We start from the raw sequence: 72,089 nt of genomic DNA, 5'->3' as shown, positions 1-72,089 counted from the left end.
GCTTTACAATGGTGTGTTAGTTTCTGCTATATAACAAAGTGACTCAGCTATACATATACATTTATCCCCATATCTCCTCCCTCTTGTGTTTCTCTCCCACTCTCCCTATCTGACCCCTCTAGGTGGTCACAAAGCACTAAGCTGATCTCCCTGTGCTATGGGGCTGCTTCCCACTAGCTATCTATTTTACATTTGGTAGTGTGTATATGTCCATGCCACTCTCTCACCTTGTCCCAGCTTACCCTTCCCCCACCCTTGTCCTCAACTTCATTCTCTATTAGGTCTGCGTCTTTATTCCCATCCAGCCCCTAGGTTCTTCATGACCTTTTTTTTTTTTTTTTAGATTCCATATATATGTGTTAGCATACAGTATTTGTTTTTCTCTTTCTGACTTACTTCATTCTGTATGACAGACTCTAAGTCCATAAAAAGAAGGCACAGCTTTTGGGCTCATCAACTCTGCCATCCGAGGAACTCTCTGTGCTTTAGTTAGCATATCTGTGACATGAGTGTAGTAACACCAGCTTCACCAGATTGCAGCCAGGGTCAATACAGAGCTTCTCTCTGAAGCCTGGGACATCAGAAATAGGGTGTTCAACTATTGTATATAAAATAGATAACCAACAAGGGCCTACTATATAATACAGGGAACTATATTCAATATTTTATAATAACTGACAGAATAATCTGAAAATATATACATGTACAATTGAATCACTTTGCCGTACACCTAAAACTAACAGAATATTGTAAATATATTTCAATAAAAAAGAAAAAAAAAGAAATAGGGTGTTCAATAAAGTTACTTGCAACTGAACTAAAAAAAGTTTCAATCGAACTAGAAGTCTTTTTTCTAGCCTCCACTTTTTTCATTTAGAAAATAAGAAGACTGGCCAACTTAGGTGTCTTTCATTTCTGTTATTTTATGTTATGATTGTAGTTAAGAAGTCCAGGTAAAAAGACTGATGTAGCCAATGCTAAAACAGAGTTCATAATAAAAAAATATCTTGATCAAATGAAAATATCATAAACAATTGAGCAACATTTAAAAAGAGAACCAGAACTCATGTTCAGGGGATCCAAAAGTAAGCTTCCTTCTGACCCAGGAGACCAATCTGGAATACACAGCTCTGAGTAATTCTCACACTGGTCCATGAGTTCACAGGCAGAGGGTGTTCATCAGAGGGTTCTCTGCAGTATCTGGGAGACGGACATTCACCACTGGAGGGAATGGCTCAGTGAAATGATTAGATATCAGCTGTAGAATACGGGTTAGCCGTAGTTAGAAACAGTCAACTAGGTATATACACAGCTACAAGAACGGATCTTAAAACTACAGTGCTGTGTTAAAAAGGTAAGGAACAGAATGAAGCCTGTGGTGCAATAACCATTGCTGTGAGTTCAAGACAGCTCCTAAAACAAAACTGCATACTTACAAGGTAAATTCAAGAAGAGCTAACAAATGCATCAGCGTGGCTGTTCAGGAGGGTGGGCAAAGTGAGCTGGGAGTGGAAATTTTAAAAAAGGATACATGAATCAATATAAAGGAAAAACCACATTAAGAACGACAAAAGCAAAGCCAAGAGCTTTGCCCAAACTCAGTGACCCACACTGAGGCTGTTATGTCTGTGTTCTGGTGAGATTCAGAACGTGCAGAGAGAATGGGAAGCAGGTCCTAATTAGGGGCTTAATCAGAATGAAGTGATGGCCAGTTTAGGTTTTGTGTGAAGAACATCTAGGTAGAAAACAAGAAGACTTGGATCGCTGTCATGGTGCTGGGCATTTTTTGTGTGCCTCTCCTGATCCGTTCCCCACCCTTCTTCACCTGCTGTGAGCCCGGAGGCTGACTTCTGTGAACAGCATCCACCTGGCTCCCTTGCCCCTTGGCTTCCTGATGGTCTTGGCCAATGGGAGAAGCTGGCAGGAGATGAGCAGTTTGGAAGAGAGAGAGATTGGGGTCTTAATTTTCCTGGATTCCTACCCAGTAAGCCTGAGTCCTTGTGCATCTCACCTGAAAGTCACAGCTCTAATGGGTCAGATATCTCCTACAGCTTCAGTTCTTGCCAGTTCTGGTAACTATTCCCATCCCTTGTCCCTTCTAGACCTAGGAGTGGTTATAGCGTCCCGCTGTGTGTGGTCCAGGTGCTTCACCCTCCTTTGTTGTTGCTCCTTACCTCTGTCCATGCATTTGTAAATAGTTCCTTCCTTAAACACTTAGCCGGGGACGCTGGCTTATACAGTGATTGTACCAGAACTAGTTAAACGGGATTAAGGGATTGAATTGCTCACATATCGAATAGCCTCCTTGCTGGGAAAAACTAGATGCTGGTAATCTGTGGCATGTGTTGGTGTCAATTACTTAAATTATTGCTGATGGTAGCATGGGAGAGTGCTGGTGGAGGCCAAGACTTTGGGAGATCAAAGAATTGAGATACTTAGTTACTATGGCAACAGTAGAGATTTCAGAGATGTCATGTGGGCAGGTTGCATCTGGTGGTGCTGTAGAATACATACAGAGGAAAGGACAAATGATAAATTGTAAGACTTGACTATACTTGAGAGGACGCAGGGGCAAAATAAGAAAGCCCCTATGGTCATTTTGAATGAGTCTTTAATGCCCAGTAATAGCTGCTGAGGGTCAAGCTCAGGACCTGATTGTAAAGGCTGTGGAGTTGCAGAGCCAACGGCTGGTGTTTCTTATGATAAAGCAAAAGGCTGGAGGATAGAGAAAGACCCTGAAACATGGGATGGGGATTTTTCAGGTGCACAGCAAAGAAACTCAGCCATGCATAAACATGTATTCATTCTCCCCCAAACTGGATGGGGATTTTGGATGGACATAGCTGCAACTGAGAACACCCCTTGAATACTCCTTGTTGTTCCTGTGTGAGGGGAAGACTTCCCATACATAAGTTCCTTTCATTAACTTCACCCAGACAACTGTTGAATTCTCAGGACTTACCTACTATCTCTTTGCCTCCAGGCTCCTAATGACAGAATCCTGTTCAGACAGACAGAGAAGTAGAAGACCTGCTCCAAAAGGAGCTAACCTATTGCTTTAGTTCAGTTTAGGGTGACTAACAATCCACCCTGAAACTTAGTGACTTTAACTAACCACTATACATTATCTCTCATGACACTATAGATTGGTTAGGGCTCAAACAGGCAGTTCTTTGGCTGGGACCTTAGTTTGATGGGGAACATTCAAGATAGTTTGGGACCTTCCTCCACATGACCTTTGTCTCCAGCAGTAGGGGTCTTCTTATATGGTAAGTGGCTTTGAAGAGGGAGTGGTCTGAGGTGAAGGCAGAAGTTGCATATTTCTTAAGGTCTAGCCTTGGACCTTAAGAAAGTAAGTATATAATATTACTTCCACCATATTCTGATGTCCAAAACAGATCACAGGGTCAGCTAATATTCAAGGGGAGGAATGACCATTTTCCCCATTTATGGAAAGGATTGTATTATGGGCTGAAGTGTGTCCCTCCCAAATGTATATGTTGGAGTCCTAAACCCTAGTCCCCCGGTTATGACTGTATTTGGGGATAGGGTCATTTAAGAGGTAATTAAGGTTAAATGACATCACTAAGGTGGGTCTTAATTGAATATGACTGGTGTTCTTACAAGAAAAAGAGAGTAGGACACAGACTTGCACAGAGGGAGGACCATATGAAGACTTAGGGAGAAAATGGCCATCTACAAGCCAAAGAGAGGCCTTATGAGAAATCAACCCTGTCAGTATCTGTATCTTGGGCTTCCACCCTCAAGAACTCCAAGGAAATAAATTTCTATTGTTTAAGCCACCCTGTGGAACTTCTGTATGGCAGTCCTAGAGCAAACTAATACAAATAACAAAGTATTTTCAGCCATCTTTACCAGATCTCTAAACTGCTAGATTCAGAGTGTCTTGTTGACATTTATCGACAGAAGTCTAGAGATGATGGGAGTTGATTCGAAGAGTAATAGATCAAGTAAGAAATCACAATATATGATGAAATCAGAACGAATTTGTCAATGGGGAACCTTCATCTAAGATTTGAGATTTAATGTATTGATGTAAACAGCTGGGAATGGCATTAGATTGGGTTACTATTACTAGATTGGGTAACTGAAGCCTCCATTTAATAGCACCCTATAGTCAAAGAGATATGAATGCTAGAACTTTCCTGGCGAAGAGGAGGGAGTTCTTGAAAAGTTCTGTGCTGACTGTACTATGTGGACCCACAATGATGGCGGGAGATGCTGTAATAAAATTGAGCTCACGAAAGTCAGTGGGAATAATGGGATCCAGGAGTTGTAGAGGCCTGTGGGGTTACTTAATTGTCAGAGATAAATGAGTGCAATTACAAAATTAAGCCCCAGGGAGAGAGTGGCAGTCGGAGTGTTTGGACTCACAGGAAGCCGTGGTGATGGCTAATGGATCAATGGGTGCCTGGTAATGAAATAGATGTGCAGCCTGCTAAGGTGACGCTTGACTCACAAGTGGAAAAACTAGCTTTTGTGCATATACCAATCTGCCTCAGGTTGCCATAGTGAGGATTCACGATCTTATTTCCAGTTCTCAGGTCCAGGATAGCTCATCCATTGATGGGGAGGTCAGGTCCCCTTGAAAAAAGACTCTTGGGAAGCTTACTTAATGAATCTTTCCCCAGGTTCCTCAGAGGGACCTGTTACCATTTCCTAGGGTGAAAGTGAACTGGGGAATGGGAAGTATCTGGACCTCCCAGAAATGACGAGGTCTTGGCTCTAAGCTGATGCCTATCCCTCAGAGACATGACATAAGATAATGTGGTCCCATCATTCAGAGTGGAGGCTTATGGAAGTCAGGTGATGAATTAAGTATTGGCGTGAGTCTAACTCACAAGGGACTAAGGACCTGTGAACCCATACTGGGGTTATCTTCCCAGACTACAAATGTATATTGGTGTGGCAGGTAGATTTCTGTGAATGACTCCCAGTGACTCTCACCCCTTGTGTAACATCCTATTCCTTGAGTGTGTGTGGAACCTGTGGATACAACGACCTGTCATTCCTGTGATTATGTTACATTATATGTCAAGAGGGACATCATCTGAACGGGCCTCATCTAATCACGTGAGCCCTTTGAAAGCAGAGTTTTATTCCAGCAAAGTAAAGGAAAAAGTGGCAGAAGAGGAAGTCAGAGATTCGAGGCACAGAGGGGTTTTCAGGTGCCATTGTTGGTTGCAGAGATGAAGGGGGCCACATGCCAGGGAACGCAGGGGGTCTTTAGAAATTGTGAGCAGTCCGCAGCTGGCAACCAGCAAGGAAATGAAGACCTCGACCCTCCAATTGCAAAGAAAAGAATTCTGCCAACAATCTGAACGAGTTTGGAAGCAGATTCTTCTCCTGAGCTTCCAGATAAGAGTCCAGCTCAGCCAATACCTTGATTCTGAACTTGTGAGACCTCAAGCAGAGAACCCAGTCTAGTCCACCCAGAATTCTCATCTTCAGAACTGCAAGATAATAAATAGGTATTTTTTAAAGCAACTAAATTTATGGTCATTGGTTACTCAGCACAGAGAATTAGAAATACCATTGGGAGTAGACATACTTAGTAACTGGCAGAATCCTTATGATTCACGGACCCATTAGGTGAGGAACAGTTTGATATTTGATAGGAAGGAATTGTCCACATTTCTTCCAGAAGAAGCAGCAACACTGTATCTCTGGCGGCAACTGTGGACATAAACACCACCGTAAAACACCTGAAAGAGCCAGGAGTGATGATTCCCTGTTTAACTTGCCTCTTTGTTCAGTGCAAAATCCAAATAGCTTGAGAATGACTGGATAATCACAATACCATCAGGCAGTGATGCCAATTGCAGTGGTAGTTCAAGATGACAGATGTTAAGTATAATAAATCGTCTGTGTCATCTAGTATACAGCTGTCGATAAGGCAAACGTTTTATTATTTTTTCCCCAATATCTGTTGATAAAGGTAATCAGAAGTAATTTGCCTTCATGAGGGCAGGACATGAGTCCATTCTCTTAACACAGGGTTATGTCAGGACTATGTCAGCTCACCTGCTCATTGTCTCAATATTGTCATGAGGGAACTCGATGATCTTGATACCCTGTAGAATGTCATGCTAGTCTACTACATGAAAGGCATGACGCTAATTGGACTAACAATTTATATACTTTATGAGACACATGCAGTGCTAGAGGATGAGAGAAAAACTGAAAATTCAGGAGCCTGATATATTGGTAAAGTTTCTAGGAATCTAGTGGTCTGGAAAAATTTCCCTTAAGAGTGAGATACAAGTACCCGCCTCTTCAAGGGAATGTGTGTGTGTGTGTGTGTGTGTGTGTGTGTGTGTGTGTAGATAGTGTAGTGTAAACCCTGACAGTTGGCTTTTATTTTTGTAATTCATGCCTGACAAGTTTTGATTGCCCAGGCATCCACTTCAAAGAGGCGTCCGCTTCAGCAAAGGCTATCTCAAATAAACACTTGCCAGCCACAAGACTAGATAAAGGGCAGAGCAGGACATGTGCTTACCAACACCCAGCTCCCCAACCCCCCCTCCACACCACACCATAAGGCTCCTTTGTGTAGAGATCCTGGTTGATTTAGATAACTGGCCATTTAGGGTCCCCCCCCCATTTTTCTTCCTTTTTCTTCCCATGCTTTAAATTTGCCAATAAAGAGTGAGCTTAGGAGACCTTAGATCCCCACACTTGACACCAATAAAAGCAGAACCCCAGGACCTGAGCTTGCATTCTCTCTCTACCTGTGACCTAGCTGTCTGCCCGCTGGTGTGCCTTGTATGCTCCAGGATCTATAGGTAATAAACTCTTTTTTCTTCAGAGTTTCCTAATAGTTATTGCTGAAGAGTGTCTTGCAATCATAATGAGAACCACAAAGGTCGGTCCACTCATAACACTGTTTTGGAAAGAGAAGGTGTCCCTGGGAAGCTCATCAGGGCTCAGGTGACTGCCCCCAGGCATTTCTAACAGATAGCATTACCATCGATAGGCTAGGACCAGCACAAAACAGATGGATGGATGGTTAGATAGATAGACAGATATAGTTATTCTCAATATAAACTAAACTTCCCTGCTTGCAATGCTTTTTATGTATGTATGTATGTATGTCTGTATGTGGCCACACATTGCGGCAGGCGGGATCTTAGTTCCCTGACCAGGGATCAAACCCATGCCCCCTGCAGTGGAAGCACAGAGCTTAACCACTGGACTGGCAGGGAAGTCTCCTGCTTGCAATGCTTCTGCCAGCACCACCACTCGAGGACTTCTAAGTGTTTATTCTATTGCCATGTTATCCCATACTTTATGTCTCTGATATAGGAACTTATTTTATGGTGAAAGAAGTACATAGCTAGACTTACACTCATTGCGTCCCATTGCTGGGGAGAAGCTGGCCTGATAAACTGATGGAAAGCCCTGTGTGAAGTACTTACACTGCCAGCTGGGAGGAAACACTCTGTGAGGTCAGAACAGTTCGTGCCTTAAATCAGTGGCCCAGATATGGTTTTGCTTCCCTCCATAAAGGATTGGAAGTGAAAGTATACTGAAGGAGTTTTTGCTTCCTTTCCCAACAATCTTACCCTGAAAGTGTTTGGAGGTCCTTGTTCCCAAGGGAGGAATGCTTCTACCAGGAAACGCAGACACAGTTCTGTTGGATTTGAATTTGAGAATTCCTCTAGCCATTTTTGGTTCCTTAATCTGCTGAACCAACAGGCAGAGGTGGTCACTGTAAAGACTGGATCCAGATTACCAGTGAGAATGTTGTCTGTTGCCTTTTCACTATAGTAGCCCACATTATATCACTTATTATATTATTAACCTATTGCCATATAATAAATTACTTGAACTTTAGTGGCTTAAAACAACAGGCATTTACTCACTGAGCCTTATGCTTAAAGATCTCTCACAAGGCTGCAGTCAACTTAGCTATCGGGGTTGCATCTCATCTGAAGGCTCAACTGGGAAAGGACCCACCTCCAAGTTTACTCACGTGGTTGTCAGCAGAATTCAGTTTTGCAACAGCTATTGAACTGGGGCCCTTGGCTGTTGATTGGAAGCCACAGGGTCCCTGACAACATGTTGGCGTGCTTCTTCTCAGAGCAAGTGTACCAGGAGAGCAAGAGAAAGGCTGGAGTGGGGGATAGGGAGAGAGAGGGAAAGAGAAAAGGAGGTCAACTCCTTAATAACCTAATCTTGGGAGTAATATACCATTATTTTGGCCATAATCTATACACTAGAATTAAGTCTCACCCACACCTGCACAATCAGGGGGAGGAGTTTACACAAGGATGTGAATACCAGAAGGCAGAGATCACAGGGGTCATTTTTGAAGGCTGCCTACCTCAAAGTACTTATTTTATGATAAAAGAATTGAAGCAATAGGCTTTCTTCCTTTGTGTCTCCCAGGAGGACTAAGTTGAAAACCAATCTGGGACCCAAGGCAATTCTCTGGGTCCCTCTTAGTACTTCCTCACCCAAGAGTCCTAGTCAATGGAAAATAGTTACAGTTCAGTAAAGAAAGATGATCGATGTCTAAGACCCTAAATAAATGAGGGTGTGGTCATACCACTTGGTAAAGAAGAGGCAGGAGATGTTCTGTAGGTAGTAATTGTAACATGGTAGAAGGAAGCTATGGTCATCAATTCATGCCTTGTGACTACTTACAGAACTGTGAACTATAGCAGCTAAATTTTAGGGGAATTAATTTTTCCTTTGCCTTCTCCCTGCCCCCGCTCCCCCTCACTACCTTATATAAAGAGCACTCTTGGTGTTACTATTTAAGGTTTAATGTGGCAACATGACAGGATTGGAATTATCAGATGTTGATAGAATAGCTGATGGAATTTTGTGTGTTCTGTCAAGGACATGAATTTTCCATCCAAAGCTAAGAGTGAATGCAAAGGGACAAAGGAAGGTAGATTATACTGAATGTTCTTCATTTTCTCTCCCAGATCCACTGCCTACACTTTTCTGTCACTCCTCTGTGCCCTGAGAGACTGACCTCTAAGGATTTTTGGATTCCTGTAGAATTCATTCAATGAGAGTCTTTGGCATAAGATTAGAGGGTGGCAGGGGAGAAAGCTTGAGTATTTATCATCTCCCTGTGTCCCTTTTGCTTCACAGTTTGGCAATGGATGCTTTCTTCTAATGAAAGTCACAGTTCCAACTGGAAAACCAGGTCCTGCTAGATCTATAGCTGTCATCAATTTTGGTAACAGCCTCTTCCCTTGCCCCTTCTTGTATAGGGGAGGTAAAAGATTTCCACTGTTGCTGGCCTCAGGGTGCTTCACTGTCCCTTGTGGGTTTCTCTTAACCCTCCCATCACTTTCATAAACAGTCCCTTCTTAAACTCCATTCCTTTTGCGCAAACCTTCTGTTTCTTGTTAGGACCACAATCAGTTCAGTTACAGTGATGCATTAGAAATTCTTCTGAATGGCGTTGTTTTCCTTTTCCATTCAGAAGATATATACGATTGAAGTTTATGCTCATGACTTATTCAGTACAGTTATGATAAAATTTGTTTTGTGTTTCACAAAGGATATTCCATAAACACTTATTGAATGAAATGTATGAGTTGTGACCTGAAATCTAACAAGAACATCCTTTTCATAAGGACAAAACTAAGGAACTTTCCAATATAACTGTCACTGCCAGAGTCTGAAAGGATTTATGTGACTGGCCAGAGTTCGTGGTGTTCTGAATTTTCCTTAAAAGGGGAACTGTCCAAAATTGGTCCTTTACAGAACTTATTTTGATGAGAGAGAGAGAACACTGGGGATGAGAATGTTCTCTGGTGAGGGGCTTTCAGGAAGGGGACATGAAAAGACAGAGAATGCTAAACACAGCTGTCTGCCAGTAACAAATGCTAAAGGCTGACCCTGAACTTCAGTTCCAGTCTTCCTCAAGCAGGGGAGTGAGTAGTGTGGCCGTCTGCTTGTTCCCTTGCGATCCACCAAAGCCTGGTCCTCCATGACTGGAAACTCCCCGTGGGTTACTTCACTCCCCTCCCCCCACTTCCTGTTTGCCAAATGCAGGCTGATGCCACGCAGTGTCCATAACATCTCAGAGGGACTAATTCGGTTTGCAAAATGCCTCTATTTTATTTATTTAACAAATTTTTCATTTTTATACAATTTTTAGAGGTTACTTTCCATTTGCCTCTGACTATTTTTAAGGCTTTACTTTCAGTTGACTTTAAAGCAACATTTTTTTTTGGCGGGGGGGTACACGGGCCTGTAACTGTTGTGGCCTCTCCCGTTGCGGAGCACAGGCTCCGGACGCGCAGGCTCACGGGCCCAGCCGCTCCGTGGCATGTGGGATCCTCCCGGACCGGGGCACGAACCCGTGTCCCCTGCATCGGCAGGCGGACTCTCAACCACTGTGCCACCAGGGAAGCCCAAAGCAACATATTTGGCTGACATGCTATCCTTGGCTTTGGGAAGCTGGCATGAGTTGGTCCAGTGAGGCACTTTTTGACCTAACTTTCCTCAGATGGGGAGAGCCATGGACCACAGTGAGTACCAGATTTATTGAGCCTCATCCCAAATCCTTAAGACTTTCACTTTGACTCTGGGAAAGTACCTGCCAAAATCTTGGTCTCAGAGTTTCCATATGTATATATGTTTCTTTCTTTAATCTTTTCCAGAAAGATAGTCCCTTGAGTTCTTTGTTCATTTTCAGCTATCTTTGGCCTTCCTAAGATGTAGTGGTGTCTTTCTGATTGATACCTATGGAGGAACCATTTAAACTGACGTTGCTAGAGAATTTGTAGAATATGGAAAGAGTTTGTATTACAATGTTATATTAAAAAAGGACTTTACAGAGCTATATAAATAGTATGATCACAGCCCCTTAAAATATACTCAGGAAATATAACAGCAAACATGCCTTTGAGATGTGGAAAAATGAGTTAATTATAGATATTTAAAATAATTTTTATGATGACTGAATATTGCATGTATAGTGAAAATGTTAACTTATTTAAAATAGGTTCACCATTTGCAATTGTAGGGTCTGTACACTGCTTATGGCACCTGGCTGAAGGGATCAGCTGGGGCTGAAATTTAGACCAAGCTTGGCTATAGTGTGGAGGTCACCTGTCCAGGGTCCTCCCTCTTTTTAATCTATCTGCCCAGAGGAGGCATATTTTCTAATCCCCATGGAAGCTTTATAAAGAAGAGTGGAAGCTCATAATATAGAGCTCTTGAGTCAGCTGGTTATCCTCAAAATGGTGAGGTTGGGGTCCTAGGTGATTTCTCTAAATGGGACAATTGTGTTTTACGTGTTCCCCATCCTCTGACATCATTTAGAAGCCCAGAACGACTGTTGCATAATGTGCTTTGTTGGTTCCAAATAGAGCTGAACGATTCAAATCCAATCCCCTGTGCTGGGAAGGCACGCCAAAGTCGGTGGCAACTTTGCAGCCTAAAGTTTGATTTCAGCAAAACGTCGTAGGTGTTTTGGATCATTCAGCCTAAGACTCTCTGAGTAAGTGTTGCTCTCAGAAGAAACTTGGGTTGATTCTATCTGGTAGAAGTTAATCAGAAATTTCTTAGCCCAGGTTTCCCAAATTGACTTCTGCAAGATATTAATGTGATTTATATCCATACAGACACACATGCACACATAAATGATGGAACAATACTTTTAATAAAAGGATATTAAATGAGGTGCTTCCTATTTTCTGAAAGGTCAAGAGCAACACAATAGTCCTTAGTAATCCCACGTGCTAGAGGGATGTGTTTCCAAGGATGTGAACACATTTCAGCTTGTACTGGCCCAACATCCTTTCCAGCCTCAGTATTAGGGGAGGTGGATGGGATAGAAGACTTTGGAGAGATCAAAAAGTGAAGACTTTTCAGAGAAAGAGCTGTCAGGGAGCTGTGAGTCCCCCCATCTCCTCTCCACCATAGAGCAGGGGGCTGCTTCCCTCACAACTCCACACAAGCAGGGAGAACTTCAAGAAGACATATCAAGAATTTGACGTGTGTTCCCTGGAGTTGAGGAGTGCAGGGTATCTGACTCACATTTGAAAAGTCTGAAAATGAGAACTGGGCTCTAGCTTCCCCAGCTGGAATGAGAGCAAGTAGAGCTGCTCTGGGAAGGGCCCTGACTTCTAGAATTTGGGGCACAAGAATGCATATGTTTTTATGGAAAGTCAAATAAGGACCCCTAGGAAGGACATGTGACTTGGGGGCCATGAGAGGGACTCTCCCCCAAAAGACCACCTGGCAGGGGGTGGAAAGGTGAATAGAAAAGAGAGGTGGGCCCCTGGAAACCAGGGAGCTGTAGGGAAAGTCATCAAGGAAGCAGTGACTGAGAAGATGCAGAGTCCCAGGGAGTTTATAAAGACTCTAAAAGGATACTGTAAGAAAGGGTCACTTTTGAACATGAATTCTATCTTTAACGTTCCAATAGGAAACTCAAAACAGTGTTTGTCAGATCAGAACTTCCTACCCTCTCCAAACTACAGGGGTCTCAAATAGCAGCTGGGAATTGGAAGAGAAGGTCACATAAGGTGGAGAAGTAGAGAAAAAGGGACTCTAACTCCCCTTCCCATCTAAGCTTCTCAGCCTAAGGTTGACCTGAACTGGGGACAGAGAAAGGTTTTAAATTGTCTGAAGTCTGGAATTTTGATATTTCGCTGGACTCTATTGTTTTGATACCAGGGCAAAGGCTACTTGTTAAATAACATAGATATGAAACGATGAGATCTTTCTGAGGTTTCATCATAGATAAGGAGGAATAAGTCAAGAGAGAGAGGTTCAAAGAAAAGTGCTGTGAAAAACACAGTGAGTTTCTGCTAACATCTTACCAAGTTCAGCTCATTCAGTTGACTGGTTATGGAGGTTTACGTATAACGTCTCGGGTATTGACCTCACTTGCTGATAATAGCAACCTGAACTTGTGCTTTCTTTACAATGTTGTTATAGAGTGAGCACCCAGCATCCTACTTGTTAGAGATGATTTCACATCAAAATGTCCCCTTCTAGTCATTTGAGTTTTTTCTGTGATGTTGCAGTTCTTACCCGGAAGGGCATGTCCTTTTGGTCCCCCCATTCCAACCTTCTTGTTGCAATTTGCTGCTTCTTCTGTTGTTGATTCTATGACACACAGCTAGTCTCCGTTGATTCCACTGGACTGACCTCGATGACTCCTCCCCGGCCCCAGTGAGAAGGCAGTGCTTTCCTCACATCCACGGTGTCATCTTGGCTGGTTGTACAGCTTCCCCGGAGCAAGAAATCAGACATGCCCCTTGAAACAGGTGGTTTTACAACAGTTGTCTGTTTCAGAAACCAGCCACTTCTTCGGCTTCTGGTGCTGATCCTGCCACCTGTTGAGAGTTCCTGAAAAAACAGGATGCCCAGTGGTTCCCCAGATCCTTAGCTGCCTCCACATATCTGGGGACCATTTACCTCAACCACCTGGACCATTTCTGGTCTCTCCACTGCTTCCAGCCCCAGAGAGGAGGAAGTCCCTCTCACCTTTGTTCCAAAAGCCACTCTATTTTCTGACCCCAGATTAACTACTTCCCCAGGAGGACTGACAAGGCGCATGTCATTTTCCTTTACGAAAGTACCCTGTCACTAGTGCATAACTTTGGCTCCATCAACCTAGTAAGCTGATAACAAAATTGACTTTTTCTAGGGTTAAGAGTATCCATGGTCACTTTTTCACATAAAAAACTAAATACATTTACGGAATTGTCTTAATCATTATGTGATAAACTACCTTTAAAATGTATCCTGCTACTACATTAATGTCATAGTTTTTGGCATATTATCTTATAATCTCAATACACATTTATGGTAGTATTCAAATTGTATTGCATGGTAGATATTTATATGATTTCAACTTATTCTCCACGTATCTATGGCAGAAAGAAGGAAGCTTTGAACCAACTGTGGAGTCTCATGTTCTTCAAACTGTCTGAATCAAACAACAAAAACAAACAAAAACCCCCTCAGCATGCAACTCCAGTGAAGACAAACAACTGCCCTTTATAATGCATGAGCTGCTGTTGGCATCCCCAAAATGCACAAAAGTTATGACAGTGTTCAAAGTGTCAAATGGTTTAATAATTGGGAAATACTGCATTATCAGATGAATGGGGGCTGGTAGGTAGGGAGTAAGTGGGGGCTGGTGGGGTTGTCTCCAAATCACGTGTCTGTGAGTCCCTGCTAGGATCCCAGTGGCAGAGAGAATGAACAATCAGAGTTTGCTTTGCAGTTAAGAGTGTGGGAGTTTCAGGAGGTGCCACAAAAATTGTCATTTATCCTTTGCTGCCCAGGAGGTGTGGATGGAACTATCTCAGGTGACCTGCAAGGAATGAATTAGGTTTGTCTTTCTCCCTGGAGGCTCTTGTCAGTTATGGGTTCTATAAATGTAAACTGGGAACCCTGCTGGGGAGGAGGTTACAGGGCTTTGGGGATTTCTCTCTGTGCTGCTTCTTATTAGTGAGGATGAAACAGTCCCTGTCTGGGTGGGAGACATAATCCAATAAGGTCAAAGAAAAGAAAAGATTCGAGAGAGGAAGAAGAGGAATTAAAACTATTGTCATGGGGCTTCCCTGGTGGCGCAGTGGTTGAGAGTCCGCCTGCCGATGCAGGGGACACGGGTTCGTGCCCCGGTCCGGGAAGATCCCACATGCCGCGGAGCGGCTGGGCCTGTGAGCCATGGCTGCTGAGCCTGCGCGTCCGGAGCCTGCGCTCCGCAGCGGGAGAGGCTGCGGCAGTGAGAGGCCCGCGTACCGCAAAAAAAACAAAAAAACTATTGTCATGAGGCTGGCCAGAGGAAGAAAGCAGTACAGAAGAGCAAGGAAAGGGACAGGCTTTGAAACTAGAGTGCTGGCAGGTCTGGGGCTCTGCTTGCAGAAGGTAACCCTGTACCTTTTGAACGGGCTGCAGCAGCTCATGCTTGAGAGCAGTAAAGGAGCGGGATCAAGGAGTCTTACAACTATGGATCCAGGAGAAAAAGACACCAGGGGTGGTCTGGAAGTCTGCTGAGCCGTATGGGGGTGTCTGCAAGCAGATCGGATGTGCCTGATCCAGAAGGGAGCTGGCTTCTTGCAGTGACTGAGTGTCTGCCAAGATGTATCAGACCTAGCAGTCACTACCCACTTCTTCCAGGATGTGTGGGTAAAATTGATCCAACCTTATGTAGCTTGAAACTTGTCTCAGTATTAAGAGTTTGATGACTGGGAAAGAAGACTGAAGGCCCCCCAAACACAAGGTATTGACATTTCTTTTTCCGCATGAAAGGATGATCATTGAGGAGAAAGGAGGATATGTGCAGGGAGACTTGTAGAAAATGTCAGAGAGATGGATCATGGCTTTCTGGACTGTGTTTTGAGATTCTAGGGTAATGAGCTTGCTACTACTAGAGGCAAATGGAAAGATAGGGTTTTGTTAAAAGCAGACTTGCTTCCCCAGTCAAGAGAGTTTTAAACTGAAATGTGAGAGGGATGTGAGAAGGACTCAGATAAAATGGTACATCAAGAGACTGTGGTCCAGAACAACTGTTCCCAAATGTAGGAGCTTCAGTTCCCCGTGAGGTTAATGGTTCAGCTAAAAAAGATTTGTGATGAAGGAAGAATGGGAAATCTCAGGGTACACAACCCAATCAGGTTTCTTTTGGGAAGGACTTCTCACACCAACTTGTGCTCTGACTTTCAGAGGGGGTTAGGGAACAAACTGTCCCCTAAATTCTTTGACCACAGAATCTTGTTTTATCATGGAAATGTCTTAATGTATCATAAAAAAAACTAGTGATCCATGGCACCTGTTGGGGTAACTTTGATCTAGAGGAATGTAGCAGTTCCATAGAATCATGTCCACCTCCTTGCACGATTTTATAAATCCCTAAGCAGATCTGTTGGCTTTTGAGAGGGATCAATAAATAGCAGGTTTATTCTCTGTCAGAGTTAGGAACAGATTTAGAGATGATCAGCAGAATCAAAAAGGAGGGCATTGAGGAGGACATTTTACTAATCAGAGCTGGGTGGGGAATGTGGCTTTAGATCTTTTCTTCAGGTGGTGCTATAGTCATAATTGTGCCCCTCTAAAATTCATATGTGAAAGCTCTACCCATCCCCTCCCCCCCGCCATGTGATGGTATTTGAAGATGGGGCCTATGGGAGGTAATTAGGTTTATATGATGTCATGTGGGTGGGGGCCCTCATGATGGGGTTAGTGCCCTTAGAAGAAGAAACACCAGAAAGCTCTCTTTCTCCCTCTCTTTTTCCCTCCCTCTCTGCCATATGAGGACACAGGGAGAAGACCACCATATGCACATCAGGAAGAGGGCTCTCACCAGAACCTGAACAGAGTACTTTTACCCTGTTCTCGGGTACCCTGTTCTCAGACTTCCAGCTTCCAATAACTGTGATGTTGTTGAAGCTATCCAGTCTATGGTATCTTGTTATGGCAGACTGAGTCTAAAACATGTGGGCTGCCTGAAGTGAACTCAACCCACTCAGTCATAAAGAGCTCTGGAAAAATGCAGTCCTCTGCAATGGGGAAGTCTACTGCTTGGCTAAGAAATGACCAGAATCCATGCAGATGAGCAGAGCTGCCATGCAGACCAACCGTGTTCTTCCAAACTCACCAATTAGATATGTCATGCCTTCTACTTTAGGGAAGAGTAGAAGAAAGCATTAAGAATGGATGAGGGCTTCCCTGGTGGCGCAGTGGATGAGAGTCCGCCTGCCGATGCAGGGGACACGGGTTCGTGCCCCGGTCTGGGAGGATCCCACGTGCCGCGGAGCGGGTGGGCCCGTGAGCCATGGCCACTGAGCCTAAAAAAAAAAAAAAAAAAAAAAAAAAAAAAAAAAAAAAAGAATGGATGAAAATGTGTTCTTCCCTCACAAGTTTCCTATTCACCCCCGGAGAAGTTAAACTAGTGAGGAAGAATTTTCAATAATATATACATCCTGTGTGACCATGCAATGAAACCAAACAAAGAGATTAACTCAAGAGCGAACTCATGAGTGTGTAAAGCCCGACTTGCTGCCTGCTGCATTGTGTGTGCTCAGTGAGTATTTGCCAAGTGGGTAAAATCTGTAAGATGCATCTGTGTCTCCCTGCCTGGTCATGGAAATTCCAATGAGCTCATTAAGACGAGGACACACTTCAATATACACTAGTTCACACCTGTGGACCCCTCTCAACGGCATATCCACGTCTCCACGCAGTGAAGAGAAAAGACTCAGTGAGCTAAGTGTATCCTTAGGAGGTAAAGGGGAGATCGGAAGCTGAGGGTGGATTCTAAGGACTCTTGGCAAAGAAGTCAGGAACTGGGGGCCGTGGCTCTGAGAAATTCTGGGACCTTTGTAATATTCTTCCATGATGTATTTTTCCTGGAGCTTCTCCTTCCATTTCCATTTGTTTCCACCATGATTCATAGTAAAATGCATAAAAGACAAAGGGCTGTGAGTTTGCCTTTGGAAGCAACCAGGAGGAGAGAAATGAGAGAGATTCAACCAGGCTTGGGGAGAGGGATGCCCAGCGATCAGTGCCTGTGGGATTAGTGGCAAAGCAGAGTGGGGTCCCCAAGCCAGATAAGGGACCCTAACCTTCAACAGTCATAGGACTTGGGGGTTTCACAAGGGTGGGACTTATGTCTTAATATGAAATATAAGGATACAACTCTTTTAACTAAAATAGGTCGAAAAAGTAGGCTTGTGGAATAGCACTTCCATCCAGGTAATGAACCCTGGGCTGGGGAAGTTCAAATTTACAAGTCGAAGCAAGTGCTCTATCATATTGAACTCCAGGACTTCCCATACAACAGGCATCTTCAAGGTGTACGTTGGTTATAAAACCATAAACTAATTAATTAGATACACAACTTACATAGACTCCTGTTGGTCATAACACAGTTGAAAATTGGGGATGCATAGTAAAAAATAATAATTGCCGAGGTTCCAGCGTTGTCTTTTTAAAAAACTCTTGTGATCTTTGGTCTTTTAGTTTACTCAAGTGTATGCTATGTGCAAAACTATAAGATCATGGGATTTCCCTGGCGGTGCAGTGGTTAGGACACCATGCTTCCACTGCAGGGGGGCACGGGTTCGATCCCTGGTGGGTGAACTAAGATCCCGCATGCCGTGAGGTGCAGCCAAAAAATAGAAACAAAACAAAACTATGAAATCATGGCCAAGGGTGATAAGAGAGACACCTGTGAATTGAAGAGCAAACAAAGCTGCGCTGACATTTGGTTTTAAAACATTTTTTCTCACCAATTGATTATTTTTAGCTTGCAATAACAAGGCCAACCTTCAACTATGAAAAACACCTTTTGTTCTGGTATTTTTGAAAAATAAACAGCTTTGTTATTTTGAGTCTGAAATTCTCTACTCCACATTATTTCTTTCCTAGAAGAAACAATTGTTATTGTAACACAATTTCCTGATAAAAGTTGTGTTTTCTCAAAAAAACATCCTTTATATTTTATAGGAGAACGAAGAGTGGACAGAGGACCTGTCATGTGACAAGTTCCTTCTTCTCTAGTCAATGTCTTACCTTGGATGTCTCTGTTCTGGGAAATCCTCTCCATCTCCATTCCAAGGTTGGACCTTATCACAGTGGGTTGTTATTATGTACTTACACGTTGCCCACCCATTCTGGACTAGATTTTACCTTCCCAAAGGGCAGGGGCTGTGTCTTGTCTACCGTTTATAGTACACCAAGCACAATACAGACCTTCAGTAAGTGCTGATTGAATGAGTGAGTTGACAAAAGAGATTTTCGGTGAGGTTTAAAGGGAGAAGGAACAGATGAGGTCTTGCAGAATCTGGAGGAGCTCATTTGGCCAAATCAAGACATGAGGAATAAGTATGAACAAGTGAGTTGAAGAGGTGCAGGGGTGGGGAGGAGGGATACGGAGAACAAGAAGAGGTCTATAAAGAGGGAATAGCATTTAGAACCCAAAGAAGGCAAAGAGACAATGCACCCTGTTCTGCTAGAACAGGAACGCAATGTTCTTGAAAACTTCATGTGATAAAAAAAATTAAGTTATTAAAGTATCATCTCAAGGCGAAAAGAAGTTTAGGGGGTTGGAGATTTTCAGACTCAAAATAACAGATGATGCTTTCTCTATATGGATTTCAAAATCTGAAAAGAATTAAGGTTTCTTACCAGTTGGAATTTCAACGAGGCAGACATCTGCTGGAGGTCTAACTCTGTGAAAACACATCAACTGATAAGTTGTTGTAAAAGCCTAATAATCATTTCATTTTTCAGAGGCTGGAATGAGAAATAAAGGAGAGGGACACTGTGAACTTAGCAGTGATAGACACAGAACAGGACAGTGATAAGGAAGTGGAGGCCCTTTATTTGAGTCCTTCCCTCTGTTCCTCTCCCCCATTCTCCTGTCTCCCTTCAACACTTACTGTGTGCTCAGTGCCAGCAATACAAGATGAAGATGAATAAGAGTCCATTCATTTCTGTCCTTGAGGAGTTCACAGCCCATGGAGAAAATAGCTAGACAAAGATAACTAAAAAATAACGTAAGAGATGCTATATCTGGGTTCAAAATGCAAAACTATATATACGAAGAATTATGTGCACATGATGGCGTTGTCTAGGGGAATGGTTCCATTTTGAAAGTATAGGAGTTTCTACTTCAGTTGAATGAGATATGCAAAGGAGTTTTCAAGAATTCCAAGTGGAGGGCGAAGCTTGGGAGAGGCATGGACACGAAAAGGTGTCACGGTGATGAGCTGTCTGGTGTAGTTGAATTAAGAGATATAAAGAAAGAACGCCAAGGCAAGACTAGAAATGTGAGCCCGTAAAAGGTGTCTACCTCACACGCGTTGTATGTGTTAGGTAAATGTGAGTTGTAAATGCAAATAAATAGAAGAATTTTAAATAAAGGAGTTAAATGATTAGATTTGCATTTTAGCACATAGAACTGAGTGGTTAATGGCATAGGAGGGAACACCGAACATAGATAATGAATGTAATCTACCTTACTTCGCTTGGAAGACAGTAGACTTTGAAAAGGGTCAGAAAAAAATAGGGAAGGTCTTAGAACTTTGGATGTGAGAAGAGAGACCTTGTTAGGAGATGCCACAAAAGAAACTCGATACATTTATTTATTCATTAATTCAACTAAGTTTTATTAAGTAACGAATATATGTCAGGGATTTTCGTAGGTTCTTGGGATAGATCTGTGAACAAAACAGCTCTGATCCCTGCTTTTGCGGGCTCATAGTCTAGAATGTACAGTCACAGCTCATTAGTTGGCTATGCAGTGAACTTAATGAGTCTGTCAAGAAGAAGGAGGAGATGTAGAAGGAGAAGAGAAGGGGAGGAGGAGGAGAGGGAAGGGAGAGAAGGAGGAGAAAATAAATAATGTGGCACAGAATGGAGTAGAATAGAAAATATCAGGGCATATCCCACATAATAAGAGCAAAACCTGCTTCATTAAAAAGTTTCTCCTGCGGCACCCATGTATTAATATATGTACTGGGTCGTGGTGTAATATATGTGTCTCACTGTGAGTGAATGGTTTCAGGCATATCATGTTGAGGGCTTCCTCCGTTGAAATCCATTCCAGATACAACTCAAGTCCCGTCATCCCCAAGCCTCCTCTGTTGACTGCACATCACACTTTCTCTCTCTCTCCTGCTCCTGGTACCTCTTTTCTCTTCCATTCTTTTGACACTTATTTAATGGAATACCTGTAGTTACCTTTGCGTGGGATAGACTGAAAATTATTTAATTAACATCATAACATTGATTGAGGCCCCACGTCATGCTAAACACTGATGATTTAAAGGTGACTTGAGACAAACAAGACTCCCTAGCACGATAGGGTATATACTCTAGTATAAACCCTACAAACTTACAATTAGGCACATTCAGTTTGGTGCTAAGTCATAAAATATCCAATAGGCATGTAATGGCCAAAAAGTACAAATGATACAAATATCTATAGACATGACAGTGTACAAGTTGTGACATAAATTTATCAGAACATAGAAAATCTATGTTGATCTTATAGTTCCAGCTTGCTAAAAGATACAGGCTTTGGGTGGGAACACAAAAAAATCCAGACCTGGCCATAACAGGGTTTCCAGAAAGTATGGGAACTAGCAAAGAGTAGGCCTCTGGATGGGAGTGGGTCCAACATGAGATAAAACAATGCCTTAACGGGTATGTAGTATGCTGGGATGGAAAACATAGGAGCAAGGGATATTTGGAGAATCAGACAGAGACAAACATCAATAAAACATCACGTGAATAAATGCATAATTACAAACTGTGATCAGTGATACCAAAGAGAATCTCTGATTGCCAGGACAGGATCTAACTGGGTGTGCGTATGGAAGGAAGTTCAGTTTTGAACAAACTGGAGAGGAGGGGCGTGGATTGGGGAAGGTATATTGGTTTTCTAGGGCTGCTGTAACAAACTAGATGGGTTAAAACAACAGAGATTTATTCTCTCCTAGTTCTGGAAGCTAGAAGTCCAAAATCAAGATGTTAGCAGGGTCCTTCTCCCTCTGAAGGCTCTAGGGAAGCTCCCTTTTTCTGGTTTCTGGTAGTTGCCAGCAATTTTTGCTCTTCCTCGCCTTGTAGGGCATCCTTCCAATCTCTGTCTTGTTATCCAATGGCCTTTGTTCCTGTGTGTATTTCTGTGGGTCCTGTTCTCTTTTTATAAGGACATCAGTCATTGGATTTAGGGCCCACCATAATTCAGTATGAGCTCACCTCAGCTTAATTAATTACATCTGCAAAGACTCTATTTCCAAATAAGGTCAAATTCTGAGGTTCTGGATGGAGCTGAGTTTTGGGGAATACTGTTCAACCCACTCCAAAAATTTTTTCTTGATCGAGAGTCAAGAGCTGAAAAATGAAAATTATGCATTAGGCAAATGAGGGGCTTGGGGAAGAGAGTGACCAGAGAGAGGGAAGAGTGCAGTTGGAGGGAGTGTGGAAGAGGTCGTCAAGTGTGGTCAGAACCTCAAGGAGGGGCAGGAGAAATGTAGTGTGAATAGTGGTTGCTCTTCCAGGGACCAGATCATGCAGGGCCTGACCTGCCATGTTAAGGGGCTGGCTGTCCTCAGGATGAGGGGCAATGGGAGGACACTGACTGCTTTAAGCTGGGCCAGGTTTGCATCTTACCTGTCCAACTGGACTTGTCCATAAGAATGTTTTGTCTCCAAGGTGCTGAAGATTACATCTGTCTTCTTCACAAACACCTGTTCTTTCTGTGAAGTCCTGACTGAGTAGACGTGCTGAACAAAACCCTCTCTGACACTCCTCTTTCTCCCCACCAGCATGGGATTGGGTGTCTCATCATAGGACTGTCATCCGGCTCCGTGTTTCCTCCACCCCAGCACCTATTGCACTGTACTGAAATGCACTGCTGATTTCTTTCCTTCTCAGTGTGAAAATGTGAACGTCCTGAGACAGAAAATTGCTGAGCCTTAGCAGTAAATATTTAGTGAAGGAAGGAAGGGAGGATGGAAGGAAGGAGAGAAGGAAAGGAGGAAGAATGAAGGGAAGGAGGGAGGAAGGAAGGAAGGAAAGAGGGAATTGGAGAGGGCAAAATCTCTGACAGTGAGGCAAAGACCTTACTCACCAAAGCAGAAAGTGGCCAAAGAAACCTTGTGCTTGTTTCAGTGTGTGTCTCTTGAGGCTGTTTTCTCCTGTCTTCCATAAAACCTAAGGCCAAAACCGCCCCTTGTCTGCATCCCAGGGCAATCCTCAGGCTCCATTAAATATGCTCCACATCTGTGGCATGGGCTCTAAGGGAAGAAGACTTTCTTTTCTTTTACCTTACGATTCCATTTGTGAATATATGATATATGTATAACTGAATCACTTTGCTGTACACCTGAAACTAATACAACATTGTAAATCAGCTATACTCCAATAAAATTAAAATATTAAAAAGAAGAAGGCCATTTCTAATGGAGCCATTTATTCTACTTTGTAGTCTAATGAAAGCCTAATGTAGCTTGGGAGGTGGAGACGAGGTCATTACTTCCCAAATTAGGAGTTGAAAGTGAATTGTATTCTCACTGACTAGCTTCTTATTTTAGCTACAGGTCTGTGCGGGAATTTTTTATCATATTTTTAGATCCATACTTAGGATATATGAGCTGGACTCACTCTGCTATTCGGATTTTACTGATGTGCAGGACCTCTGCACCCCCTTCCAAAATATTCCTTTGCGTCTCTCCCTCAAGATCCACCTTCCTTCCAGGCCAGATGAAATAGCATTTCTTTCCATCCAAGTCTGTAAGGCAAGGAAATCAATTGGGCCAATGACAGCGTGATTCAATGGGCACTGGGCAGAGGCTATGCGATTGTCGCCTGGCTCTGTGGCTGAATGGGGAAGCAAAAGGTGGAGAAATATGAATTACCAGGCACGGTTGCTGTGAAAGTGTTTTTTTAAGATGAAGGCAATAGGACACTAGAGCTATTAGCAGAAGGGGACTCTGACATTTTCTAAAAACAGTAAAAATAATAAGAAGAAAATGAAGTAAAAGTATACTCTGGCATCCAAGAATCTCAGAGGTACGATGCTACCCTAGTGATTCCGGCTCTGCTCCCAGGTCCCCCCAGAGGCTCCCAGCAGGGCATGGATACAGGGAAGCTCTGAGAGCCAATTCTCTGCCAAGCGCTGAGCAAGGAGCTCTTCATCCTCAGGCTTGGCCAGTCCTCCCCATGGCTCTGTGAGAAAGGCCTGATCATGCCCGGAACAGCTCGGGGCACTGAGGCTCCCAGAGGAAAGTAGCTTGAACAAGGCCATTCATTCATTCTACAAGTAACGTTCTCTGTGTGTGGCTCGGCCCTGGGCAAGGGGATACAGTGGCTAACAAATTAGGCAAGATCCCTACCCTCAAAAAGCTCTGAAAGCTAGACAGCTGGTATCTAAAGAAATAAAGATGTAATTTTAGAGAGTGATCAGTACCATGGAAACAATAGTGATGTAACATGATTAAGATTAACTGGGGGTTTATTTTAGGTGCTGTGGTCAGGGAAAGCCTCACGAGAGAGATGGTATTTGAGCTGAGAATACCTGATGATAAGGGAGCCGGGCGTTAGGATGCCTGGGAAAGAGTGTCTCAGGCAGGTGACCTGCAAGTGTGAAATGTCCTCTCCTGGAATAAGCTTGACATGCTCAAGGGGCAGGAGGGAGGCCAGTATGACTGGAGCATCCTGTACAAGGGGACGCAAAGGCCCCTCAGGGCTTGATCAGAGAAGCAGAAAGACTGCAATGATATAACGAAGGCATTTATTGTGGGGATTTGATCTTGTGCAATCGTGGGAGCTCGTTGAAGAGTTTACAAAAGGCTGTTACTTCTACATCTGGTATTGGGTCTGAAGTCAGTAGGACAGGCGGTTGGGAAGGAAAGATGGACATGAAGGGGGGGGAGAGCAATGATGTATGTGACCAGCAGCAGCTGGCACCCTTTGCCATGGAGTTGCACACCCTGGACCAGGAAGAGACGGAGTGGGAGCTAGAGTTGCCCCAGCCGTGTAATCAAGGTAAGGACAACGTGTAATACGTGAGTGGTAACAGCACTTGGGCTCCGGACAGATCTTCGTGGTGTTTAAAAAGAAAAAAAAAAGAGCTGCCATTTTTTCCCTTCCACTTCTCAATCTCATGCAAGTGCCTCTTGTGGCCCGTGTATCCTGATGCCATACGGGGAATTCTGGGAAGCCCAGTTCTAGATTACTATCTCAACACATACTCCGTTCTTTGTCAACTTGGCATGCATTCATATCTCTTTTAACCATATTTAACTTCTCAACAGTGACAATAGCAGAATATAGTATCCATCTAACATGCTTTTATGCACAACTAAAAACACCCTAACCACCTCCCTAAAAGATGCACATTCTTTTACTCACCTTTAGGTGATATCCCTTCTTTTTCCAGTTAGGTCACATTCCTCTGGTATCTTGTAGCTTAAATATTGAGATATAAGATTAGTTACTACTAAACACATTTTATGTTAAGTGGTAGTGAAATGAGAGAGGGAAAGAAAACATGGTTAATATATGCACAGCTATATTCACATCACAATAAGGAATAAATACTCATAACTCTTACAGTCTTTGTTTCTCAACTGGTCACGTGGCAGTAGCTGTTACTTGTAACTTGCTTTTATCACATTCCCTTCACCCTCAGCAAGCAGGTTGGCTCCTTGTAGTCCTGTGCCTTTGGGTGGCTCAGAGTTTATTCTTGAAGCTCATTGACAGTCCTGCCTGTATTGGGTTGTGGTTTTCCATTTGACTTTAATCATGGGACATGGCAGTGTAAGTGGCACCTCAGGGCATCTCGTCTTCCCAGACATACGCCTCCTTATCCCAACTGTGTAATAACAACCTAATTCCCTCTTGGGAATATAGATTACAGAGAAGATTAACTATTTGGCGAGATCATCAGGAAGGTGGGATCAAAGTAGGGATCTGAGGGACAGCATTGGCTCTAACAGAAGAGATGGGGAAAGCATTCTAGGCAGGGATAGGACAAGAAAAAAGCCCACAGATGGGGATTACTGAGACTGCTTAAAGGAAAAAGAGAAGCACAGCATACCTGATATTTCACGTGCACAAAGAGAGAGGACCACAGAGGCTGGAAAGAGTACAAACAGTCTTTGAAGCCAAGCCATGGGTGGGTAGGAATGCTCTCGGGGATACAGGCCTTCACTGTACGAGTGACGAGGAGTCACTGGTGATCTGAAGAGGAGTATATGCTATGGTCAGACCTCTATGCGGAATGTTTCTTCTTCCCTCCTTCCCTCTACATAGACTATTCCATGTGCTAATCAGTGTGCTAAGCCTGGGGAACACGGAGGTGAATAACCTAGGGTCCCTGCCTTCAAGAAGCACATAGTGCATGTACAAACGATGAAGTGTAATAGAATAAAGAATCCCAAACCCTATGGTAAAAGTCTGGACAGGTCCCCTGGGGGAGGGGTCAGAGGAAGGAACAGCTAATTATACCTGGGGAGTGGGTAGAGGTCCATTCAAGAATAAAGTACAGGAGAGGGAAATGGAGACAGAAAGAACACTTAGAAAGGCTCTTCATTCATTTATCTAACATCAGTTGAGTACCAACACCATGCCAGGCATTTTTGTGGACATTGCAGGTAGAAGTGCACAGGCATGTGGGGGTCTTCTGCCTTCATGAAATTACATTAGAGCAGAAAGAGAGAAACTTCAATAGGAAAGTCAGATAATAGCAAGAGTAATATCTGACATTTATGGAGTTCTTAACAACGTGCTCGAAGTGCCATCGATGAATTAATCTTCATAACAACCTCGTGAGGCAGGTATTACTATTCTCCCCCTTTTATAGATGGGAAACAGGCATGCCGATGGTAGTTAGATAACTTTCCTGAGATTTTACAGTTAACAAGTGGTAGAACCATGATTTGAACCTAGAGAGCTGGAGCCCAGAGATAAAGTCTTAACAACAGGGCCACGTTACCTCTTCAGTAATTGAATAGAGATACTTCAGGGAATGAGAAGTGCCATGAAGAAAGCAAACCAGGGCAATGGGCTAGAGAGTAAAGAGTACGGTGGGGTGGTGCTACTATAATGGGATGCTTCTGGAAGACCTCCCTCAGGAGGTGATTCTCCAATGATATCTGGATGATCGGGAGGATTTGGCCATGAAATGATCCCAGCAGGAGGGTCTAATGGCCTCCCCTGGACCACTGAGAGTGAAGGAGAGAAAAGCAACAAAAAGGCAGTTTGTCTCCAGGCTGGATGCACAGGTCAAAGGAGGGCTGAGCTGGAGATACTTTCAAAGGAGACTTAAGCCTACGTGGCATCAAGGCAGGATGCCAGCCTCTGCCTTACTGCATAGCTGCCCTGGGCCCCGGCTTGCTACGACTCTCTCCAAGTCCCAGCCATTTCTGACTAATGTTCATTGGCCGGGTGCTCTGGCTGAGAACTTAATGATATACCTAGGCAGTCTGAGCTTTGAACAGGTAAGTATGTATTTCCTAATTCTGCCAGAGGTAGGGACCAAGTCTCGGGGAGAAACGTAGCCAGGTGTCTTTGGAGTGGACGAGGAAGTGAAGCTTGTGGCAGAAGGCTGAGGGCTCTCTGCTGATCAGAAGACCAGAAACCTTGTCCAGGAGGTTGTGTGGGAGGCCAGGTCTTTGGAAGGAATGCTGGCTAACTTTCTGACAAAGAAGATGGGGGAAAATGCAGTTTTTGCAGAGCCCTGGAGCAGGAATTTGGCGATCTGAGTATTTACACTGTTTCTGCCACCAGCTGGCTGTGTGATATTGGCCAAATCTTCTTCTTTTTTTTTTTTTTTTCCTCTCTGGGCCTTATTCTTCCTGTTTAAAAAAGGGGCATGGGATTGAATGAACTCTAATGTTCCTGGCAGGTGCCTTGTTCCCAGGGCTCTGGCACTCCATTCGTGAGCTGAACCCCACATAGGGCAAGTGCAATGAAGGGGCAGCAATAAAAAATTGTTTTTCCGAATCATTTGATATTTCAAAGATGCTTCTAAGTGGTTATCATGGGGAGGAATCAGGACTTTGTGGGATTCTTTGAAGTTTAATACAATGTTGTCAAGATGAGAAATACAATGATGAGTAAGTACCATCCCTTTCAGTACTGAGGGTGCTAGGCCAGGCTTGCTCAGTCCTGCTCTTGCCTTCATTCATGTCTGGGGCAGCTTGGAGGGTGGTGGTGGGGTCCTACTTGCCTCCCCGGATTCATGTTCTCAGCAGAAAACTCATATTTTTGCCAAAAACTTGACACGTAGGGATTACTGGGTTGGGCCATTTGGCTCAGGGATCCCATCAAGTTTTTGCTTCTATTTCCCTCTGAATCCAGCCTCTGCATTCAAGACTTAGAACACAGCTTGAATGATAGAATCGTAAAGTGCAGAAGCTCTGAATCCCAAGGGATTGTGACAGCAGATGTTTCTATAGATCTTTCAACACTAACTACATTTATTCTTCCAAATTACAGGCTTCTACTTCATTCCTGTTGCAACTAATGTGATTTTTTAATTACAGTGGTTTATGGCCAATTGGCGACTCGGCTTAATAAGCTTCAGACTTAGCAGGTGGGGGAGGGTCAGTGGGTACAACCATTGGCCCCATTGTTAGTGCATCATTTCTAAGAGAAATGGAAATAGCTATTTCAAATTTGGATGCTGCCTCCTTCAACAGGGTGAATTCTCCTCTTATTCTTTTTCCTGTCCTATTTTCAGGAGGCTCAGTTACCTGTCTCTTCTCCTAGAGATATGGGACGTAGGATCTGACTGTCACAAATAGGGACACAACAGACAAAAGGCAGAGACTGTCCTGGGCAGCCCTCACCTCGTGCTAGCATGCTAAGGAATCATACCTCACTGGTACCAGCCCAGTACCAGGACTTTTTTCTCCCCAGGGTTTATAACCAGAGGTGGGTTTACCTCGAAACCAATAAATGAAATGGAAGATTCAGGACCCCTACTTGCACAAGATCCTTTTGAGGCTTGGAGGAAGCCCTAGCAATATGCTCACATGTGCATTGCTGTCTGAATCCATTCAGGCTGCCATAACAAGTACTATAGACCAAGTGGCTTATAAACAACAGAAATTCATCTCCCACTGTTCTGGAGGCTGGAAGTCCGAGGTGAGGATTACAGCATGGTTGAGTTCTGGTGAAGACCCTCTTCTGCACTGCAGACTATCAACTTCTTTTGTCCTCAGGTGGTGGAAAGAGAGCCAACTTCTGGCCTCTTCTTAGAAGGGCACTAATCCTATTCATGAGGACTCCACCCTTATAACTTAATTACCTCCCAAAGGCCACCTCCAAATACCATCACATTGGGAAACAGGTTTCAACACATGGATTTGGAGGGACTCAAACACTGAGTCCATAACAATGTACTGCTGTAAAATCTGTGAAAGCAAGATGTATTAACCACAATCAGTTAAGAAAGCTATCTCCTCATACTGGGTGGTTGTTGGTCTGGAGGGACCTTGAGAATCTTTGGCATTGGCAAAGGGGGCATTGGGGTGGGAACACAGTTTTTCTGGGATTAGTGAGGTATTTTGATGTGGTTGCAGCCTTGCAGCCATTACTACATATAATCACAGTATCGCTGGTCATTCTGGTGTAGGAATGGCTTCCTGCTGTGTCAGTTCCCTTTGCAATGTGGCCCGAAGACCCAGCTGGGGCCTATTGTGAACGAATATGTCCTGCAGCACCTGGCACCCGTGGTGCACGGGTAGTGGGGAGAAAAAAACAGGTTTGAAATGTACGGAGCCAGAAATTAATATGTGGAAGATTCTTCCCCTCATCAGAGGATGTAAATTTTTAAGTAGAGGATTGATTCCTCTCCTATCAGTGCGTCATCAGCATGAAAGCTCCCTTGTCAGAAATAAGACTTGATAATACAGCATGTGCGATGAAAAACACCAGGTACCTCTGTTTGGGGGGGGGGGGTGTCTTTTCTGAAGGGAGTTGTGGAAAATATGGTGTATCACAATTGCCATGTTTTTAGGGAGAAAACCTATAGCAGTACCACAAACAGTGAGTGCAACCATAACGGCTCATATGTGAAGCACACATGATAAAAGATTTACCGCATTTTGACTATAATCATAACAATTTACATGACATTACCAACACTGAGTTGTGAAGCTAGGAGCCTTTTTATAAACTGTTAACAAAATTGTTTTCGTCTGGAGTGAAGCCCAATCATCTCCCTGCTCTTTGTATAGAATAACGCTACAAAATTGTTATCACCTGGAGAGCAGGTGCTATGCAGAGTACGCCGCCCAGTGTTTAGAACAAAAGGAGGATTGTAGAAGTGTTCGGTTCATAGAAATACGTTATTTCTCTGATGTTGTGGGGTTTTTTGTATGCGTCTTTTTAAAAAAATACTTATTGGCATATGGTTGATTTACCATGTTGTGTTACTTTCTGCTGTACAGCAAAGTGAATCAGTTATACATACACATATATCCACTCTTTTTTAGATTCTTTTCCCATATAGGTCATTACAGACTATTGAGTAGAAGTCCCTCTGCTATACAGTAGGTACTTGTTAGTTATCTATTTTATATACAGTAGTATGTATATGTCAATCCCAATCTCCTAATTTATCCCTCCCCCAACCTTTACCCCCTGGTGACCATAAGTTTGTTTTCTACATGTGTGACTCTATTTCTGTTTTGTCAGTAAGTTCACTTGTACCATTTTTTACCTGTTTAATTCCATTTTAAACCTAATTTTGCATCCCTTTTCTTAAAGAGGGCCCAAATTATCCAGACCCCATAAAGCATGGATCCATCCACACCTCAGTCGTGACTACCAAAGCCTTCCACGGTAGCCTGCAGCCAAGCCCTGATCCTGAGCAAATCCCAGCAGGGGCAGTAGCTGCTTCTCTTCCTCTTGTCTGTAGAAGTTGGGGTGCAGTCCCGCTTTCAGACCTGTTCTGGGGCCCAGCATGGTGGCTGGAGTCTTCTGCCACCCTTGGAGCCTCCACACATCTGCCCAGGTCTGAATCTAGCTGTGTGGAGGTGAGCCCTGAAATTTGGAAGGCAGCAGCCCTTCCCCTTGCCATTTATGCACCCCCTGCTCTACTCCCCGATCCCCCACCAGAGTGACTGTGGTCAAGGGTCTGAGCCCTATTCAGGCTTCATCCAATTCAAGCCAATCCACATGCCTGAGACTTACTCTGGGGCAGGCTCTGTAGGATGTAGGAATGAATAGGATGCAACACTAGGAATATAGGAATGAGTAAGAATAAATAAGAATAAGAGGCCTGCCCTAGTGCCAGATGAAGACAAAAAGACAGTGACATGCCGAGCGACGTGGACACTCTTGGTGGTTGAATGGAGAAAACAGGGCGACAGGAGAGAAAGTGAGGTCTCCTTAGTTATTTGTAATAAAGATGATGATAACACTACACTTACCTCTAATAATATTAATAATTCTCAATAAGAAGCGTTTTCAGTTTTGAATTCTATAAGTACAGAAGCCACACTGGTTTATAAACTTGTATATCTGCAGCGTCTGGTCCAGAACCTGGTGCATAATAGATACTCAGCGGATTGCTGTTAAATGAGTGAAATAAGTATTTTGAGTGCTTACTTTGTGCCATGCATTTCCTTTAAACTTCACAGCCATCCTATGAGAGGTGATAAGAGCATCCTGTTCCACAGATGAGAAAAACTGAGGTGGGTGAACGGTCCATCGAAAAGGTCCTACAGCCAGTAGGGGCAGGTCCTGAATGGTACTGTTTTCTTGCCCTGTTCTAAGTCAGGCAAATTGCTTTCCCTTACTCACTACCCATCTCTGGCCCAATCTCAGACCACCTGGTTGGGACCCAGGTATCCCAGCTGCCAGTCTTTGTGCTATCCCAAATCTTGCTGCCTGCAGAGACAGGTTCTGGAATGAGAACAGAACCACAAGCTCCCAGGTGTTGGGCCATTGGCTGGGCTTGCTACTTGGCCTGTCTCATCGGCTGGCTGGAGGTGGCCTGCTTCCGAAATCAAGGCTCATCTCGTTCCCAATCTGAACCCATAGAACATGACCGGGTTGTCCTGCATAAAAAGTTTAAACTCATGCCTCTCTGCCACCTGCCTGCTGGGTTTCCAGTTGTGTCCAGCTTTCCCCTCCACCCTGCCCATCCGCTGCATCTTCAGAAGTTGCTTAGAGCTTGGACTATTATAAGCATCATCAGTGTTTCGTACCTGCTTCCTCCAAAACACCATGAACTCCCAGAGGCAGGGGTTGTGTGATCTGCCTCCCTCTATGCTCTGTGCCCTGCATGGAATCCTATATGTGACAATTTAACAGGGTGATTCCAATCTTGGTTCTTCTCCCTACTGGTCGTTGACCTTAGGCAAGTGACAACTTCCGTTTCCTCAGTTTCTTCATCTGTAAAATGGGGAGGGATAATAGCATATGCCTAATGGGGTTGCCATGAGGATTAACTTAGCCAATAAATGTAAAGATAAAATGTGCCTGGCACAGAGAAGCTCTATATCATTGTTAGTCATTATGATTCTTAATGATTCATACAGCACCTTCTTTCCTTCCCTTTTAGGGTATTAATAGTCCACACAATATATTTTAACACTATAACATTGGCTGGCTGGTGTTTTTTTCTGATTGTTTCTTATGGGTAAGTTTTGTTGCCTCAATTACATTTTGCAAACTCCCTAACATTAAGGGTTGTTCATTAGGATGCTGGTGGCTTTTAACCTGGTTTGGGTTACAGACCTTTTCAAGAAAATTATGGCTGCTACTGCCTTGCAAATGCACATGGGGCCATAGAAGCAAAATATTGCCCACCACTTTTAGGAGTTTTACTCATTGCCAGCAAGGGCTTTCTAGTCAAGAATCTCTGTTCTGACTCCAGGTCTGGCTCCGTCACCAACAAGCTGTGTGTTATTGGGCAAGCAACTATCCCTCTCTGGGCTTCTGTACAGTAGGGGAAACTAGGGGCTCAGCGGATCCTTCTAGCAGGGACATTTCACACTTTTCATCCTCTGCTTTGCCAAGCAATAACTTCCATCTAAATTCCATTAGATCAGATAGAAGGGGTAAAAAAAACCCAGTCAGATCCCATTGCAGCTAAAAGCTTTCTCGGCTCTTCCTATCATCTTTTAAATGTGACAGACAGAGAGAAGGCTTCATAAATCTCCAGTAAGTCAAGAGTGTGACTAAAATAATTGCAAGATGGGGTGGGAAGGGCAGCTTGCCCTCCCACCTGCTATGGCTGGAATCAGCTTCCCTCAACCCCCATATATCAAAAACCAAAAGGAGGGCATCCCTGTATATCATCTCACTCCAAAATAGAGGTAGAGGTCAACAGCTGTCAGACTTTCAGGGATCTGCTGTCTCCATCTCCTGTCCCTTGGGTCTTCTCTTGCGTCAGCTGTCTAATAGGTCCATCACTCTGCCTCCATTTCCTAAACTTGTCATCCTTCTCCATCACCCGCCACCCCAGATGCTTGTCGGTACTAGGAAGAAAGTACATAAAATATGTGGCCTTCTGTAAGCACTTGGTCTTACTTTCTTAGACCTTAGAATATTTTCCCAAACCCCCAGCCTGGCATTTCCAAGGTAAGCCTCCATCAGAGAGAACTTGATATACAAAAGTCCTGTGGTGGAGGTTCTCTCCAAGAACTGAAAGGTCAGAGCAGCTGGACACTGAAGGGTGTGGTGTGAAATGTGGTGGTGAGAAGGGGCTGGTTCTTGCAGGACCTTGAGCTTCCCACGTAGTATTTTAGTATCCAGGAGAATTAGGAAGCCTACTGACAGGTTTCAGGCAAGGGTAGGGATGGGGATGGTGGCTTAAGTTCAATGGTAGCCTACAAAGCAGTATGTCTTAGAGGAGCTGGGACGTGGCAGGTCACCCAAGCAAGGCTCAAGCACCAGGCAACTAGGTGGGACCCAGAAGCAGGCAGAAGCCTGGTTTCTAGAATTGGAACCCAAGTTAGCAAGAAAAGCAGCAAAGGCATCCTCAGGCTGTGATTAAACTAGAAATTCTTGAAGCCATACTCCTCCTCCTTCTTAGGAAGTGGATAAACTATGGCCAGAACGTTGGCAAGGACAACTGTGTCTGCAGGTGAGGGGCAAATGACACCAACTGGGGGCTGGAGCGCCACAGGATGGGCCATGGGGAGTTTGGGGCTTGATATCGGGGGTGTTGTAAAGGACCTGTGCTGCATCCTGTCTTTGAGGAGCTGTGGAGGAGAAGAGGGATATGGGGGAAGGAGGATCTTTGAAGGTGGGGCACTGGTGCATATGTAGAGTGGCTGTTTTAAGATTATGTTAAAAAGTAGTAATGGGGAGACACACTTCCTTATTTTTAGTGCATTTGCATTCAGGATCACTGGAGCTGAGAGCTTGCCAAGGTCATTATGATGGGCATTGTCTCTTACAGGGACTTGTTAATTTATCCCATTATGGCTATGCTTCTCCATTCTCCAGAGTTACTTAACAGAAGTCTCAATTCTGCCCCATTTAAAGCTGAGCCATGGGAATGGCTCCTTGAATTATGGGGTCAGCGCCCCTTTTCCCACCCCACCCTCCCAATTTCCTCCACCCTCAGATGTCGCAGAACCATTATTACCTGTCTGGAGTAACCCATTAGCTAAAGAGCACATGAGCATAGATGGCTTTCTCAGATGCGTATCTTTAGGAAGCAGTTCATCCAGCTCAATACCCTAAGGGGGCAGGAGTTCAGGAGGATTCATTTTGGTGGGAGGCAGTGTGGCCTCCTAGAAAGAGGCAGGACCCCAGATTCTGGTTCTCATTATGCCATTTCTCATCTATTTATTCATATAAAAAGTTTTTTTTCCTGATATTTCCTAAGTGCCAAAGACTCTGCCCTCAAGGATTCATAAAATCCTATGGTAATGATATGATGGGCATACAGATTTTTTTAATATCTCCATTTGTTCAATTAAAGGAGTTAAGGGAGTTCAGGGGAAAATACATTTATGTTGCAGTTTGGGGTAAAACAAAGTCTTCATGGAAGAGTTAGCATTTGAACTAGGCTTTGAAGAATGAAAAGAGGTTGAACAACTCTTGATGTGTCACCTGGAATGTGTTACTTATCCTTTCTATGTCACAGTTTTTGATCACATCTGTAAAATGGAGAAGATTGCATCTAGCTGTGTAAATGGATCACCCTTTAGTGAGCACATTTTCTGAGGCAGGGACTGAGCTAGACACTAGGGATAAAGAGATGGAATGGGTGGGATCGCTCAGTAAACAACCTCAAAGGCATCACAATATGAATCACAAGGGCTAAGCATGAAACCATCTGCTTACCAACTTCTGACTTTTCCAGACACGTCCAAATCTTTATTTCAGGACCAAGGCCAGCACCTACGCTTGCCTCCTCTGGGAAAGGTTGGTCAGATTCTACCATTAAATTGTCCATTAGTATCTATCTATGACATGTTTGCAGTATTCATGCCTAGTCTTGAGGTGTTTTATGGACATGATTACCACCATTGTGTCAGGTAGGGGAAAAAGCAGATACGGTGCAAGTTTCCAGGAAAAAAAAAAGAAAACACAGAGTGTAATTATGGAAGGGATAAAAGCAGAAAACTGTGAAAAAAGAAAGATGCTGTAATCTCTATGGGATGATCTGATCCTAAAGGCAGAACACAGACCACAAAGCACATGCAAGAGGCTGTGTAGGTGTAATCATCTCTCATGAGGAAAACCAATATAGCGACACCATTAGAGCACCTGCAATTTGCCAGGCAATTTCTAAGTGCTCTCTGTATACCTTAACATGTTTATTTCTTGCAAAAATCCTCAGGAGGTGGGGGTCACTATCATTATCTCCATTTTACAGATGTGGAAACCGAGTCACAGAGTGGCTAAGCAACTTGCCCAAGGTTACAGTTAGAAAAAGGCATTCTCTCTCCATTCCCCACTAATAATGGACACAGTTTAATATATATTGAGGCACTGTTTTAAGCTCCATCTAACCATCTGTTTCCATGTAACTTCATTTCATTCTCAGCACAACTCTATGAGGTGGGCTCTAACTATGGCTGTCCTCCTGAGATTAACAGGTGTTAAGTAACAAGGCAGAGCTGGGAAGTGAATCCAGCCTGTCTAATCCCAGAGCCTTCCTTTGCCTCAGAGAATGAAGGCAGTGCCATGTTTATGGAGGAAGGGGACCAAACTGAGAAGCATCCAAGAGGTAAAGCCCAAATGGCTCTGTGGCTGAGGATGCAGAACAGGAAGAAGCCAAGGTTTCTATATTATTTCTTCCAGCTCCCCGTCTCTGCTTCAAAGGAGGAGAGCAGATGCGGGGCCGTTGTAAGCTGTCTGGGGCTCTTGAAGCAAAGACGGAACTGGCCTGGGATTGCAAAGGCTGGAGCTGGTATGCAACCAACTGCTGACTTCAGGCAAATTATTTTTACTTCGATAAGTCTGTTTCCTCCTCTGGAAAATAGAGGAAATAAGATCTGCTCTCCACTTACCTCACATGAGTGTTTTCCAGATAAGAGATGGAGTTATGCAGAACATCATGTCTTAATAACTGTGGTGGTGGTGGGGAGACCATGGGTGAATGACTGACATCTGCAAATTCATTCACGCACTCATTCACAAATTCACTATTTCAGTTATGGGATCATAGACTTTTTTTTAAAAACATCTTTATTGGAGTATAATTGCATTACAATGGTGTGTGTTAGTTTCTGCTTTATAACAAAGTGAAGCAGCTATACATATATATACTGCTTCTATATACCTATATCCCCATATCTCTTCCCTCTTGCGTCTCCCTCCCTCCCACCCTCCCTATCCCACCCCTCTAGGTGGTCACAAAGCACTGAGCTGATCTCCCTGTGCTATGCAGCTGCTTCCCACTAGCTATCTATTTTACGTTGGGTAGTGTATATATGTCCATGCCACTCTCTCACTTTGTCACAGCTTACCCTTCCCCCTCCTCGTCTCCTCAAGTCCATTCTCTGTGCCTGCATCTTTATTCCTGTCCTGCCCCTAGGTTCTTCAGAGCCATTTTTTTTTATTCCATATATATGTGTTAGCATAAGGTATTTGTTTTTCTCTTTCTGACTTACTTCACTCTATATGACAGACTCTAGGTCCATCCACCTCACTACAAATAACTCAATTTCGTTTCTTTTCATGGCTGAGTAATATTCCATTGTATATATGTGCCACATCTTCTTTATCCATTCATCTGTTGATGGACACTTAGGTTGCTTCCATGTCCTGTCTATTGTAAATAGAGCTGCAATGAACATTGTGGTACATGACTCTTTTTGAATTATGGTTTTCTCAGGGTATATGCCCAGTAGTGGGATTGCTGGGTCATATGGTAGTTCTATTTTTACTATTTGAGGAACCTCCATACTGTTCTGCATAGTGGCTGTAACAATTTATATTCCAACCAACGGTGCAAGAGGGTCCCCTTTTCTCCACACCCTCTCCAGCATTTATTGTTTGTAGATTTTTTGATGATGGCCATTCTGACTGGTGTGAGGTGATACCTCATTGTAGTTTTGATTTGCATTTCTCTAATGATTAGTGATGTTTAGGTGCTACCTCATTGTAGTTTTGATTTGCATTTCTCTAATGATTAGTGATGTTGAGCATCCTTTCATGTGTTTGTTGGCAATTTGTATATCTTCTTTGAAGAAATGTCTATTTATGGTCTTCTGCCCATTTTTGGATTGGGTTGTTTGTTTTTCTGATACTGAGCTGCTTGTAAATTTTGGAGATTAATCCTTTGTCAGTTGCTTCATTTGCAACTATTTTCTCCCATTCTAAGGGTTGTATTTTCATCTTGTTTATGTTTTCCTTTGCTGTGCAAAAGCTTTTAAGTTTCATCAGGTCCTATTTGTTTATTTTTGTTTTTATTTCCATTTCTCTAGGAGGTGGGTCAAAAAGGATCTTGCTGTGATTTATGTCATAGAGTGTTCTGCCTATGTTTTCCTCTAAGAGTTTGAGTATTCTAATTTCATTCTTTTACATGTAGCTGTCCAGTTTTCCCAGCACCACTTATTGAAGAGGCTGTCTTTCCTCCATTGTATATTCTTGCCTCCTTTATAAAAAATAAGGTGACCATATGTACGTGGGTTTATCTCTGGACTTTCTATACTGTTCCATTGATCTATTTCTCTCATGATCCTTTGTATTTCTGCCGTGTCAGTTCTTACTTCTACTTTTTCATTTCTAATTCTATTGATTTGACTCTTCTCTCTTTTTCTCTTGATGAGTCTGGCTAATGGTTTATCAATTTTGTTTGTCTTCTCAAAGAACCAGCTTTTAGTTTTATTGACCTTTGCTATAGTTTCCTTCATTTCCTTTTCATTTATTTCTGATCTGATCTTTATGATTCCTTTCCTTCTGCTAACTTTGGGGTTTTTTGTTGTTGTTGTTCTTTCTCTAATTGTTTTAGCTGTTAGGTTAGGTTGTTTATTTGATATGTTTCTTGAGGTAGGATTGTATTGCTATAAACTTCCCTCTTAGAACTGGTTTTGAAGCATCCCATAGGTTTTGCGTCATCATGTTTTCACTGTCATTTGTTTCTAGGTATTTTTTGATTTCCTCTTTGATTTCTTCAGTGATCTCTTGGTTATTAAGTAGTGTATTGTTTAGCCTCCATGTGTTTGTATTTTTTCCTGTAATGGATATCTAGTCTCATAGTGCTGTGGTCAGAAAAGATACTTGATATGATTTCAATTTTCTTAAATTTACCAATACGATTTGTGACCCAAGATATGATCTATCCTGGAGAATGTTCCATGAGCACTTGAGAAGAAAGTGTATTCTGTGGTTTTTGAATGGAATGTACTATAAATATCAATTAAGTCCATCTTGCTTAATGTATCATTTAAAGCTTGTGTTTCCTTATTTATTTTCATTATGGATGATCTGTCCTTTGGTGAAGGTGGGGTGGTAAAGTCCCCTACTATGATTGTGTTACTGTCAGTTTCCTCTTTTACAGCTGTTAGTATTTGCCTTATGTACTGAGGTGCTCCTATGTTGCGTGCATAAATATTTACAATTGTTATATCTTCTTCTTGGATTGATCCCTTGATCATTATGTAGTGTCCTTCTCTGTCTCTTGTAATAGTCTTTATTTTAAAGTGTATTTTGTCTGATATGAGAATTGATACTCCAGGTTTCTTTTGATTTCCATTTGCGAAGAATATCTTTCTCCATCCCCTCAGTTTCAGTCTGTATGTGTCCCTAGGTCTGAAGTGGGTCTCTTGTAGACAGAATATATACGGGTCTTGTTTTTGTATGTATTGGGCCAGTCTGTGTCGTTTGGTTGGAGCATTTAATCCATTTACATTTAAGGCAATTATTGATATGTATGTTCATATTTCCATTTTCTTAATTGTTTTGGGTTTGTCATTGTAGGTCTTTTCCTTCTCTTGTGTTTCCTGAGAAGTTCCTTTAGCATTTGTTTTAACGCTGGTTTGGTGGTGCTGAATTCTCTTAGCTTTTGCTTGTCTGTAAAGGTTTTAATTTCTCCATTGAATCTGAATGCTGGGTAGAGTAATCTTGGTTGTAGGTTTTTCTCCTTCATCACTTTAAATATGTCTTGCCACTCCCTTCTGGCTTGCAGAGTTTCTGCTGATAAATCAGCTGTTAACCTTTTGGGGATTCCCTTGTGTGTTATTTGTTGCTTTTCCCTTGCTGCTTTTAATATTTTTTCTTTGTATTTAAGTTTTGATAGTTTGATTAATATGTGTTTTGGTGTGTTTCTCCTTGGCTTTATCCTGTATGGGACTCTGTACTTTCTGGACTTGATTGACTCTTTCCTTTCCTATATTAGGGAAGTTTTCAACTATAATCTCTTCAAATATTTTCTCAGCCCTTTTCTTTTTCTCTTCTTCTTCTGGGACCCCTATAATTCAAAGGTTGGTGCATTTAATGTTCTCCCAGAGGTCTCTAAGACTGTCCTCAATTCTTTTAATCCTTTTTTATCTATTCTGCTCTGCAGTAGTTATTTCTACTATTTTATCTTCCAGGTCACTTATCCCTCTTCTCCCTGAGTTATTCTGCTATTGATTCCTTCTAGAGATTTTAAAATTTCATTTATTGTGTTGTTCATCATTGTTTGTTTGCTCTTTAGTTGTTCTAGGTCCTTATTAAACGTTTCTTGTATTTTCTCCATTCTATTTCCAAGATTTTGGATCATCTTTACTATCATTAATCTGAATTCTTTTTCAGGTAGATTGCCTATTTCCTCTTCATTTGTTTGGTCTGGTGGGTTTTTACCTTGCTCCTTCATCTGCTGTGTGTTTCTTTGTCTTCTTATTTTCCTTATCTTACTGTGTTTGGGGTCTCCTTTTCGCAGGCTGCAGGCTTGTAGTTCCCGTTGTTGTTGGTGTCTGCCCCCAGTGGCTAAGTTTTGTTCAGTGGGTTATGTAGGCTTCCTGGTGGAGGGGACTAGTGCCTGTGTTCTGGTGGATGAGGCTGGATCTTTTCTTTCTGGTGGGCAGGTCCACGTCTGGTGGTGTGTTTTGGGGTGTCTGTGGACTTGTTATGATTTTAGGCAGCCTCTCTGCTAATGGGTGGTGTTGTCTTCCTGTCTTGCTAGTTGTTTGGCATTGGGTGTCCAGCACTGTAGCTTGCTGGTCATTGAGTGGAGCTGGGTCTTAGTGTTGAGATGGAGATCTCTGGGAGAGCTCTTGCTGTTTGATATTACATGGAGCCAGGAGGTCTCTGGTGGACCAATGTCCTGAACGCGGCTCTGCCACCTCAGAGGCACAGGCCTGACACCTGGCCGGAGCACCACGACCCTGTCCGCCACATGGCATAGGCTTCTAAAAATGCATCAAGCATCCACTGCATAGAAGTGTGATTTTCTCCTGTTGTAATTCACTTTCCAGTCCTCGCAGATTGGCTCTATTAGGTCACTCTTCTGATGCCCAGCAAGGCTCCTCACTGCTCCAGTCAGCAGCTCATTTACTGCCTTAAGTGAGAAGATCAGACAGAGGAGGGGATCATAGACTCTTATAGCGAGTTAGAAGGGATCTTGGAGTTTCTTCCTCAAAGCAGCAATCCCATTCAAAATATCCCCGAGTAATCCTTTGTGCAAACATTTCCAATGATAGCTAAATGCTGACATAGCCAGGATATCTTTCCCACTGTTAAAAAAATTTTCCTGATGGAGAAGGTTATCCTTCCATTTAACTAAAAGCTGCCTCTCCATAGCTTCCCCCTAATGTTCTTATTTCATTCATTTAAAAATTTATAACTACAGATAACCGCTAGCCATGTACTAGACACTGTGGAGGACCAAAGAGCAACTGCCACTGACATTTTCCTGAAGGAGTTTCTAATGTGTTTGAGGATATAACGTGAACATTCCTAAAGATCTATACAACAAATGAAAAAAATATCAGAAGGCTGAGCACTTCTGATAGAAGGTAGGTATAGAGGGTATGTCACAGGGACTCAAAAGAGAAAGAGAAGCCAGTGTAAACTTAGTGACCAGGTAGACCAGCTGGAGGTGGAATTACAGGGGAGCTTAACAGGAGAAGAAGGTTTGAACAGGCAGAGAGGAGGAAAGCACAGGGAGCAAAGTGCAGGGACAAGAATTCAAAGAGACTGTGCATTTTGTCCTTCAGAATTATCTCTACTGTGTGAGAAGCTGAAAGGTCAGACCCATAATTTTCTCCAGATTTAAAGTGAGAGAGAAATCTGGACAGTCCAGACTATGATGAGCCTAGAATTGCAGCCCCAAGGACTTTAGGTTGTAGTGGAAGTTAATGTATCCAGTGGTTAAAATCTGGAAACTAAGAGTGGCATTGGCTGGGGTGAGTCTCTGCTTTCTTCTGTTACAGACTGTGTCCCAGGGCAACTTCTTTAACACATTTAAGCCTCAGTTTTCCCATCTATAAAATGGAGTCAATAATGATACCCAACTCACAGGACTGTTGTGGGGATAAAATGAGACACACATGCGGGTAAAATGTTTAGCACAGATCCAGGCGCAAATTGAGCAGTTAGTGAATGTGAGCTGCTACTGGTATTGAGGCTTTTGTTGCTTCACCTATAGTCTCAGAAATGTGGAACTATAATCCTCTGTAAGCTTCAGGTTACTGTATTTTTCTTCCTGGGAAAAACCATTTATCTTACTAAGATCCAAACTTGTGGTCAGACTATTCTCTTTTGATTGTTCCAGATCTTTTCCTGGCAGGAGATAGTAATGACCCCCCAAATAACCAAGAGGTCTCTTAGCTAAAGGAAAGAGAGAGAAACCGACAGACTGGAGGGAGAACTGTAGGTGTTAATATCAGTTCTGTCATCACTAACCTTGGGTGAATCCCCTACCCTTTCTTGCTCCATTCTCCTCATCTGTCAAGGGAGGGTCTTCATCCTGGCAATCACTAGGGTCCATCTTCCTGCACCCTAATGTGTCTGACTGCAGTACCCAGCCTAGGTATGCCGTCTGTCAATAATTGTGGCTTGTCTCTATACGAAGTGTAATCATTATTCAGATTAATTCTTGTATTTGTCTAGCACTTTTTACACTTCATGAAGCTTCGCCATTTATCATCTCACCTGTGTCTTTTCACAGCCCTGTGAAATGTTCAGGGCAACTGCTCTTCTTCTCCTCTGACAGATGGGAAACTGATGTCTGGAGCAGAGTAGTCACTTGCCAATGGACCCAGAGCCCCTACGTGTCTGGATATGGACTTCCCATCTCTCGGTTGATTTCACTCCAGGGAATCTTCTAAAAGAACATGTTATTTAGTAAATTGAAAGTTGTTTCTCTTTCTCCAAATGAAGCAATCTATTTAATTTCTCCTCCAACAGTGATCTTTGCTGCTAATTCCACTCAACCTTTTTCATGGCACTTGCCAAAATTTCAGGTTGCTTGCAGTACCAATATTAATTTGACTAATGAGACTTGAAAACTATCTGATCGTATTTTCCAGTTACAGTAATATAGAAATTAAAGAAACATGCAAAAATTGGAATAACAAAGCAGTCTCAGATATTTCTGACTCAAGTAAGGCTTGATAAAGGCTGAGACCTCTGGGTGGGTGGAAAGGTTAAATAGGTATGTACACCCATTGAAGCTGGTTAAGTTACACTTGAATCTTTGAAATACTGATACTTGAAAACATAGGGTTTAAACGTATGAAGACTGGAGAACATGGACTAGGTTTTGAGTTGTGTCTTTGTCTCTTGCCAGGTATGTGGTATGGGAGATGTAATTTGACCTTTCAGAGCCTTAGTTTTATTATCTTTAAAGAGGTGATAATAATAGCATTATCTGAAGACTGAAGATTGAATAAGGCAATTAGTATAGAGTGTCCTTTATAATGTTTGGTGCATATAAGAGCTCAGAAAGGTTAACTGCCATCAGCATTAGTTTAGGGCCTAGGATCCCATGGATCTAAGATACCCTTGTATGTTAATGTCCCCAGGGCCTTTGCATCTCAGTTCAGGCTCCTTAGCTGGGCTTCTAACCTACATATCTCAATATCCATTCAACATCTCTTCCTGAAAGTCATACAGGCTCATTGGTCTCAACAGATCCAAAAGAAAACTAATGATCTTTTCTCCCAAACCAGCTTATTCCCCAGTCTTCCCCAACTCAGTCAGTGGTACAAATCTCCGTCCAATTGCTCAGCTGAAAAGTAGAAAGCAATCGTAGATCTCTCCCGCTCCCTGCTGCTGCTGTACACCAGGCATTCCTGTTAATTCCACCGCCTAAACATCTTTCAACTCTTTCTATTTTCTTCTACATCCATTGCTATCATGCTAGCTTAAGAATCAGCGTGTCTCACTTGAAATGCTGGCATGGTCTCTCCTTGTCCCTTCTTGGCCATCTCTAATCCATTTTTCACAACCAGCCAGATGGACCTTTGAAGTCAGTCCCAGGTTACTTATTGGTATCCTTGCAATCCTGTCCCCCTCCCCTTACACAGTAATGAATTTCTGTCCACAGTTCTGTGTATTTTCAACATCATCTACAACCTGTTCTTGCCTCTCCACTGTGGTTTCCTCTCATGATTCTGGGTGTTTTTTTTTAACCAGTAGACTTCATTTTTATTTATTATTTATGTTTATATTTTTTAAGATCTTTATTGGAGTATAATTACTTTACAATGGTGTATTAGTTTCTGCTTTATAACAAAGTGAATCAGCTGTACATATACATATATCCCCATATCCCCTCCCTCTTGCGTCTCCCTCCCGCCCTCCCTATCCCACCCCTCTAGGTGGTCACAAAGCACTGAGCTGATCTCTCCCTGTGCTATGTGGCTGCTTCCCACTAGCTATCTATTTTACATTTGGTAGTGTATATATGTCCATACCACTCTCTCACTTCGTCCCAGCTCACCCTTCCCCCTCCCCGTGTCCTCAAGTCCATTCTCTACATCTGTGTCTTTATTCCTGTCCTGCTCCTAGGTTTACAGGAAAATTGAGCATGTAATACTGAGAGTTCCCATATACACCCTCTCCCCACACAGTTTCCCCTATCATTAACATCTTGCATTAGTGTGGTAAATTTGTTAAAATTAATGAACCAATATTGATATATTATTATTAAGTAAAGTCTGTAATTTACATTAAGGTTAACTCTTTGTGTTGTGTTATTCTATGGGTTTGACAAATGCGTAGTGTCATGTATCCATCCTTACAGTATCACACAGAATAGTTTCACGACCCTAAAAATCCTATGTGTTCTGCCTATTCATATCTCTTCCCCTCCCCTAAACTCCTGGCAACCACTGATCTTTTTACTGTTGCTATAGATTTTCTTTTCAAGAATGTCATATCGTTGGAACAATACAGTACATAGCCTTTTTAGGTTGGCTTCTTTCATTTAGCAATATATGCTTAAAGCTCCTCCATGTCTTTTTGTGGCTTGATAGCTCACTTTTTATTGCTGAATAATATTATGTTGTATGGATGTAACATAGTTTGTTTATCCCCTCACCCACTAAAGGACATCTTGGTTGCATCCAGTTTTTCACAGTTATAAATAAAGCTGCTATAAACATTTGTGTGCAGGTTTTTATGTGAACATAAGCTTCAACTCCTTTGGGTAAATACCTAGGAATGCGATTGCCGAATTGTATAGTAAGACGATGTTTAACTTTGTAAGAAACTACTGATTGTCTTCCAAAGTAACTGTAGCATTTTGAATTCTCACAAGCAATAAATGAGAGTTCCTGTTGCTCTACATTCTTGCCAGGATTTTGTGTTGTCAGCGTTTTGAATTATACCCATTCTAATAGGTAGATAGTGGTATGATCTTTTAATTCACAGTTCCCTAATAACATATGATGTTGGGCATCTTTTCAAATGCTCAGTTGCCATTTGTATATCTCTTTGATGAAGTATCTGTTTAGATCTTTGGCCCATTTAAAAATCGGATTGTTTTCTTGTTGAGTTTTAGGTGTTCCTTGTATATTTTAGGTACAAGTACTTTATCAGATATGTATTTTCTCTTAGTCTATGGCTTGACTTTGCAATCTCTTAACGGTGCCTTCCACAAGCAGAAGTTTTTAATTTTATGAAGTCCAACTTGTCAATGTTTCTTTCATGGATTTGTTTTTGGTGTTGTGTCTAAAAATTCATTACCACAACCAAGCTCACACAGATTTTTTTCCTATGTTATCTTCTAGAATTTTATGGTTTTGCATTTTACATTTAGGTCTATGGTCCATTTTTATAGATTTTTGTGAAAGAAGTAAGGTCTGTGTCTAGATTGGTTTCTTTTTGTTGTTGTTGCTGGGGTTTTTTTGTTTGTTTGTTTTTTTGCATATGGATATCCAGTTGTTCCAGTACATTTGTGGAAAAGACTATCCTTTCTCCATTGAATTGCCTTTGCGCCTTTCTTTTAAAAATCAGTTGACTCTATTTGTTTGGTCCCTTTCTGGGCTCTCCATTCTGTTCCATTGGTCCATATGTCTGTTTTTTTCACCAGTACCACACTGTCTTGATTACTGTAAGTTTATAGAAAGTCTCACAGTGGGACAGTGTCAGTCCTCTAATTTTTATTCTTTGTTCTGTGGTTTTTGATAACTTTAGTGCACACCTGTCATGTCTAGGAGGTCAACTCCTAAAGGATTCTTCATAAGCCTCACAAATGTAAGAGTGGTGAGATGACCCTAGTTACTCATCCTGTAGGAAAATTTCAAGCAAGCTTTGTTCACTTCCACACTAGCCAGGGGACAATATTTTTCCTCCTGCCCATCCTGTGTAAGTCTTCTGCCCTCTGATCACTAGAAGGGGTGGCTTACGATTGGGTGGTGACAATGGACCAGCAGTTTCCTTAGAGAATGAGTTCGTGAGAGGGTCCACAATAGTGGACACACATGTTTGGAATCTCTTTCACTCTTTGTCCTTCCCATCCATCTTTCCACCATGATCAAGTCAGCTCTCTACCTTCAGAAACCTGGTGAGAATTGGTCGCTGAGTCTCTTGTCTCCCCCAGAATTCTCCTGGCATCTCTACTCTAGCAGCAGATTAGAATAAAGGTACGATACCTGCATCTCAGCTGGTGTCCCAACTAGAAAGTAAGATGTCAGTTCCCTTCATGGGAAAAGAAAACAACATTGCAATAGAGTTCTCTAGAAATCCTCTCACTTTCCTTTGATTTAGAGTAGTCTTCTCTCATACCGAAGGCAGGAAAAGTGCAACCACGACTCTTGATGAGGTCAACAGTTTTCTGAAGATTTTAATCTTCTCTTCCTTGGTCTGGTTGGGATAATGGAGGTGAGGAGTGACGAATCAGGTCTTCTATCTTTTAATAAGATCTGTGACACAAAATCTGGCAGCTTCTAGAAGGTGAGCATAGTTTGATCCTATTGTTTTTAACTCTGGGTCTTTAGACAAACATGGAGACCACAGAGAAACTGCCAATTAATATCCAGTCACATGCGAACCTGCTCACCTGAGTCCCTTTCTCCAACCTTCCAAGTTTCTAGCCATAACTTATTAAGACTCTACAAGTCAGGCCCTGGCTTCTTTCCCAAACTCAGCATCCACCACTCTCCCTCTGGTATGTTCTGCTCTGGCCACACTTCTCCATGCTGTGGGTCACACACGCCACGTTTGAGCTGCCCTGTGGTCTGTGCATTCTCTGTTCCCTGTAGCTGGGACTCTCTTCTTTCAGACTGTTACATGGCTTAGTCACTTCATACAGATTCCTACTCAAACGAGACCTCTGGCAAATGGTCTTAGCCACATCCCCCCACCCTCTATCTTCTCATCCTGCATTTAGCACTACCTGTGTATTGTCTTGATTATAAATTCTATAAGGGTGGGTGGATGTCTTGTTCACCTCTGTGTCTCCAGTGTCTGGAACAGTGCCTGGCACGCTATGGGTGTTCACGAAATATTTGTTGCAGATTCAATTCATTAATTACTCTGACAACGTTAACTAAATGCTTGCTATAGATTGTGTCATTTGCTATCATCTTTATATGTTATTTCTAGCACTTTCCAAATTATTTTGATTCTATGACGGAAATTATGATGATAAGATTGTAGAAGACCTAGCACAGAGCTGGGCACACGAGGACACTGTCATGTTTGTGGACAGACTGATATTTTTGCTCTTCATTTGTGCCTTTGAGCTGAGTACGGTATATGCAACACTTACATGGAGCCTATGGAATTAAGTGTCCCAGCAGCCTTTAATAAGACATTCAATTCTGTACTAATTTTTGTCAGTTGCTTTTCATTTTAATTCATTCCAACATTCTCTTTTCTTTTGCACTCCCTCTGAAGTATTTTCACTGAGCAGATGTCCTCATCTGAGCAGATGTCTTTGCTGAACTTTCTGGGAGAGTTCAGCCCATCACAGCATGAACAAAGACTTACCATTTTCCTTCCAGCACACTCTACCAAGCACTAGTCTATGTCCTATTTTGTTGTCTGAGTATAGGGTAACTGGCCAATTGTTAAAAAAATTCCTAGGGGTCCTCAGAGTCTTCTTTTGCCCCAAATCCTTTTGACACAAATGGAAACTTTCGGCTTCACATTAAGTCAGGATTTTAGGAATATACCCTAATGGGACTCATTCTTTAGATCTCCCCTACCCATGTGTGTGCGGCAGGATGGGGTGTGGGGAAGGCCAGGGGGTTAGAAATGGGTGCTGGTGCCCACAGGGAAGGAACCAGAGTGGAGAAATCCTAACTGAATCAGCCAAAGGTACTGAGAAACAAAGGGTCACATAAAATCAGAGTCTTTACGGGACGTTATGAATTCAAACACCAAGCACACCAGGTCAAACCCTCAAACCAGAGTTCCAAAGGCAAGGATGAGGCAGGGACGTGAAGCCAAGAGCTGACAGCTTGGCTTAGATGAGGTGGGAAGCACAGGAGATCAAGATATGGGATTCTGAGGATTCTCAAACAGTGTTTTTGAGCCAGAAGGCTCATGGAGAGAGAGAGGGAGGTGGCTTCAAAACAGGGAGAATAATCACTGTTTTGGAAGGACTTTCGATATTTCTGTGTGACCACAACCACCCTCACATGGACGTTTGAATCTTGATGTAGAGTTTATGGAGAACTTTAACACGTGTTATTATATGTGACTAATTCTGCTAGTTAGAAATGATTATATTTTCTCACTTTATAGGTGGGAAAACTAAGACACAGAGAAGTTATGTGACTTACCCAAAGTTTCATGGCTAGGAAATGGCTGAACCAGGATTCAAGCAGAGTTATATCTAATATAGAAATTCTTTTTCTTTTTCTTTATTCAATGATATTTACTTAGTACTTAGCACATGCCAGACACAGTTCTAGATACTTAGGAAATATCAGTGAATCAGAAATACAAGGCATCTGCTCTCCTGGGTCTTACATTTCTCCATTATAGCTGCATCACGCAGACCTTCTTGGCAGGATCTTAATCCAATGAGTAGAGGGTGATTGTACCTTGTGCGGTATAACATATATGTTCATGAAGGAGACACTTTCCAACCACAACGAATAATAATAAGAGCCAGGACTTATTAAAAATTTAATATGTGCCAAGCATTGTGAGAAGAGCTTTCTATGCATTATCTAATTTATCTTCACAGTAATCCTCTGAGTAATCCTATTGTCACTATTTTACAGGTGAAGAAATTGAAGCTTTGAGGAAATTTTAAAAGTTGGGCCACATAGCTAGTTATATTAGAGCCAGATTTAGATTGAGGAGGGCCTGAATGCAAAACTCGTGTCCTTGGTCATATAGCCTGACTGTTACTAGAAAATAGAGATGGTGGGGATATAATCAAGGGTGGGATACTATACCGACTTCTGTGAGAGTCGCACCTTTCTTTCGTCTCATCCTCATGAACGGGACGATGGTTCTGCAGTATTTTCAGCAACTGTGGGATATACAGCCCCTCTCCTGAGGAGGTCCTGTGAGATTAAGAGCAGTTAAAAGTCAAAATGACCATTAGTGACTTTGTTAATGTGGTTACAAAAGAGAACTCAAATGCAAAAATATTCACAAAAGAATAAATTATAAAAGAGTAAAAATAAATGAAGTAGGTACACACACACACACACACACACACACACGGAATATTACTCAGCCATAAAAAAGAATGAAATAGTGCCATTTGCAGCAACATGGATGGACCTAGAGATGATTATACTAAGCAAAGTAAGTCAGAAAGAGAAAGGCAAATATCATATGATATCACTTATAAGTGGGATCTAAAATATGATACAAATGAACATATCTCTGAAACAGAAACAGACTCACGGATATAGAGAACAGATTTGTTTTTGCCAAGGGGGAGGGGAGGTGGGAGATGGAAGGATTGGGAGTTTGGGATTAGCAGATACAAACTATTATATATAGAATGGATAAACAACAAAGTCCTATTGTATAGCACAGAGAATTATATTCAATATCCTGTGATAAACCATAGTGGAAAAGAATATGAAAAAGAATATATACATATATATAACTGAATCACTTTGCTGTACAGCAGAAATGAACACAACATTGTAAATCAACTATACTTCAATAAAATTTTAAAAGATAAATGAAGTATTTAATAATAATGATCCAGGACTAAGCTCCAAATTCTATAAGCAAGACTGGAATGTTGGTAGAGAAGCATTTAGAGGGAGAGATGTATGCTTATGTCTTCATTATATAAGGAATTAATCACGGTTTCATTCTTGAAGTTCATAATAAGAAAAATATAATTTCAGATATTTTCTTTAACATACAAGGGATTTGACATTAAAGACATACTTATATTCTCTTTCCACTAAAGGAAAAGTAACTATAAACAGAATGAGAGAAGGCTCATTAGCAGATGAAAGAACTGTAAAAACCTAGAAGGAAGAAGCGGCAACTAATAAAGCAGCATGAGACTCGATTTATGGTCCAGCATTTTGTCAATTTTAATAAGTATTTTTCCCATATGCCCTTGAAAAAGTATGCATTTTGCAGTTTCTAAATGCATGTTTTATATTTTTTATGATTTCTAAGATTAAGTAAGTACCTGTTATTCTTAATTTACCATGATGCTAGGGATTAAAAGTTTTATTTAAAAGCCACCCTGCTACACTGTTGGTGGGAATGTAAATTGGTGCAGCCGCTATGGAGAAGTATGGAGGTTCCTTAAAAAATTAAAAATAGAGCTATCATATGATCCAGCAATCCCACTCTTGGGTGTATATCCAGAGAAAACCATAATTCTAAAAGAAACATGCACCCCAATGTTCATAACAGCACTATTTACAATACCAAGACATGGAAGCAACCTAGATGTCCATTGACAGATGAATGGATAAAGAAGATGTGGTATGTATATATATATAAGTGTATATGTGGGTATATATATATATGTGTGTGTGTATATATATATGCGTATACATATACAATGGAATATTACTCATCCATTAAAAAGAATGAAATAATGCCATTTGTAACAACATGGATGGACCTAGACATTTTCATACTAAGTGAAGTAAACCAAAGACAGATATCATATGATATCATTTATAGGTGGAATCTAAAAAAACAAAAGATACAAATGAACTTATTTACAAAATAGAAATAGATCCACAGACATAGAAAATAAACTTATGGTTACCAAAGGGAAAGGGGTTGGGGAGAGATAAATTAGGAGGTTGGGATTAACATATACACACTACTATATTTAAAATAAATAACAAGGACCTACTCTATAGCACAGGGAACTCTACTCAATATTTTGTAATAACCGAAGGGAAAAGAATCTGAAAAATGTCATATATAGTAAGTCCCCTACTTATGAACAAGTTCCATTCTGAGAGTGCGTTCATAAGTCCAATTTGTTTGTAAGTCCAACAAAGTTAGCTTAGGTACCCAACTAACACAATCAGCTATATGGTACTGTACTATATAGCTTTATAGGTTTATAATACTTTCCACACAAATAATACATAAAAAAACAAACACAAAAAATAAAGAAAACATTTTAAATCTTACTGTACAGTCCCTTGAAAAGTACAGTAGTACAGTACAAGAGCTGGCATACAGGGGCTGGCATCGAGTGAACAGGGAAGAAGAGTTACTGACTGGAGGAGGGAGAGGAGCAGGGAGATGGTAGGGCTGAAGGATTGCCAGCAATAGGAGATGGAGGGCAAGCTGCAATTCCACTCACGCCTGACGTTGATGGCACACAGGTTCGCATCTTTGAAAGTTCGCAACTCGAAGGTTCGTATGTAGGGGACTTACTGTAGTATAGATAGCTGAGTCACTGTGCTGTACACCTGAAACTAACACAACATTGTAAGTCTACTATACTTCAATAGAAAAAAAAGCCATAGTGCCTATTCTTAAAGAGTCTACAATCTAGCTCCCACTGCAATCCAAATTTTTCAAAAAATAGGTTTACAAAGGTAATAAAACCATTAGTAATCTAACAAAAACGTTAATGTTTTATTTATTCCAGTTTTCCCTCCTAAATATCTATTACTAATCTTAATCATATCATTAGGGCAAAGTAACACATAGCGTTTCCTCACTCTGTTAGGTATCTCTGCTTTGTCTTTTGACATCCACTCTCCTTAACCCTACTCTATGTCCTGGGAGTCTGGCTGGTATGGACACAGCAACAGTTTCTCTTCCCTCTGGCTTCCAGTAGGCATTTGGCTAATGGGAAATCCCAGCAGGAGATCAGAAGGAGGGAGAATGATACTGGGTTACTTTTTGTCCTTGCTCCCTTCCTGCAGTTCACCACAGGCAGATTTCTTCAGCTGAAGATCGAGGCGCCTGTCGAGGAACTTCTCTCCACGTGACATCCTCCTTTCAGGTTCCGGAAAGCATTTCTTTCCCCCTTTCCTTCAGACTGAGGGGCTGCAACCACCCTGGGGGAATGCACCGTGCAGCTTCCCCCTTCTCTGATCTTCCTAAGTAGTATCAGATTAGCCTAAATAGAGTGTGCCATTTATCTCCTGTTTGGATCCTGATTAAAATGATAAATGGTACTGAAAGAAGTTCCAGAACAGAGACCTTCAATACTGGGTTCTGGGATTGAGTGGCTCACTTGTTTGACTAATACAGGGATAACATCTGTGCCAAGGGGAATCGGGTATGGGTAATCCACGGTAAGTGGTGGTATGCCACGAGATTATTTGTTTTCGTCAGCGGTAGCATGGATGAAGTGCGCGTGAGGGAAGGGTGGAGGGAAGTGAAGTGCCTGTGACGCTTTGTGGCTGTGATATAATGATGGTAAATATTGTGAATTCACGTGGCTTCTTTGGATGGCCTTAGAAAGTGTTATTTAGGAAAAGGAGAATTTGCAAGTGGTAAATATCAAGCGGAGACAGTGATGGACAGTCAGGAAGCGTTGATGCCATGTCCAAAGAAGCCCCTCATCCAATGTTGTAAGATAGCTATGGTGAGGACCAAGCCAAACGTCTCTGTGATGGGTGGCAGGATTTGTAACATCCGTCGTTTGCACATTTTGGGTGCTCTACACCACAGGTAAGAGTTAGTGGTGGGGAAAAGTATGCGATCCTAAGATTGGGGATGACAACATCTGGCAGACATGGATGAGGCTGAGACTGAAATCTAAGTCCTCAGATCTCTTAGATTCCTCTGAACCTCCTCTGTCTACAGAAGCAGCTCTACCCCTGTGCCTTCCCTATCTCCAGCCACTGTCAACACTCTTGCCATCCGGGGGGCAGTTGCTTCAGAAGCTGATGCTGGTCCTGTCGGGACTCACTGCCAGCACATCTCATTGTCTCTAGGCCCATGACCAGACCCAACGTAGTGAGGACCAAGAAGTACAAGGCCTGTTCCTACAAAAGAGCTTATCCACCAGCTTATCCCCAGGTCTCAAGGCCTGGGAAGCATGTGTGGGACTGAATTATAAGGGTGTTAGTTCAAGGGGGATAGAATGGTGAGTTCTCATGGGCCAAATTCATGGACATGGGAGCATCCTTCTAGGATTTGGGGCTTAATGTGTTAGTTAGGCCACATGCCCTAAGCATCCATCATTTCCTAGGTTGGATCATTAAAACTTGGGTTTGAATAGTGTAAGTTAATAAGGTTTAAATACTGGAACTTTTTTGGTGTATTTCAGAGGAGGAGGTTTGAAGGATCAGGGAGATGTGAATGTTAGAATGGATCTATCACGTGTAATCTGTTTAGACTGCCCCTAACCACACCCTCACAGGAAGGGGTGGCAGACATGTCCTCCAAGACATTAAGAAATTCATTGGTGAGAGAAGAGAAGCGTGAGTGAAGTATATTGTGTTGGCTGTTTTCTGTGGGCTGGAGCTTTTGGTATTGGATTTCTCTAACATGATGGAGTTAATGGAATCCCAGACTGGCATAAACTAGGTGGCAGCTCTTAACCACTGGAGACAAAGTGGGTGCAGGTAACAGGATAGCCACAGGTATGGAGTGTTCATCAGAATGTTTTAACTCTCAGAGATCTGTGAAGATGGTATTGATCAGAGTGTCCCTCAATACAAAATAGTCTACAGAGGTGCTGCTTTACACATACAGTAAAAATTCTAAGACGGCTGGGCAGAACTATGACTTGAGTCCCTGCACTGGGAAATGTTCAGCCTTTCACTTAGTCCCTAAGCCTAAACCAGTTCGCATATCCGCAGCCTGTCAACTCCGGGTGAGACTGGCCCTCCTTGGAGAAAGATCCTGCGGTGTTCTTCTACATGTGTAATGTGAACCTTCCCTAAAGCCTTCTCCAAAGGTATCTGTAGCCACTTACTAGGATGGTTATACACTGACAAAATGATAAGACCTACATCTTCTATGGTCATCAGATACTAGCTCCTAACTGATGCTGAAACCTGAACTATCCCCATGGTCCCCCCATCTGGGTGGGGCCTCGTAGAGATAAGATGATAGATGGGATCTTGGTTTGAGAATGTCTCACATGGATCCAGTGGCCCAAAATCCCACCCATTTCCCTCCAATCTTGGAATATATATATATATCCTGGTTAGCAGGAAACTTCAAGCACCCCGCAAACCTTAATAAGATAGGTCCTTGTCAGAAGGTAGAAGATAAAGCCTGTTAAATTTCCAGTGCCTGTCACATTGGTGTCGTTTCTAGGGTCCAGTGGCCCTGTGCTCATCACTCACCATCAAGAAAGAAGCAGAGCTCTTTTTTTTTTTTAACATCTTTATTGGAGTATAATTGCTTTACAATAGTGTGTTATTTCTGCCTTATAGCAAAGTGAATCAGCTATACATATACATATATCCCCATCTCTCCTCCCTCTTGCCTCTCCCTCCCACCCTCCCTATCCCACCCTAGTAGGTAGCCACAAAGCACCTAGCTGATCTCCCTGAGAGGCACAGCTCTTGGTGGGTCTCTTGTGTTTCGTAGGCAACATACATCACACTTGGTCATGGTTCTTTAATCCATTTATTGAGTAACTCATAATGATGACAATTTTGAATGGGACTTAGAGCAAAATAAGGCTCTGGAACAAGTCCAGTCTGTGGTGCGAAGTGATACAGAGCTTTTTGATGCTGCTGCAGGCCCAACGGTATTGGAAACATCAACAGCAAAGAGTGTTACTGTATGAAGCCTCTGGCAAACCCGAAAGGTGCTTGACTCTTAGGGTTTGCTATGAGGCCTTCTTCTATGACTATTATTCTCTATTTGAAAAGCAGCTCCTGGACCCAGGTAGAAACTGAATGTCTAGCCATGAGACGTCAAGTGACTATGGGACCCGAGGGGCTCATCATGACCTCAACATTATGTAATACACTGAAGCATAATGTTGGCACGTAGAGTAGCATTTCATTGTTAGGTATACATGGAATATATGGGGCCAGGCCTGCACTGTTCTGGAGATACAAGTAAGCTCCAATTACAGAGGGTAAGACTTGCTCTAAACTCATCTACTGCTTTGCTGCTTGTCCCCCAACTCACTCCTCTAGCTTCATGAGGAGTTCCCTATGACTAGTTAAAGGAAGAAGGCAAACTATAGGCCTGATTCAATGATGGGTCTGCAAAGTATGAGAGAATAAGCTGGAAAAGGATGGCTGCTTCAGCCCCACTCTGGGACATCTCCGAAAGCAATGGAGGAAAGAACCTCAGCCGCTGCATCTGGTTGTCCATTTCATGGGGGAGGAAAGGTCTGAGCGTCAGATCTACACTGACTCATGAGCAGTGGCCAATGGGTTGACTAGCTCCTTGGGGGAAAGAAGAAGACTGGACAATTGGGGATAAAGAGATTTACAAGGAAGCGATAGACCTGGACTTCCCAGAATAGGTAGAGGTATTTTAATCCTACATGAATTCCTGTCTGTGGGCATCCATTGCAGAGGAAGCTTTTATAAATCAGGCGGACAAAAAAGAATGTTTTGTGCTTGTCAGTCCCTAGACACTCTAGGGTTTGCTCAGTGGATACAAAGTGGTATCCATGACAGCAGAGATGGAGGCTATCATGATCTCAGCATCATTGACCTCACCTTATCAGTGCTAGCTTGTCTGTGCCAAGTTGGGTGCTAACTTGGCAAGATCACAGGCCAACTCTAAGCTCTGGATATGGAACCATTCCAGGAGGAACAAGTCAGCTATCTATTAAAACGTTGATATCACTGCAACCCTCCTGTCACAGATAGGGTAACACTTTGTTCTAACAAAGATAGGCACAAATTCCAAGTACGGATTTACCTTATCTGCTCAAACTGCTGTTAGCACCAATGTGCTTAGTTCATAGTTACATTATGCTTTATCCTTACCACTATGTCTGAAATACCATCTACTTTGACTAACTCATTGTATAGCAAGTAAAGTGTAGTCATGGACTCATATCCACGACCTGCACTGTTCTTAGTCTCTCCACTACTCAGAAGCAACTGGCTTGATAGAATGATGGAACCGTCATTAAAGCCTCACTGTGGTACCATCTGGGGGTCACGCTGTGGGTGGGTGAGGTACTAGGCTACCGGATGTGACAAATGCTGTCAGTCAGTAGCTAAACCACAGAGCCAGAATGTGTCCTTCCACGTGGAGGTGCGAATGGACTCTCACTACAATACCTAATGACCCGTTTGAAGAACTTACGCTTCTTGTTCTGGTAAACTTAGGCTTAGTGGGTTTGTAGGTACTACTACCCAAGAAGCAGTGCTTCCGCAATTATAGTTATGGTTCTGATGATTTGCTGAGATTATTCTCTGGCCTTTTTGGATTCCTTATGTTGGCAAGTGAACAGGAAGAGAGGGGATCTCTATACTGGCCAGCATAACCCTAACCCTAACCCTAACCCCAACCTCAAACACCCCACAAATCTTAAAAAGATATTTCTGCATCAGAAATACCCAGATCATTCCTTGGCTTAAAGGCATCTGAGCTCCTGTCAAGGTGAACCTCTCCACACGAACATATCCCTTGCAAGTTTGGCAGTTCCCACACTTCCTAAGGCTCAGAGTGGCAACAGCATTTCTTTTACTAGCTCCACGACATAAGTTTTCCTATACTCTGTCCATGACCCTGTAAATAGTTTCTTTCCTGAACCTGCCTCAGATTATTCTAATTTGAACTCATCATCTGTTTCTTTCTGGAACCCTGACTGATATACCTACTAACCATAGGTGAATATATCATAATTGACTCAGTTGCCTTACTGCTATTAAAGTGACTTAATATAATAATTGATTATTTTAAATTATGCTGTAGAGAACCCTTGCTGATGGCTCCCTCCCCTTCTGTTTCTCTTCTCACTCTAACATTTAAAAATACTTTTAGCTTAGATTCTGAAAATTGGAAATACAGCTTAAAATTTTCTGAAGTCTTTTCAAGTGTCTTTACAAATTATGAAAGTGTTTTGTAAAAGTATTACACAAATTCATACTACTTCATGCAGTAGGTAAGTGTGATAATTTCTTTACACATTTACCAGAATTGAATATTCTTATTTTAAAATAATTTTACCCATTCCATGGTTTTAAAAGTTTGTCCTTTTTTTTTTGAAATTGACCATGCTCTTAATTACCAGTGAGTTCATATCTTTTCCCATGTTTGTCTATTGCATATACTTTCCTCATATGTGAATTTTCTCTGTCTTCACCCACTTATTGATCTAGTTCTTAGCAATTCTTTCATACTAATTGTTATGAGCTATTTATAGAAAAATTAACACATTGTTAATATTTGCTGCAACTATTATTTTAGGTCTAGTTTTAACCTTTGAATGTCCTATGTCGAGATTTTTAAAAATTGTGAGTAGTAGAATCTCTTGATTTTACTCTTTGTGTTTTATTTCTTGCTCTAGGCTTGGAAAGTTCTTTCTCTTCTGGTGATTGAATTCTTATTCACTTCTCTTTTTTTTCTAAGATTTGATATTTTTTGTATTTAATTCTTCAAGCCATCTGGAACTGATTTCTCTGCATGATGTGAAGTAAGGGCCTAAAATTGATTTTTTTCCCCCTAAATTGCTACCCAAAGGTCCCAGCACCATTTGTTAAATAATCCTTCCTTTTCTCATTGATGTATGCTGTCTCTTTTATCACATATTAAATTCTCATACATAGTGAAATCTATTTCTGGGTTATCTATTTTGTTCCATTGATCTTTCTGTCTAGTCCTGTGCAAGCATCACACTAGTCAAAAAGAACTTTAGACATGTTTAGAATAAAAAGATATGCAGGGAAGAGACAGGCTGACCATTTGAGGCCAGTCATAAAATTCTGAGGTAACAATGAGAAAATCATATTCTTTGCTTTTTCCCTTTATGTATGTTTCTTTCAGGGAAATATCTCATTAAAAAAGAAAAGGTAGGGACTTCCCTGGTTGTGCAGTGGTTAAGAATCCACCTGCCAATGCAGGGGACACGGTCGATCCCTGGTCCAGGAAGATCCCACATGTCGCAGAGAAACTAAGCCCGTGCGCCACAACTACGGAGCCCGCATACTGCAGCTACTGAAGCCCACGTGCCTAGAGCCTGTGCTTGGCAACAGGAGAAGCCACCGCAATGAGAAGGCTGTGCACTGCAACAAAGAGTAGCCCCCGCTCGCCACAACTAAAGAAAGCCTGCGTGCAGCAACGAAGAACGAATGCAGCCCCCAAAAAGGAAGAAAGGGCAAATATTAGTTAGCAGGGTATTAGAAGCTAAAAATGGGTGGAAAGTTATGGAAAAAAGAATTAAATTTTTCATTTACCTTTTTCAAATGAGCCTAAGTCTCCTGACGTACGTTAGTTATTGGTGTCTTCTACGGTCCAAGAATTGTGTCTGAACTTTAAATATGGATCTTATTTAATCCTGAGATAATTCCTTTGCAGGACACGTGTAGTTATCCCTATTTGCCATGTCTCTAGGATTTCTCAGGCCTCTGCAGCTCAACCAGGATTCAGAATAGACTCCCAAGGAGATGGGATCAAGACAGCAGAGTAGGAAGATCTTGAGCTCACCTTCCCCATGAACATATCAAGACCACATATAGAACAACTCTTGCTGAGAATGACCTGAAGACCAGCAGGGTGGCTCTTCTACAACCAAGGCTATAAAGAAAGAGCCACACAGAGTCGGGTAGCTGGGAGATGTGATCTAGTCAGGACCCACACCCCTCGCAAGTGATCCAGAGGAGGAGAGGGATATCACAAACTCAGGGATTCTCCCTCAAAAGCGAGGGGTTCAAGCCCCATATTAAGCACCCCAGCCCAGACATATGACACTGGGAAGATGAGCCCCCTTAGCTGGTTTGAAAACCAGTGGGACTTCTTGGAGGGCTGTAAGGAACTGAGCCTCCACTCTGGAAGAGCACACACACAGACTTGCTTGCTTATTGGTGGTGCTTGCTCCGTGCTTGCTTGGTGGGCGTGGAGCCACGGGCTGGGTGGGCCAGGCGCTGGTCAGGACTCTCACGACCCGAGGACGCAGGCGCGGACGCAGGTGGGCGCGGGCGCAGGCGCAGGGAGCTGCCAGCCCGAGGGCAGAGGCGACAGCTGGAAAACTGCCTGGTGCTCGGGCTGGCCTGCTGGGACTACCCCAGCGTGCCCCCCAGCTGACACTGGGCTCCTGTTCCACCCCTGCTGCTCCAGTACTGCTCCTCGGCAAGGCGGGGACTGCCATTGCCATTGTGTGGAACACATACACTGGGTGGGCGGAAGTGGAGGCCTCTCAGTGGTGTGGCTCTGAGCCCTCAGGGCTCAGCCCTGCCTCTAGCCCGGGTGGAGACTGCCATTGGCGTCCTGCGCACACATGCACACAGAAGAAGCGGAGCCAGCTCAGAAGGGCAGCTCCAACCCACTGGGTCCCAACCCAGCCTCTGACTAAGGTGGAGACTGCCGTCCTTCAGGGGAGAATCCCAACACCCTCAGGGCTCCTTCTCCAGCCCTTCCAGCCCCAACCTTGTGCCCCCAAGAGGGGGGTGACTGCCGAGCTTGAGAGAATCCCCGGTTCTCACCTGGCTCTGCCTCTGGCTCCTCTGAATCCAGCCCCACCTACCACCAAGGCAGTGGCTGCCAGCACACCCCAAAAGAAGATGTGTTCTGTGCTCACTTCAGATCCAGCTCTCCCACCAAAGCCGCTGGCCACATGCAGGCTGCACCACGGTGCTCTCACACAAGAACGCAACTTCAACACCAGGATAGGTAACAGTTTTGCCTAATTTCATAGAGACAAACAGAGTCAAAATGAGAAGACAGAGGAATATGTTCAAATGAAAGAACAATATAAAACCCCAGAGAAAAATCCTAATGAAACAGAGATAAATACCTGATAAAGAGTTGAAAGCAACAGTAAAAACAAATGCTCAATGAACTTGGGAAAAGAATAGAGAGAAACACAGTAAGAATTTCAAAGAGCTAGAAAATATAAAAAAGAATCAACCAGAGCTGAAGAATACAATAATTGAAATGAAAAGTATGCTGGAAGGAATTAACAGCAGATCAGGTGATACGGAAGAATGCGTAAGCAACCTGGGAGATGGAAGAGTGGAATAGTTTGATGAAGATGGAATAGTCTGATTCATCCAATCAGAACAGCAAAAGGAAACAAAAACAAATTTTAAGTGAGGATTGTTTAAGGGACCTCTGGGAAAACATCAAGCATTTTACTATTTGCACTATAGGGGTCCTGGCAGAAGAAGAGGGAGAGAATAAGGGGCAGAAAATATATTTGATGAAATAATGGCTAATAACTTCCCATTTACAATTGCATCAAAAAGAATAAAATACCTAGAAGTAAATTTAACCAAGGAGGTGGAACACCTATGCTCTGAAAAGTATAAGGCATGGACGAAGGAAATTGAAGATGATACAAAGAAGTGGAGAGATATCCTGTGTTCATGAGTGGAAAAATTAATATTGTTAAAATGTCCATACTACCCAAAGAAATCTACAGATTTAATCAATCCCTATCAAAATATCAAGGGCATTTTTCACAGAACTAGAACAAATAATCCTAAATATTGATGGAACCATCAAAGATCCTGGATAGTCAGTGAGATTCGAAGTGTGAAAGGAACTTTATGCAATGTGGCTGGTTTGAAGATGGAACGACTATGAAAGAAGGAATATGGGCAGCCTCTAGGAGAAGACAGTGGCCCCTGGCAGCAAGGAAATGAGGACCTCAGTCCCATAACCACAAGGAACTGAATTTTTCCAATAAACTACATAAACTTGGAAGTGGATTCTTCCCCAGAGCCTCCAGATAAGAGCCCAGCCCAGCTGACACCAGGATTTTAGCCTTGTAATAGCATGAGAGAGAGCCCAGCTAAGTTCACCCAGATTTCTGACTCACAAAGTATGAGTTAATAAATGGATGTCAACCTAAGCTGCTAAGTTTTTGGCAATTTGTCATAGAAGCAATGGTAGATAAATAGCCCTCGGATATACTGCAGGTTTGGTTCCTGCAAACATCGTAATAAAGAGAATTACACGAAATTTTTGGTTTCTCAGTGCATATGAAAGTTATGTTTACAGTCTACTGACTACTGTAGTCTATTAAGTGTGTAATAGCTTTGTGCCTAAAAATAATGTATATACTTTAATTAAAAATGCTTTATTGCTAAAAAATTCTAACCATGATCTGAGCCTCCAGTGAGCTGCAGTAGTAACAGCAAAGATCATTGATCCCAGATCACCACAACAGATATAATAATAACGAAAAAGTTTGAAAAACGGCTAGAATTGCCAAAGCGTGACACGGAGACATGAAGTGAGAAATTGCTGTTGGAAAAATGGCACTGATAGGCTTGTTGGATGCAGGGTTGCCACATAGCGTCATTTGTTTAAAACACAGGGTCTGCGAAGCACAGTGAAGTGCAGTGAAACGAGGTCTGCCTGTACTAGGTTGATGTCCCTTGATAACATAGTGACAACAATAACAGTTTATTGATATGTGCTGAGCACTTTAAAGGGATTCTCTCAATTAATCTTCATCCCAGCTCTATGGCCTTGCTTACAGATTGCTCAAAGTAACCTACTGAGTAGTAAAGCCAAGCTTGGAACAAAGCTGAATCCTTCTGTTCAATTATAAAATGACCCTACTCCCCACACTTTCATGCGTTGTTTCATCAACAACCCCTGGCCTGCCAATTTTTCAAATACAGATGCCACATCCCATGTTTCATCATTGCTGTCTCCTCTTTGCTAAGGGACATCACAGGGCTATATGCATGTCCTCCTTTAGCTCCAGCTTCCCTGTACTCCCCTTCAAGGCTTCTCTGGCTACCCAAACACTCAGGTGCCTCTACTTCCTCCCCACTTCCTGAGCACCAGGTATTAGCATCACTTATTTAGCATTTAGCATTTAGTGTCTTGCGGCATTATGACAATTCCTCTGTATTTTATTTCTTGTATTTCTACCCCCCGCCCCAGCAAAATATAAGCCTTTTGAGAGAAGGAACTTTTCTGTTTTGGTCACTTCTAGGTTCCAAGCACCAAGAATAATTGTTAATTCACTAGAGATACTTAATACCTTTTTGTTGAATGAATGAATAAACAAGTGAACTTAGACTATTTTCACCTCTTTTATTCAAATTATGTTGATTGGATCCTTGTATGACAGTCTCTAGGTCCATCCACCTCACTACAAATAACTCAGTTTCATTTCTTTTTATGGCTAATAGTCCATTGTATATATGTGCCACAGATCTGATCCATTTTAAATCAATTTCTTCCAGAGTTCTGCATGACTTTCCACTTTCTACCATATCTGAATTTCATGGAAATTATGCAGAAGATGGAATATTGGAATTTTCCCTTTTACCCATAGCCATTAGTGCTCTATCTAGGCACGGGAAATACTATTTATTAATTGCTTTGTTCCTGGCCTTTATTAGGTATTTTACATATATGCACTATTTCATGTAACCTTCATACTACTGTCTGAGGTCGGTGCTATAGCTCCCATGTGACCAAAGAAGTTGAAGATCAGAGAAGCCAGGCCAGATTACTTGTCTAGTAGAAGCTATGACTGCCATTCATATAGTTCTGAATACAAAGCCTATGTCTTTCCACTATAGCGTGACCAGTAGGACATAAGATCTATGAAAATAGGCTCTTGGTTATTGTTTATTCCTATATCTTCAGTGCCTGGCGCATATTTGGAGATCAAATGCACATCTATTGAAGAAATGAATGAATCAAAGAGCAAATGAATGAATCATGCCTCTTCTCTGGTTCTGCTTCAGAGGGAAAGGCTCTTACCTTTCATCCAAGTAACTTTGATTTAGATTCTACTGTACGTGTTTTAGCAAACCTTCCGCTTTCTTCTTGACTTAATAGAGGTATTAGCATATCGGAATTGGAAGCGTTCTTAGAAGGTGGTTTTCAGTTTCCCACCAATGTAGAAATCCTTTTTATAGCCTCCTGGACAGATGGTTGCCAGACTCTGCATGCACACCTCCAGTGATGGATAACGGAAGAGAACAGGAGGCGGCCTGTTTCATTCTGGAGACAGTTCTGATGATTAGAAACATGTTCAATTGATTGAACTGGATTCTGCTGTGTCAGTAAGGATTCTTCATGTTTCAAGAAAAGGAAAGCGCAACCGAAGCTGGATTTTTAAATAATGAGGACTTATCAACTCAGTGATTGAGAAATTCAGTGTTAGGGTGAGTTTTAGGTGCAGTTTGAGTCAGAAATCCAGTGTCCCAGGGTCCTCTTCCATTTCTCGGGAATTATCTCTGCCCTGACACCCTCCAGACGTTAGCACCCTGCTTAGGATGACTTCCCTGTGTGATAAGAAAAGAATGAGCGGTTCAAGGGCTTTCTAGCCACACACCACTGTTACACAGAGGAAGAGAGAAAGAGCTTTTCCTCCATCCAATCGAGCAAAACTTGTGAGGCTTATTCTGACTAGATAGGATTAAGACCTAATAAGTTATGGGGCCAGGATGGTGAAATATGGTGACGGACTGAACCTAAGTCAAGGGTCCCAAGGGTTCCAAGGCCATGGGAAAGGGAGTATAATGAACGCTGTCAGCTACCCTACAATCCTTCCACTCTTCCAACAGAAACCAGATTTTATTCATGTGTCTATTCATTATCCATGCAGTTCATGTGACCCAGAAGAAGCCACTGTACCCCTGGGTGAATTTCATGGTTAACTCCTGATTAGCCTAATACGGTCAGTACGTGGAATCCCTCTGGTGACTGTTACTGGCTTGGGGTTAGGCCATAACCTAAGTTGAAACAACCGGATAAAGAGGGAAGATTTATATTGCATGCTTACAGAAGAGGTTATCCTCTCTCCTTGAGGGAGATAAATAGGAAAGTATAAGGTCCTGATTGCCACCAGCAGCTGCTTTGTGACAATAATAGCGGTCAGACTTAGAAAGATCCTACTGCTATTGGTAGCAGAAGGGAGGTGGAAAGGACCTGGTTATCAGCAATGTTGTTGAGCTCCTAGGAGTTCCATGCCTGGACACTTCCCCAGCCATAGCTCCCTATATCTCGATTATTTAACTGTTTGAGTTGGGATTTCTACTCTTTGAAATCAAAATTATCTTTACTGACAGCGGTAGAATGGATATTGGAGAGGCTATCAATTGGCAGGTGTAACCTCATGGGATTCCTCTGTCATCTATCCATTGGCACAAAATCTACCACTGAAGAATTTAAGAATGAGTGCCCTCCAAGATGGTGCAATACTTTGTCAGCTAACATGCCTTAGAATTCTATCCTTCAAGCTGTTACTCCCGGGCCATTTGGTAAATCTCCGTATGACATGGCATCCAGACTCTCATCATGTTGGTAATTCTCTCAAAGCTTACAGAATTGGACACCATATTCCAAATGCAGTCTGTTCTCCTCAGGTATGAGGAGAATATTATGCTCCATATATATGATTCAGCTTGGTGTAATGGAAAGAAAACTGGAGTGTCATAGTAATGGATTCAAGTCCAGGATCCGCCCACTATAAGCAAATCTTTTAACCATACTAAGCCTCAGCTTTCTTTTTGATAAAATGGGGAAAGCAATCCCTGTTTACCTCAGAACGTTGAATGCAAATCAGATGAAATAACGTATATAAAAGTTCTTTGTAAATTGTAAAACTGTTCAAATGTAAGAATGATGATTAATGCATCTTAGCGTGGTGTCAGGTTCCTTCAGCAGTTGTATCACATGGCTTAATTACACCCTGCCTTGTTTCAGAAAGAATTTCAGGCATCTTACAAGAGAACATAAAAAAGACAAGATAGCATAAATTAGAAACAAAATTTAAAAAAAAAAAAAAAAAAGGAAAAGAACAGTGTAGCCCAAAAGCAGACATTGAAAACCTGACTCAGAGTAGGCACGGAGTAAACATTTTTCAATGAATATTGGGGTTGGTCACAAATTTTCCTCCAAGCTTTCTAGAAGCCAGGGTGATTACAGACATTGTGTCTGTTAATGCGTTCTCAATTCCCATGAAATAAAAATGAATGTAACCTCTCTGTTGGTAGCTTTTCTGGATTTCCTAGCTGAGAAGACACATTATCATCACATTTGCATTAATATCCCAAAACTCATATTTACATTTACTACATTAGCATATTGTGGAACTTGTACCTCTGAGATGTGGCTCTACAGGCCAAGACCCACCCTATGAAACTGTTCACTTGGAGTCTCCTTAACTAGTTTCCAGGCTATCTTCACAGGTCAGAAGACCATGGATGCACTTTCCACCATGAGGGTCCTTGTGCACGTCCCCGTCACCCGTCATGAAGTCCTCAGTGTTCAGCTCAGAAGGAAGAAGAGGTTCTGTTCTCACCCAGATCAAGGACAACCTTCTGCATCCTCACTTCCACCCCACATTCTGCATCTTCTCATTGGATTGGCAGATTGTGCCCTGCTTTCAGGTAAACCCAGCCCCATCCAGAGAGATGTGACTTTACTCTCTGGCCCCAACAGGACAACTACATAAACACGCAAAATTTTCACCTGAGTGCAGTTCCCCAGGGCAGAGTTATTCAGTCTTAAACGTCCGCTAAGTTCAGGTTGAACTTTGCTCTTCAAAGCTGGTTTTCACGGTCCCTTTAGTCTGAGGAGAAGATCAGACTTGCTCCTCCAAAAAACAGGTTTGTTGAATGAAAGCATGAATAAATGATTTGAATGAAAGCATGAGTAAATGGTACGTACAGTTCAAAGCAGCTTTTCTGAGTTGTATTTGTGTAGTCAAAGTACTCAAGTCTATCAGAATGGTCGTGGTGATTAGCTGTATTACTTTATATAGGTTTCACTTAATTTTCAAAGAAGTGAGGCAGTTAAGTGTACACATAAGGAAACTGAGGGTCCGAGTCAATAGTAACCTTTCTAGGTTGGTAGACTAGTGGGCAGCAACCAGAAGGTTTGGCTTCAGACTTGTCTAATTGTAAACTCTACCACTTAATCTGGCCTTAATGCAGCTATGTAGGACCTACATGATTAAAGGAAGAGATGAATGAATTCAACAAATATCCCTTGAACCTATACTGTGTGCTAAGCCTTGCATTTGGCCCTTTAGCTCTATTACTTATCTTTCGTTAATGAATTTATTAATTTTTCCAATAAAATCTTTATTCTCTATTTAAAGCAGGGTAGAGCTTCCTCCTTGGATTTCACCTTTAAGGATATTGCCTAAGACTTGGTACCCAAATGACAGATGCCCCATGAATGCAGAACCATTAAACAGAGGGAACACAGCGCTTCCTCCTTCCCCACATGCTGTACCACTTACTTTATGTATCATTATCTCACACTTAATTAGCCTAGGGAATTCCTTCCAAAGCCTCATGCAACTGCTTCCAGTCCTGAGATTTATCACAGTTTGCTTCATCTTGGGTGGTCTGCCATTTGCAGTTAGGGACTTCCGTCTTTGGTTTTCCTACCTGGAAAAGCAGTAGCATCTGTGATTGTCGCACCAGTGCTGACTGAGGTCTTTGTTGGAGTTTGGTTCTGATAAGCTCACAAAGGGGGCTATTATGTTAGCTTCCCAGGGCCAGAGAGTGAGTCAGAGAGAGAGGACAGGTCCCTGAAACCTGGACGGTATATGCATGAGAATATTTATTGGAGGCATGCAACCGAGAGAGTGTAAATCTGTTGGTTAGCTGGAAATGAATACAAATCAGCCCTCATTTGTATTCACTGATTCCACGAGCTATCGGGTTTGAGAGGCTGCAGGGCTTAGAACACTCCAGACAGGGAAGAAAAGCCTGGCTTCTTGTCTCGGCTGTGCTGCTAACTTGCAAGCAAACTTGGGCACATTATTTGCTGCTTGAGTCTCAGAGTCTCCCTCCGTAAGGCAGGTTCATTAATAACTGCCTGTCTACACAACAGTGGGTTTCTCATGGGTCACACAGGCCCATTCTTTTTTTTTTTTTTTTAACATCTTTATTGGAGTATAATTGCTTTACAGTGGTGTGTTAGTTTCTGCTTTATAGCAAAGAGAATCAGCTGTACGTATACATATATCCCCATATCCCCTCCCTCTTGCGTCTCCCTCCCACCTTCCCTATCCCACCCCTGTAGGTGGTCACAAAGCACCAAGCTGATCTCCCTGTGCTATGCGGCTGCTTCCCACTAGCTATGTATTTTACATTTGGTAGTGTATATATGTCCATGCCACTCTCTCACTTCGTCCCAGCTTATCCTTCCCCCTCCCCGTGTCCTCACGTCGGTTCTCTACATCTGTGTCTTTATTCCTGTCCTGCCCCTAGGTTCTTAAGAACCTTTTTTTTTTTAGATTCCATATATATGTGTTAGCATACGGCATTAGGCCCATTCTTGAACCCCATCTCTCCCACTTGCTGGTTGTGTAGCACTGAGCACATTACTTAAACCTCTGAGCCTCGATTTCTCATCGAGGAATGAGAGTAATAGCTAACTCACAAGGCCATTGTGGAGCTTAAAGGAAGCAGAGCGTGTAAAGTATTTAACACAGAATTTGGCACATGGTAAGCGCTGAAATAATGTCCGTGGTTCTTGTCAATATTATTTTCCCATACGGTGCTTGTAAATAGCAAATGAGACTCTATGTATACTCCCATTTGATACAGCCCCATGAAGTAATTGTAATTATATATGGACAATAAAAACTACATTATGGGTTTAAAGGATCATTGATACTGAGCTCTACACAGCAATATACTAAGATAATAGAAACACCTATCTTTAGACTCACAGGATTTTAGAGGTGATTGGACCCTGCTCTCTTGTTTTATAGGTGAGAATATGGAGGCATAATGAAATTGAATTACTAGTCAATATCCCGAGCTAATTAGGGCCAGATTGGGACCGGAAACCAGATCTTACGACTCAGCATATGGTTGTATTTCCATGTGTTCCACGTAACGTTCCAGGAAGCTAAAGTTGGAGAGACAATGTATTGCCCGTAGTCACACAGGTGAGTAGTGATAGATCTAGGAATTATAACAGTTCACCTTTATGGCGTGCTCTGTGGATGCCAAGCCTTGTCTCAGTGCTTTGTGTATATCAAAAAAATTTAATCCCTACAGCCTTATGAGTTACTATTAGGATCTTCATTTTTCAGATGTGGGGTTGGAGACCCAGAGAGGTCAAGTAAATTGCCCAAGGATACACAGGAGGCAGCCGCATTTGAACACAGATCATCTGGATTCTGAGTCTGCATAATTCATCTCCACGGTATTCTGAGTCTCTCTACCTGACCCTGTTATGTTTTTCCCCCTTGAGGTACAAATAAATCTCATTTCTAGTTGGGTAACTAAGGTATAAAGATAAGGAACAGTGTCAGTAGACATAAAGCCAGTCGCTGGTAATGAGGGAGAACACGTTTGCAAGGAGGCTAAGGAGCCTGTGGGTAGCAAAGGAGCCAGCATTTATTTTGAGCCTGTTGCTTTTAAGTTTCAGTGTTATTAGAACCTCTCTGATGATTGCATGGGACACGGTTATCTAAACTAACCAGCTATGGCCCAGGATCCGTCGTAGTACCTGCAGTTCAAGTGTCACTGTATCTAAAGGATAGACGCTGGACCAGAGATCTGCTTTCACTGGACAATGTGGCCCAGATTTTAAAGTCAACCCTGTATGAAGCAAGGGGAGGAAATAGAGGCTTATCTGCTGGCTGGTGATCCAGCCAGCAGCCTCTATAGATAGATCATCTATCTCTCTGTAAAGTATCTGCAAACACAGCCACCTTTTTTGTGCTGATTAAACATTCTTGGAGCATTCAGGAGAAATGGGGAAGGCCCCCATAGGAAACTCTGGGCTTCTTGATAATCTGGGCATATGGGAAGCTTGAGAAATTAATTGTACTATTAAAAGAGCTGTGACTCTATTTGTTCTACAGCTAGTTACATGAAATAATAGTGGGGATGTTAATGAGAACTTATGATGCTCCAAGCACAGTATCAAGTGATTTGCATAACTTAACTCCTGTAATTTTTGCAATACGAAGGGGTAGGCTGTACTATCCACATTTTACACGCAAGGTGACTGAGCCCCGAGAAGGGAAATCGCTCATCCAAGGTCACAAGACTGTGGTGGGGCAGAGCCAGAATTCAGACTCAACACTTCTGATAGCAAAGGCTATCCCTTCCCACTGGGAAACACAGCCATGCTTGGAATAAAGAGGCAGAAGTATTATAGTAGACATGGTAAACACACTGGATTAAAGGGTGTGTGTGGTGAGTTTTGGTGAGTTCTCTGGCATGGAACAAGCTAAATCCTCAGTGTGTCTTACCTTTAAGAGAGAAGGTCCAGTGGAAGAAGCTGGTGTCCAAATGGAAGGAGTAGCCCTACTGAGCTCACGGGCTGCCAGGTGAACTTGGCCAAGTGGATTTTCTCTCTAGTCTAAGAGCTGTCCTGCTGGGAAAACCAGGCACAGCACAAGAGCCTTTGTCTGAAAAACAAATCTTGTAACTGAGCCAGGCTTTGTCACCGGGGGGAAATTGCCACAAAATGAGAGGCAGGAAACATTCTTTTCTAACCGCCAGAGCTACTCCAGGGCTGTGTGAAAACACGCCAGCAGGCAATGTAATTAGCAAATCCTGACACCAGTGGCTGCTTCTCTCCTGGGCAACATCTGTGTTAGAGCCAACATCTGCCCGCTTACCTTTGCCCAGCCAGGACGGAGGCTACACCAGCCCTGCTGCCTGCACACTCCACACCAGGCACACCTGGCAGAGCCCTGCCCCCCAAGGGCCGTGTGACATGGCCGTCTTGAGGAAGGGCCCAGCCTAAAGGCCCAAAGGTCCCAGGTGGTCCCACAATCAATGCTGCAGCTGCCAACGGAACCCCCTGCCTGTGAATACGGACCACGGCTCAGAAGGCAAGGTAAGCACAATAAATAAGATTGAAGTAGACACTGAGCATATTAGAATGTCTTTGCTGCAAGGCACTCGCAAATTTGTTTGCTCAGCAGAACTAATAACATTAGCTAGCACTGACTGAGCAGGGGGGTTAGGTGCCAGTTCCTCTTCCAAGTGCTTTGGGCACATGACCTCCGTCGATACTTACAACACAGGGAGGAAGGTGTAACTACACACTCCATTCTCCAGATTGGGAAACGGAAGCTCAGAGAGGCCAAGTAACTTGACCGTAATACCGGTAAGAGGCAGAGCCCAGGTAGAATTAGAGTTAGTCCCAGCTCAGAAAATTCTCATTCCACACTGTCTTCCCTCCACCCCCTCCCCCAGTGCCATCCTTGGTAAAGTGAAACCTGAAGCACATACCCCAGGGAGTCAATCCCTTTTAAAAGGAAGACACGGGGCTTCCCTGGTGGCGCAGTGGTTGAGAGTCCGCCTGCCAATGCAGGGGACACGGGTTCGTGCCCCGGTCCGGGAAGATCCCACATGCCGCGGAGCGGCTGGGCCCGTGAGCCATGGCCGCTGAGCCTGCGCGTCCGGAGCCTGTGCTCTGCAACGGGAGAGGCCACAGCGGTGAGAGGCCCGCATACCGCAAAAAAAAAAAAAAAAAGGAAGACACAAATGCACATCTTCCTATTTCATACATTTTTGTGACTATATATTCACAGTCATGACTAGTAACAGCACAGTTTCCTGGGGATGATGAATCTAGATTGGAACTCTGGTCAAAGAATTGATTGGTCAAAGAAGTGATTCTCAGAAAAAGTAAAGCTTGGAATTTTAAGCAAGAGTCCGTATGTCCTTTTTTTTCCCCTCTGGGTCTTAATTTTATCTCTGAGGCTAGAGAGCAGGACAACAGAATAGCTGAGTTTCCTTCCACCTCCATAATGCTGTGTTCCCTCAGAAAACCTGCAGCACAGGCATGATGACAGCAAAGGGGACGCAACCAGCCCCAATGCATGGAAACGATGTATCAGTGTTGGGTCCGTTACCCTCTGTCCTTCTTCCCCCCAGTAACCTCTTCCTCCTTTTCCACCTGTCCAAATTCTCTCAAAACAGCATAATTCCAACTCTTGTGCCATTTGTTGCCCTAGGCCTTCGATGAGCCACTGAGATAGAGGTGGCTTCTTTTTCTTCAAAGCCACCGGAACTCCACCAGCATATCAGTGCCTCTTCTGTGCTGTCTTGTAGCATAACAAGGTTGAGAATTGGATGTTAGTGCCACTTGGACTGGCCAGCAGGTGTGAGCCAACAGGTGCCTGGGGTGGTGGTGGCTGGAGTGGTGGAAGGAGGAACGTTGCATGAAGAAGTTGCATGCAGGGACTCAGGGAGTGGACAGGGGAAAGATTCTGCTGAGTGTGAGAGTTTAGGGAGAGGGACACACAACTTATAAAAAGAATTACTAGGAATTATTAGAGTCAATTGTATCCCCACCCCTTAACATGTAAAGGAAGACAGCTGGGAAAAATTTGATTGCCATTAATTACCTCTTGGCAACTGGACTCTTTGAATGTGACTGAAGAGACTGGGCCACGTGGAGCGCTGAGATTAATATGGTTTAGAGCTATGTGAACTGACATCGTATGTAACTGTTATGGTGATTTCCCACCATGCTCTAAATTCACCTGCCTCCCACCCCGTGCTTGAGATCTGCTCCATTGCCCATGTTTCCCTTCATGTCAGCTTGCTTTTGTCCCTACTTTTCTTTCTGTCTGGAATTTCCTTTCTTTTCACCCTCTGGAATCCATCTCTCTAGACTCATCTCAAGCATCACCTTTTTGAAGCCTCCCCAGGTATTACAGCCAAGTAGAACTATCCACTCACTCCAGTGCCTGCACTGTAGCCAGGTTAGATATGCACCACGGACAGATGCTATAGACTTTTACCTCCACTGAATTATTTACAGATCTGTGTCCTCCACACATAGTGAACAACTAGAGGGCTGAGGCCATACCAGGCTCCTTTTTAATCTCCAGTGCTTGGCAAGTGTTTGTTGAATTAGCAAAGATGAGAACTTTCAAGGCACCAAGTGCAAAGTTTTTATATGATTAATAATTAATGATATCTCACAGTTATTCAGTGTTTACTATTTATCAGAGAGAATGCCAATGCTTTCAATGATTATCAGATTTAATCTGTTCAACCACTCTATAAATAACCATATAAAGTAGGTTCTACTGCTACCACCGTTTTATTTATGAGAAAAATGAGGCTTAAGAGAGCATAAGTAGCTCAAGTCTCTACTACTAGCAACTGGATGATCCAGGAATCAAAACTAAATTGAACGCATGTATTAAACTTCAATATTGTATTGTATCAGGATGGAAAAAGGTGAAGGAGGGAACAAATTACATATAACATGAAAATAGGAGCCAAATATTACCAAGGTGTTATAATGAAGCAACATGTCTAAATTTTAAA

This window comes from Neophocaena asiaeorientalis, unplaced genomic scaffold (genome assembly GCF_003031525.2).
Source record: "Neophocaena asiaeorientalis asiaeorientalis breed wild unplaced genomic scaffold, Neophocaena_asiaeorientalis_V1.1 scaffold332, whole genome shotgun sequence".
Taxonomy (NCBI): Eukaryota; Metazoa; Chordata; class Mammalia; order Artiodactyla; family Phocoenidae; genus Neophocaena; species Neophocaena asiaeorientalis.
Note: the sequence above shows the minus strand (reverse complement) of the source record.